Raw genomic sequence first — 72,089 nt, 5'->3', positions numbered from 1 at the left:
CAACTTTGATACCATGAAAGATTCCTTGAAGAACGCTATATGAATTTCTTGAAAATAGCATAGCAAAATGAAGAAAAAGAAGAAAACAATTCTCTATATATATTGATAAAAAAATTCCACCCATTCAGTGGTTACAAAATAAGGTTATATACTCATCATAAACAACTTTCCAAAGATTTAGCCTAGGGAAAATATAAGAAACAAAGTTGGACAGCAAACTACAGAAAACGAGACATGGTTTTCTGTGCAATAACAGCTTCTTAAAATGAAAGAGAAAGAAGGTCATTGGCCTATACAGATAAGGACCAAAACAATGCTCAAGTTGAGCGTTTGAAAGAAAGAAAAAAAAAACAATGAGCAATTAACACCACCAATTGTCGTATGCTTTTATAACTAAAATTGAAAAAAAATGACAGATAAGACTCCTGTCTTATAAACTCAAAAAATAAAGACTTGTGTGCCACCGTTTTGCACAGCGCTAAACTCTTCTTCAACCTGTTTAACTTTCTTTTGCTTCCTGTCATTCTTCTAAAGTTAAATTTCCAAATTAAAGGTCACTATTTCGACAAAAAGGACCAATATTACTAGCATGGGAAGAGCTATATATTGATTTCAAAGAACAATTGAAGAGCTCAAAGATAAATAAAAGACTTGACAATCATACACCAGTAAGTATGCCAAGCTCAATTGCGGTGAGTATACCACAAACAATTTAGGTTGCAAGGAAAGAAAATGATGAATTTATAGTAAGGAATGAAAAATCTTCAAACCATTCTTCACTGACTATTTCCTTCTGACATATCAAAAAAAGTAGGAGAAATCCAAATTGACAATGACAAAATTTACTACTGGCTTTGGCGACAAGCACAAGATGTTGCACATTGCTCTTCCTAAGTATATACATTATTACATTACAGAATATATGAAATCTGAAATAGATTTAGTTTTGTCAATAACCTTGGGCTTAGAGTAGTTTATCTCCTTCAAACTAAGGATTAGAATTGCTATCATTGTATGTTATGCTAGTCTTGCCAAATTTCATTGAACATTTGCTCACGCGTAAATTCAACACAATGTTGTGGGATATGTATTGGTATATGCCCTTGAGCCAATTGGATTGGTTAAGAAATATATATATATATATATATATAGTCATTTAATGCATATTTAATTGCATAATTTTATGTGATAGAGGTTTTCCTTCATGTTAGTGCAATAATAAAGAGTTATTAAATACTAATTAGATGAAGCCCATGGAATATAAAAGCCTTGCAAGGGAATTGTAAAATTGTTACAATTATAAGATCACTATGCATCAAAGTCATATTCCTAAAATTATTCCTGATCATCGTATTGTCAAGATAGGGCATTGACAATGCTCAAAGACTGGTACATGTTCAGCATCCTTACTTGGGAAGTAAGCAATCGATCTCATAGATTGAAGTATATGGGATACTTGGGGATAACGTGTAAGTGCTTGTTAAAGAACAAGTTCACTGAACATGACTCGCTATGAGAACTCTATTTGGTATTTCATTCAAGTGTCTATGAAAAATATTCTCATGTGATAGTCGTGCAACTAGTCCTTAGACTTGAGACACCAGGTCATCTTATATGGGAAATGACATACTTTGATTTCACCCCTATGAGTTTAGAGGTGACCAAATGCCTAAACAGGGTGTTTTTGGGTATGTCATGAAACATGCAAAGGTGAATGAGTGGTCAAGAGAAGATTCATCACCCCAAGTGATATGAGGGGATGTATCTCACTTGTTCTCAATTCTTGATTAACTTGTATAAAGTCTTTGACCAAAGCATGATGAATTTGAGGAAAGTTAGTTTCCTAAATTTATAAGATTAGTCATGAATTATGGGAACTAATATGGAATGTTATAAGTAGACACTGAGTCATGCTTAATGACATATCCGGGATATTTGATGAAAGGACCGTATTGCACTAAGAGGCTTATCACTGAAGGGCTTTGTCAAATTCTTTAATTGACTCTCTAACATTCGGGTGGTCATGATGTATTGCTAGATGCCGCTCATGATCTATAAATATAAATTAATTATCAAATTGATATTTGATTATGATTTATATTTATTGCCAACATGTTAGAAGCCTAATGGGTCACACACATTAAGTGACATGATTGAGATTTAATAAGGATAATTAATTAAGTTGGACTTAATTAAAAAAGATCAAAATAAAGTGAAAAATTAATTAAGTTTTTAGAGACTTAATTAAATTAAAATACAACTGTTGTATTTAGGTTACAAACTAGTTTGGCTTTATAAATATATTATATTAGCAAACTAGAACTATAAGCCTAAAAAAAACCACTTCTCAGCTGTTTCATAAAATAAGAAAAGAAAAATAGTTTTCTTTCTCTGACAAAAATAAGATTCAGCAAGAATTTTTTGTCTTTTTGTTTTAGAAACAATACTTGCTAGCACAAGTAAAAATCTTACTTTTGATAAGGTCTTATTCAGTCACTGTGTGGATTACTGTTAGAGGCCAAAAACTTGAGTGGCTAAAGATATGTAACTCTTAAACTTATGAGTGTTCATTATTAATCAAAAAGTTACATGAAAACACAAACATTGATCCTGTAGAATTCGACTTTTTCTCTTATTAAATATTATTTTATTTTTTCGCTGCATTACTATTTTAATTATTAATTATTTTCATATTTGATCATGAGGTCGAATCCCAACAATATGTATATGTTCTTCTTCAAATTACAGAAATTCAAAATTAACCCTTTTGTGTTATTGTTCCATTCAAAAGACAATCTTCACTGACTAAATTATTACTTATTTGCAACAAAATGCAGCAAAGATTCAAATTGATGAATAAACTGCTGATTCTATCACAGTCAATAGACTCGCAGTCAACTCACTTTATTACAATCCAATTCACACACGAACATAAGCATATCATATAACAATCCAAACTTACAACATCCTATATAATATAACATCTCTGCCCAGTTCTAATTATTCTGGAATGAAGGGATATCTTAGTCCAGGCATCAAAACTAACATGGAACAGTCCCGAATTAGAAGGGCACACCCTTCAACTTTTATTTAATTCCCATCACTATAAGCTACATGTAGACCAGGATTCCTAGGCTTATCTAATTGTATGCGCCGCGGCCAGTAGTGTTGTAGTCCCCAAGAAGAAACCTACGTCCTGCAATATAAAATGATGTAAGGATCATGTAATCTATATGTATAAACACTTTGTAGTTATGATCTTTGTGATTGATGCAATTGGTTAGCCCCTTTGTCAAAATTTGATTATATCATATTTTTACAAACTGCTTGCAAAGTGTTTTTAAGTCTAGAAAATTAATAAAAGTTTGGTCGTTAAAATTCGGTACTAACAACATAAAAAAAACTAATTACTTCAAATAAATATGGTTCTGAACGAACCGAATTGAACTTCTGGTGTTGGATCAGGGAGAATGGCCGTGGCCAGGTCAGAGGACATGAGGAGCAAGATTGCAATGAAAACAGCCATTACCATGACTTGGGTGAATGAAGACAGGGTGTTTCTTGCCATACTAATTTCGGAGAAATTAATGGATCGATATAGCTGGGAATCACTTACAGAACTATATCTAGACAAATTACTATATATGGTGTGGATCTTTTTGATTCGAGCTAAGTATTTATAGTGAAAATGAGGACCCATTCACGACAGTGATAACAAGAAACAATATACATTTCTTAGGAAAAATAATATAATTTGATAGTTTGACAGTCACACAGTCGAGCAACTTCTTTCTGTAATTCAAATTTGGATTCATTGTTTCAATGTATTTTTACTCAGTTTAGAAATGATTGGTGGTAAAAAAAAAAAATGCACAATTGGTGAGTTGAAGTGAGAAATGGCACCTGCTCAAATGAACCAACCAGGTGTAGAGACAGATAAAGTAATTTACCTACTATAATGGGAATGATTACAACAAACCTAAATTATATAGCAAGTTGATATTATTTGTACTTTGAAAACGGAATGGGTCAATCACTCCCCAAGTACAACCTGAAACATTGATCCTCACTGGTACCGTGAATCTAGATTGTTGGTATTAATTTAATTAGTTAGAAGGGTCAATAAAAGAATAAAACACGCCATTAGATTTGTTTGATCCTTTCCACATTCACCAACGAGTATTTCATCCAAAGGATGAGTTTCTATCTCACACTCTGTGGAGCTAATTATCTGATGAAGTGAATCACATTACCGTTGGAAAGAAAAGATATATAGATACGATTTTACTTTGTGCCATTGCTAGGTTTCAGTGTTCATTTTAGAATATGTTAAACTTGTACAAGCCATTGATAGGCGACTAACCGCAGAAACCAAATCAATTGACCAACGGTGACCTTTCATAGATCAGCTTTTTCAAAGTCTCCCTTCAATACAGAAATGGGATAGGATGCCTACTTTCAGACTTTCTTTTCCCCACATGGAATTTCATACTCAACCAATTAATTCACGATGAGGGCTCTATATCCTCTTTTTGCCTGACTAATCTTTGATAATCTGATGTCATTTTGAGCTCTAAACTTAACTCTGAAGCCATGCATACTCAAATATTGAGTCTTATTTGTATATCAAAAAATAAAATAAAATGAATCGTTGATCATTATTTTTAAGTTATTATTCAAATCTAGAATTTCAAAGTTAAGGTAACTGATCCCACTGAAATATAGGTAACTCCATCCCGGAGAAACTTTGTTTAAAAAGTCTCAAGAATTTTCCACTATCATATGGGATTTTATGTCTAACAATTGTCATCTCTGTCTTTTAATTAATTTATTTAATTCGGTACTACTTTGATCCAAGCTGGTAATTAAAAGTTATTGTATGTTGATGGCAACAACACATGGTTTCAGACCTTCAGCCAACCTTCATTACTAGTTTTAGTAGGCGCTGAAGTGAGAGAAATGCAAACAAGAGAAGCTGGTAGTCAATCAAAGCTCAAGAATGAATACCTTTATTTAGCATATTGATCATACAATAAGAGCATATTCTCGATACCTTATCTGTCTATCTCTAGCATGGCATTTACATAGACCTGAAACGCAAGCACATGCGTCCGCCGTCCATGGCTCTGATTGCAAGCATTTACAAGAAGGAGAATAGTATAGCTCCAACCCGTAGCCCATACACATGCTAGATATTCATTTTATTCAACTATCTTATTTTCTTATTTAATTTAATGCATCCATAAGATAACTAGCACTTAGTTGTGCCCTCCTCTGCCAGTTGTATTGTAGGTAGATAGAAGAGCCCTTCGTCCTGCAAAAGAAAATGATGCTGATCAAATTAGTAAACACCTACTATATAAATATACATGGTTGCCTTTCCTGTTTCCACTTAAAAGAAAGCAAAAGCTGCATAAGATAAAATCATCACCCAATTTTTTTTTTTTTTTACATGATCATTGAGAGGGCAGGAGCAATGATGAAACAAGGTCCAACCTTCATCTCACACGAGAACCTGTGGCCAAGTCTATAAAAATCTGTTTGTTGTCAAAGACTATAACTCCTTTTTTATTGGTCCTTCTAAGTTAAGTGGTCTTTTTGACAATTACAAACCTCACTTATCCAAGAAGAGAGAAAAGACAATTATACAACCTCTAATAGAAGTTGCAATGAATAAGCTGGCAAGAATATACTGATGCACAGAGATTTTAGAATATCAAATTGATCACAAGCAGGTTAGTGTCCCATTATTTTGGGACTAGCAAAATAAGAAGTATGGCTAAAGGCAAATGAAAACTTGTAGAAAATGGCAGTTTCTGACAAACCAAGTTTAAGTTGATATGCTGCATTATCCAGCAAAGCAGTAGCCACCTCTGAGGAAACAAGCAGAAGCACTGCAACAAGAAGCAGCATCAGAATGAGCTCGATGGTCTTAGGGAGAAACATTTTGTTAAATCCTAGAGAATTGAGGAAGAAAACGGTAATTGGCAATGAAGAATATCTTAGTGAGGAGCTTTGGTTCAGACCAAGTATTTATAACCAAAACTTAGAGAACCAGTTGGCATCAGTAGAGTTGAATTCAGGGAAGTTAGCACGTCAAGTTTATGTTTCATTAAGGCTATTGTTGACAATCTGTCAAACAAATTTTATCCTTGAAATGCCGGTCAAGAAACTCCATTTGCTCCCACATGAATTCTATACCCACCACGGCCTTGCCTTCTGGATCACTTTGTTTTACTGGGTCAAAACAGTTGCCCTTAATTTCTGATATCCAATAATTGATCTCCTGTTAAAGCATGGAAATAACGTATGCGGCTTGTAAATGATATTTTTGCAAATGAATTATCATGCAGACACCATATTGTTCGGGACTTACTCAGTAATTTTATTTTCTTTTAATTTCATGTTTATTCTACTTATTATTATTATTTTTTGCTCTTTATTATTAGGCCTTATCTTGTTCTTAACAAATAATTTGCCAATGACCCTGGTCAGACGGTCCATGAAAACAGTCTGGGCTTTGGGCTACTAAGCCCACAAACAGCTAAAAATATAAGGAAACAATGCACAATCGGATCAAACAACACAAAAAATCAAAACAAATCAAAAAAAAAAAAGGAGGAAAGTCTCCTATTGCCGAATTTCCAGAAAAACATTCCCTTTCCAAATTTTCTCCACAATCACGAAAATCACTCAAGAAAAAAATCGAATAAAATCGAATCGAATCGAATCAAGCTAATCTAAAGGGATTTGTAATTACATTAAAGATCTTGAAAAACGATCTATAAAAACCTAGAACACACCAACACAAAAGGGAATTCATTCGATAGAGAAAGAAAGAAATAAGCAACTTAAGCAAACACAACCATTCTCAAGCCTAGAAATCAAAAAAAAAAAAGGTTCTCTTTGGGATTCTCAGTTTGAGAGTGGGTTTCGGCTTAGGAGTTTTGGCAACTTTGGGTGAGGTTCTAATCTATATCTGGGAGTGCCTTTGTGGGTTGGTGTTACGGGAAAAGGAGTTGTGAGTGTCATTTGGTACCTCTGGCAGCAAGGAGGGTGACCAGATAAGGGCGTCGGAAAAGAGATCTTAGAGAAGAGGGAGAGCGAAGAGCGAGGCGGCGACGTGTAGAGGGAGGAGGAAGAAGAAATCGGGCTACGGTTTGTTTAAAAAAGAGAGCTTTTAAACATGTATAAAACGACGTCGTGTCGGAGAAGGAAAGAAACAAGCTGCTGAACGAAAAAAAGAAATCTGGATGTTTCCTTCATGAAAACCAAACGGCTTTCTTTTAAACAAGCATGTTACTTGCTTCTTTTCCATCGTTTACGGCAATCAAAAACATCATGTTGCCTCCCCAATCTGATTCTATTTGTTCATCCAGTTCAAAATTTGGAAATGTGCTTATCACCAACTTATAACTTGAGATCAAGGGGAATAGATTAAAATAAGAGAATGAAGAACTCAAGAGAAAAATGAAAAGATTGATAGGTGAAGCTAGCAAAGATAAAAAAAAAATTGCATATGGAGAAAGAGGCATGGAAAGACATGTTTGAGGGACTAGGAAGCACCTTTGAATCAGTGATTGTTGAGCTTAATATGCTACAAAAAGAAAGTGAATATTTGAGGAACAAAAGGATGCTCTCCAATCTTCTAGTCATGTTTTGAGGCATAAGCTACACATCCAACGAAGAGCTAACCAACTTCTCTTAAGAGAATGTGAGCAACTTGAACAAACCATTCGAGGACTTTAAAGGCATATGACTTAGTCAAGAAAGAAATGTCAATGGCTACAAGCATACGCAAGAATAAGGAATACAAGTGAGGAGTGACGACGTGAATTTTTTAATAAACAAGCCCAAGGGAAGCATCTTGTGAGACAAATCACCAAGGCAATTTTCATGGCAAGAGACATGGCTGATAAGGTGGAAATCCTCAAAGGGAAAGTCTAGCAACCAAAAGCATATGGACAACATTTGCTAAACTTTTTAGACAAGGCATATAACCAATACTGACTAGTTGATCATTTTATTTAGATTGTATTAGGGATGGAAATGGCTGTAAACAATCTTTGAATTTAATAAGAGAACCTTTTCTTGTCAATATTTGTTATGTCATGAATACCTTGAAACACATTCATTCATGTATCATACCTCAAAAATCGTATCTAATTTCTAATCAACGATTTGACAACAAAAATAATACTCACAAGATTAATTTTTAGGATTCAACGCACTAGGATCTTCTTTTGCATTGACCTCTAACTCTGAGTGAGGTTCTTAATGTTTTTGTGTAGATATGATAAGAAAACTAACCTTAACTTTATATACTAAATTCTTAATTCCACTATCATAAGATTTAAAATTTCCTACACAAGTCTACAAACGTAAGCCCACATTTAATATTAGAGCCTAACCTACTTTATTAGATTATATATATTATGGATTATAATATTTTCACATTATCAAGACCAACTAAGTTTAGCTCATTTTAATAAAAAACATATGTCACTTAATCTTATTGACATGAAGTAATGTAGTAGTGTAGCAATGAATAACAACACTTCGTTAATAATCTATTTCATGTGTTGTATTCATTTGTTAGTTATTTTATTCTTTACCATATGTAGCCCAAGCTTGCAGGAGTAATACTTTATGGTTTACTTAATAAACCTATACATTTGCCTTCATGTCTCAAGATCTACTTTCTGTGTCAAAGAAATACCCTTAAGGCAATCAATTTATGCCTATTCTATGCTCAAGGCTAACACATGTCTTTAAATCTATTTACAAATGCAATATAATATTATATATATGTGTGTATGTGTGTATATATATACATATACATATGTATGTATATATACATACATATGTAAATACTTTATGACTGAATATCATTGAATAATCATCATTAATAATAAATCCTAATACATCGTCAAAGGTGTGTTCCAAACAAAATTAAGCATAAAGAATAAAATGATATCAAATCCTCCCACTAACCAAATACATTAAAGAACTCCATAATACCTATGTTATAAATATATCTTTTTAAAATTGACAAGGTATAGTCCCATGGTTAAAGGATGAGCTATCATGTCATCAATCTTAATATGCTTTGTCAAATTATCACGTTTTTTGACAAGTTTTTTAACTATCAATACTTTATCTTTATATGCTTAGCCTTTGTGATACCTCTATTGTTATTAGTGAATATAGTTGTTACATTATTACCATATTACAACTATATGAGTTTAGTAGTAAAGTCAACCATCGATAATTCTTTAATGAGATTTCTTAGCCAAACTGCTTTGTCTAATTGCTTCATAACATGCAACAAGTTTTGCTTGCATAATTGACGAAGTTCACAAGTGTATGTTCTACATTTTTCCAAGATATTGCACCATATGCCAACATAAAAATGTATCTTGATGTGGATTTCCTATCATCTAAATAGTTGACAAAGTCAAAACAAGTATAAGCTACCAACTTAAGATCTTCAACCCTTTGATAAACTAACATGCAATCCTTAGTTTTTTTTAAATATCTCATCACATTCTTTGCAGCTTTCCAATGATCTTTACAAATATTAGACAAATATCTCTCCAAAAGACTTACTACAAAAGAAATGTCAAGCCTTGTGCATAGCCAAGCATACATTAAACTTTTTATTGCCTTAGCATATGGTATTACTTTGTGACTTGATGGGATGCATGAATCTATGCATCAATTTTTCAAAATTTTTCTAAAGTCCAATTCACCCTCCCCTCTTAGACATTCTTGCCATTTATTCTTTGGGCTAACATTTCGAACAAATGGTATCATAGCTTTGGTCTTAAATTTACAAGTTTAAACACCTTAAGTAAATATCCTTGTTAGCTCCAAAATAGGGCATCTAACTCTTACAAAACCAACCTTTGAATAAAGACCTTCAGTTCTAGAGCCTCCACGTTTTTATAATGTAGATTTCTTTATTTAGAGATATAGAATGAATTGCTTCATCATTGCCAAAAATTATCAAGCTTAGAAGCAAATTGAGGATGGTCCATAAAAAATAGAGAAAGACATGGTTGAATGGAATGAACATGATCTAGACTTGATTGAACTCAATGCCAAAGCCATGCACATTATCTTTAATGGACTTGGTGAAAGACAATATAAGGAAGTCCAAAGTTGTGAAAGTTCCAAAGAGATATGGGAAAGCGTAGATGAGCATTATGGACAACCTTTAGAAAGAGAATTAAAAGAAGATGATCTTTTGGATCAAAGTTCAGCAAGCGAAGATAAAGAGTTTAGACAATTTCAAGGCTAAACATCAAGCTATGAGGTAGGTTTTTTTCCCATAAGTCAATTGCCTTTTCAAATAATGAATTGGAAAATGTGTTTGAAGAACTGGCTTTATCAGTTCAAGATCAAAGCTTAAGTAAAAAAAAAGTAAATTTCAAAGCTTAGGATTGAAAATGAATCATTAATGGAGGAAAACAATCAGTTGAAAGTTTCTATTGAAATGCTTCAAAGAAATTATGATCGATGAAAAGAAGAAAACAGAAAATTGAAAATTATTGTGAAAAGAAAATAAAGATAAAAAATTAGAAGTAGGAAGTCTGATAGTACTTTTATTATTTAATTTATATTAAACAATACTTATTTCATGCATATATTTGTCAAGACTAACCTTCAAGGATCTAAAGAAATTTAGATATCAAAAATCAAATGAGAATCTCTGTTATAAGTGTGTTAAAGCAATGAGGAACAAACTCTTGAAAATTGGATGCCTTCTAGTCACACAAACGAAAATGGGTGAATTTTATACCAAAAGTCATTTATTTGTTTAAAATGAGGATTTTGGTTAATTGATTATACTATCTTGAATTGCATTGATTTAGCTTGATTTCTCAAAATTTATGTTTATCTTAATTAAGAAATTGATGTCTTATTATTGCTCAAATATCATGTGCATAATTGTTTGGCTACTATCCCTTAAGTCTTATTAATAAATCTTGATTATGTAAAATTAGTCAAGTGTGATACATGTTATAAATTGCATAATCTTGAAGAAAGTATTGATCTAAAATTGAATATACATTTATATTTGAATTTGAATATATCATCATGCTCATTCTTTTTTAATTCTATTGAGTTTGCTTGATTATGGAAAATTGGTTTGATAAACTTTCCTCTTTTTTTGTGAATTTGATTTCATATTATTTCTTTGAGGAACAATAATTTTTAAGCGTGACCTTGAACATAAAAGGTCTAATGTTAATGATATGATGGTAATATGAGCTTACATGTTTGATTTGCATTATTACCTATTCTAGTAGTCTATTCAAGGAAATTGAGTTTGAAGGTTGATTTTTTTACTTTCTTATGCTAAAGATTAGTTGACTATTTGAACAATTTTGATTTGCACTCTAGAACTTACTTAAATAGTTCAAAATGGTTGATAATGGGTTTAAAAGATTTGAATACATGAATTAGTACTTTAGAACAAAGATAAGTGCATATGAGTAATGTTTGCCATCCTTGAGCTTATAATGAGTTATAAATTGAACAAGCTTGTTTTATAATGAAAATACTTATTAAATTGTTCTCATAGGATGTGTATGTTTACTTGCAATCTTGAATGATCATAAGGGCATTTGTGATACATGATTATACATGATTTAGAAATGACCCTTGACATGCATAAACATGACTCATTATGCTCATTACACATTTCATAAACCATTTAAAGCATAATTGAACAAGATTGAATAACACTGAGCTTATGATTTTGCACAAAATATGTTCAACTCAAATCTTTTATGTTTCTCATGAAAAATGTCTTGGTAATTCTTCATTGATAATGTCAAGCCCAACTCTACAATATGTTTATTATGCCATTCTTACATAAGAATGCATGTTTGCTTACTTGGATACTTCAAAAATTGTTAAAGGACGACAATATACCAAATGGTACAACTAAGTTGAATTAAACCTCGAACTAGTCCAAATAGAGATTTTAAGATGAAATTGAGAATTTTAAAATCTCAGAATGACTTAAAATGGTGATTCGAAGTTCGAGGACCGATTTGGAGTCAAATTGGATTTTTCATGACCTAAGGGTAAAATGGTCATTTTGCCACCTGAGGTTAAAATTGGAATGTTGGAAAAAAATTTTGATCAAGATTGACTATTTAGAACATAATTTGAGTTTGAGAAGTGAAAAATTTTAATTCCGGCATTTTTCGAGCATAAGGGCAAAATTGTCATTTTGCCACCTCCAGGGCAAAATTGTAATTTTACACCACACAACACTTGTCCAGCACATGGATTTTACCCCAATATTATTATGGATAATTGAAGGATTTTATGTGGTGGAGAAAGAAAGCTTAATAGTTAAGAATTTAAAAATAAACCAATGGTAAGGTGACAAGTGTCAAGCTTTTATTTTTTTATTATTTTCCTTATAAATTAGCACAAAACCAGCCCATTTCTCATTCTTATAGCCGACCAAAGCAAGAACAAAGGAAGAAAAGGAAGAACAAAACCCTAGGTGGAAAAATTCAAGAGAAAAGTGTGAAAATTCAAGGAAACAAGTGAAAAAAAAAAAGGTAAGATTTTTCAATTAAGGTTGAGATCTCTCTTTCTTAAGCATTTTTTTCTTATTTTCCATGGTTGAATCACATGATTTCATGATGAATCAGATGATTTCATGATGAATCCCATGCTGGCAGAACACTTAGATGGAGGTTTTGATGCTTGATTTGGTTAGATTTCAATATATTTTAGTGTTTTTAGTTAGTTAGTGATTTATGGTATGAAAAGCCAACAAGAAAAATTCACTTCCTCCCATCACCCATCATTGGCCGAATTCTCCATGTAGAATATTGATGATGATTTTGATTTTATTTCAAGTGATTTGGTTAGGAATTAGTGATTTATGGTGTGAGAATCAAGCTTGAAAAATTATAGTGTTGATGCACCCACCATGGCCGAATTTTTCAAGAGAAAATGTGAGGATGATTTTGTCATATTTCAAGTTATTTAATTTGTGTTTGATGATTTGAAGTATTGTGAGAGAAATGGAATTCTTTGAAGTTGAATTGGACGTATTGACCAATTAATCGGGTGATAGATCGAGTTAGGCCAACACCGCATGTAGACTATGATCCGAACAATTCGCATTCCATATCATGCATTCATATAGAGTTTAGATTAGTTTTATAACGGTTTAGCACCAATGTGGTATATTGCTTGATTTTGCATTATGTCTAGGTGGTGAATCCTCCGAAAAAGGACAAAGAAATTGCACCCAAGGATCAATAGTCAGAGTACTCCAAAATTCAAACTCCTGATACAGTGAGTAACCTTATTATCATCTTAATTATCTAAAGTGGTTTTATTCGATTTTGTGATTTTATGAAAAATAAGTTTAAATAGTAAATCTTATGTTTTATAAGCAAAATGTGATTAAATGAAATGATTTTATAAAATTGTCTTGAAATTGAAAGATGGTTTTGAAAATGGAGTAATTGGAGACTAATTGTTGTGTTATAAATCATGGTTTGAATTGAATGGCTTATGATAATACTGGCATGAATGGTTGAATTGGTAAATGTGCTGAAAATGTATGAACTGTTGATTGGCCTTGAGAGGCTGTAAAATAAAATAATTGTCATGTCATGCTGTTGAATTTTATTGAATTGGTGCGTTATAATTGGTTGCTGCAGTGGACAGGTTCCATGGACCAGCCTATTAGAGGGGCACGATAACCCTATTATATTCATACCTCAGTATGAGAGGCACGGTTGGATAACTCCTGAGGTTCAAACTTTAGAGTTCACTTCACTCCAAACCACCACATGAGGGTGAACTCAGCCAACGCCAAAGAACGGCTATGTTTTCAAAATAAAAACATGATTTATGCGTACATGACTTTTAACAGCCTTGGCAGACTCGGTTAAGATAGCCCTTGACCAAGGTATCCCTGATAACTGAGTATGAGAATGATTTTAGCATGAGCCAAACTTTTCAGGAAATCATAAGCCTCATTGTTTATTTTGGTGGAATGAATCTATTTTATCTTATTAAAATGAGTTCGAAATGCTGAGAATCATTTTTATGCTAATCTATTTTATTTGTCTCCATTTACTCAGCTTTAGATATTTTAGATGGTATTTGTTTACTCACTAAGATTATATAATCTCACCACCCTCCTTTTCACCCATTTCAGGCTCAGGATAGTCGGTAGATAGCTCACTTTGTTGAGGGCTACAATTGGACTTGCATCCTCAAAAACTGTAGGTTTACCGCTTTTGATAGTTTTGATCGTTCGTGGGCCCATGTGTCACTGTAAATTAAATTTTATACTTTGGTTATCTGTATTACAATATGCATGAATTTATTTAGCTTTTACACTATAAAAATTATTTACCGGTAATTCTATAATTATTGTTTTATAAGAAAATAGAATATTTTATTGAATATTTTTATTATATTCAAATAGTTATAATTTCACTTTAAATGAATGTTTTAGATATCTAAACTTATTTTTGATTATGAAACATGTGTTTTCCACTTGCATACTACATTTTTAGCTAGTTTTGAGATTTTAGTAGGAAAAATGACCAAAATGCCCCTGTGAGACAGAAATTATTTTTTTTATTGATTTAAGTTGGAAATAGCTTAAAATCTTTTAAATCATGATATTTGGTAATAGTTACTTACAGGGGAAATGAGAAACTGATATTAAAGCCTTGCAGGGTTCCGGTTGACATTCCGAGTAATGAGTGTCGATCGAGATACCGCAGCGGTTGTCACGGGCTCGTGGGGAGTACCGGGTCATGACAGATAATGACATTTTCTTGATGTGAAAATTCTCCTTGAATTGATAGTTTCTTATACAATTTGGAAAATATTTCTTGAAATGCTTGCTTGACAATAATTTGGTATAATGCTTGATAAATGAATAGTTAATGATTAAGAGTGCTTAATGATATTCAATTGATATTTAATGATATGGTCTTATTGTGAATATTTCTCCTTGAATTATTATTCTTTTTAAATGAATTGGAGAATTCTTTTGAAATCATTAACATTTCTTGGTTGACAATGCTTGATGATACTTAATGATTATGCTTAATGAAAATTGAAGATTGCTCATTGACGCTTGAAAATGATTAGGAATGATGCTTGATAACTATTGATACCTTGAACATACCTAGAAACTACCCTGCACATATATCTTGAAAATATGAATAAATGATTTATATGTTGAATATCCTTTTAATGCTCATACGTATCTAATTCCATGGACACTTGAGTAATAGATGAATATATTGAATTTCTACTTAAATACTTATTTATTCTAAGTTTATGATTTCTTTCTTAATAATTAGTCTTGCATAGACATTACGTTCTTATGTTGACGAAAGGGGGAGTTTATCATCAACATCTATCAATTTGGTATTATGAGCACTTGAGATCTTCAACAAGAAGTTATGGTGAAATTTCAACATTTGTTGTTCTCCATTATTGATAATATCCTTTTCAAACCAAATTAATATTGTGCTCTATATTGCTTCTCGCTTATGCTTGAATGATGAATTGCATAATTTGTATCAAACCTAAAGCTTTCTCAATTGGCATCTAGCTTTAAGTTACATTAAACTTGATGTTACATTCTCTCACTTAAGCTTTAAATGAATCATATCTCTCTTAAATATGTTTGAGCTTTGCAAATTGATATGCTTGGTATGCTTCAAGTGGTTTCAAAATGGGGAGCTTTTATTAGAGTTTTACCAATTAATTCAATGGGCTTAAAATGATTTTGTCCCTTAAAATTGATTTTATACTTATTTACTTTTACAAAATGGGAGTTTTTACTTATATCTATCATTTGGTATATTAAGCCTTGGATTGATCTTTAAAAGTTGATAATTGATAATCATATTTTATAGAATTATTTTAGTCTCATTTTGTTCTTAAATGATAGTTAACTCCTTAATTTTTAATTAGAATTTAGTTATTTTTTAGTTGTTTTTCTAATTAGTTTGTTTTTATTGAGTTGTTTTAACTTTATGTTTATTTATTTTAATTTGGCTATTATTTATTAGTTTTTATGCTTTTGTAGGATTTAAAAGAATAAGGCTTAATTTTGAAAAGAAATGTGTTTGAAGGACTCAGAATCCTGCTCTTCTATGCTTCAGTTTTTAGGCCATAACTCTCAACCCAAAGGTTCAAATGATGCAAGTCTTAAACTATTGGAAAGCTGAGAGATAAAGCTACAAATTTCATGAAGATTACTTTGCCAAGTTCTGCCTAGAAGATAGAGAAAATCATGTTGGAAGATGATTAAATGTAATGTTACAAGAATGGCAATTTGAAGGGTGATATTTGATATTTTGGCCTCGTAACACTTCTTAGCCCATAAGTTGAGTCATTGGGCTAAACTATGTTTAGTTTAGGGAACTTTAGGTCAGAGTTATTAGTGAAGCGTGGAGAGCAAGGCTACAAATATTTGTTTTGTCTTCTTCCTTAGCTTTGTTTTCCTTGTTACTCTCAATGGTCGAACTTCATATATTTTTATTTATCTTTGCAATTATAAGTAGCTAATTTTTTTTTCTAGAATTGCAATTAAACTCACATGTAATCTAAATTTTTAATCTCTTTCTTGTTTATTCTCAATGGAATTGAATTGTTTATTCCAATTTATCTTTAATGCTTTAAATTGCTTAGTTATGAATTAAATTGATCTAAGAACTTAAAAAAAGATAGGAAAGAGAGTTTAGTGCAGACTAAAATTAGAATAGCATACGATCATATTAATTGATTTGTGTATAGGATAGGGAGATACTTATATTCCATGTGTAGCTAGAATTAGAGCTTGAACTTAATGAATATGTTTTAATTTCAATTCACATAGGGATATAGTGTTTTGATTAAAATAGATATTTTTATAAGATGAGTCAGGGGACCTTTATAAATAATTAAGAACTTTAGGTTAGCAATTTAACCCATTGAAATAAGTTAAGAAAGAGAAGCAAGATTTAAATGAAATGTGAGGGATATTGTAATTCTAGGCTTATTTCTATTGAGTTTTATCAAATTTTTTTTGCCTTGATTTTTTATTCTTGGTAATTAGTTTTGTTCATTTTAGTTTAAACAATTATTTGATTTTAGACCATTTGGATAAAATTAAATTATGCTAATTTTAATACTTGGTAAAATTTTTAAAATAATTCTTTATGGGATCGATACTCTATTTGCCATTGTACTATCTTTGTGATACGTATACTTGCGTGAGTACAAAATTAAACAACAATAGTGGAGCTAAATCTTACTGACGTTATAATTTATGTGCTTATTGAACATCTTTATGCTTACCTTCCTTGAACTTCATGAATGCTATGTACACATTTTGACTTCAAGCATTTATATCTATATATGTGGCATATTTGATTTTAATGCCTCAATACTTGGTCATAGTTGAGCGGTTAAATGGATCTATGCATGACTTGATGGCTTGTGACCTTATTGTCTATTGAACTTAATTGTCTTAATGCTCACATTTCTACACCTTTTGGAAGTTTTATTTATAGGAAGAAGATTAAAGAATATGTATGTTGTATTTCTTGAAGATCTTGAAATGAATTGTGAGATGTGTTTAGTGGCAAATGCTAAAAATGATAGCTGACTATGGCATGAAGACTGGGACATGTAAGCATGCATACTATGTCAAAATTAATTAAGAAAAATCTAGTTGTTAAACTGCCAGATATAAAATTTGAAAATGATAAAATATGTGTTGCTTGCCAATTAGGAAAACAAGTTAGAACATCCTTTAAAACTAAGAAGATTGTGTCAACATCTAGACCTCTTGAATTACTGCACATTGATCTATTTGGTCTAATAAGTACAACTAGTCAAGGAAGAAAATCGTATGGCTTTGTAATAGTTGATGACTACTCTAGGTATACTTGGGTTTATTTTCTTGCTCATAAGAATGATGTTCTACCAACATTAATAAGTCATTGTAGGAAAGTTAAGAATGAAAAAAGACTAGCTATAGTTAGTATTAGAACTGATCATGGAGGAGAATTTGAAAGTGATGAATTTAAGAAATTTTGCAATGAAAAAGGGTTGGATCATAATTTTTCTGCACCTAGAACACCCCAGCAAAATGGAGTTGTAAAAAGGAAAAATCGAACCTTAAAAGAAATGGCTAGAACTATGCTATGTGAAAATAACCTACCAAAATATTTTTGGTCTGAGGCAGTGAACACAGTAGTGTATATACTTAATAGAGTCTCAATTAGAGCCATGATATCAAAGACTCCATATGAACTTTACAAGGGTAGAAAACCAAATATTTCACACCTTAAGAGTTTTGGTTGTAAATGTTTTTTGTTAAACAATGGAAAATAGTTCTTAGGTAAGTTTGATGCAAAGAGTGATGAGGCAATATTTTTAGGATATGTATTAAACTCAAAAGCTTATAAAGTTTTCAACAAAAGAACTTTAACTGTTGAAGAATCAATCCATGTAGTTTTTTATGAGTCCAATGCCTTACAAAATGAAATTCATGTTGATGATGATGATGTAGAGATCCTAGAAAAGCAAATGCAAGAAATGAGCTTAGAGAACAATAAGAATAATGAAGAAAGCTCACTTAGAAGAGAAAATAAAACTCCACCTCTAGAAAATTTACAAAGAACAGAAATTCAACATAGTGATCTTCCAAGGAGTTGAAGATATGCAAAAGACCATCCACAAGAACAAATCATAGGTGACATTTCTCAATGGGTTAAGACTAGGAGAGCAACAAGAGAGACTTGTGAGTTTTCAGCTTTCATATCTCAAATTGAGCCTAAGACATTTGAGGAAGTAGAAAAAGAGGAAAGTTGGATATTGGCCATGCAAGAGGAACTTGATCAATTCCAAAGAAACCATGTGTGGTTATTAGTCTCTAGGCCTTTAAACCACCCTATTGTTGGAACAAAATGGGTGTTTAGAAATAAGGTAGATGAGCAAGGAAATGTAGTTAGAAATAAAGCTAGGTTAGTAGCCCAAGGATACAACCAAGAAGAAGGAATTGACTATGATGAAACTTTTGCACCAGTTGCTAGGATTGAAACCATAAGGTTGTTGTTTGCTTTTGCATACTCTATGAATTTTAAATTGTACCAAATGGATGTAAAGAGTGCATTTTTAAATGGATTCATTCAAGAAGAAGTGTATGTTTAACAACCACCAGGATTTGAATACTATGAAAAACCAGATCATGTTTTAAACTTCATAAAGCCTTGTATGGATTGAAACAAGCTCCAAGAGCTTGGTATGAGAGGTTGTCAAAATTTTTTGTTGAGAAAGGTTATGTTAGAGGTAACATTGATACAACTTTATTTATCAAAAAATACTTAAATGATTTAATTGTTGTTCAAATTTATGTGGATGACATTGTGTTTGGTGCAACTAATGAGGCTTTATGCAAGAATTTTGCCAAAAAGATGCAAGGTGAATTTGATATGAGCATGATAGGTGAGCTGAAGTACTTTCTTGGCCTTCAAATCAAACAAAGTAATATAGGAATCTTCATCAACCAAGAAAGATACACTCAAGACATGCTAAAAAAGTTCAATATGCTAAAGCTAAAATCAATTTGTACATAAATGAGTCCATCCACCAAACTTGATTTAGATGAAAAAGGAAAGGATGTTGATCAAAAGCTCTATAAAGATATGATCAGATCATTACTCTACTTAACAGCAAGCAAACCAAATATTCAGTTTAGTGTGTGTTTGTGTGCTAGATTTCAGTCACAACCTAAAGAATCACACTTAACTGCTGTTAAAAGAATTTTTAGATACGTCTTAGAAACAAAAACCTTAGGAATATGGTACTCTAGAGAATCATTATTTAATCTTGTAGGCTATTCGGATGCAGACTTTGTAGGAAGCAAAACTGATAGAAATAGCACTAGTGGAACATGACAATTTTTAGGAAGTATGCTAGTATCCTAGTCAAGTAAGAAACAAAATTCTGTAACACTCTCTACAGCTGAAGTAAAGTGTTTTTCCTTAGGTAGTTATTGTGCTCAGATTTTGTGGATCAAACAACAACTAAGAGATTTTGGAATAACAATACATAATGTACCAATTTTCTGTGATAACACAAGTGCAATCAATATATCTAAAAATCTTGTGCAGCATTTTAGGACTAAGCACATTGAGATTAGGCACCACTTTGTTAAAGACCATGTAGTGAAGGGTGATATTAAAATTGAATTTGTGAATACTTTGCATCAATTAGCTAACATCTTTACCAAACTTCTAAATGAATATAGATTTTGTAAAATTAGAAGAAATTTAAGAATGATTAATATGCAGTAGCTGTAGGTAAAATTTTTGACTCATTCACATTAAACAGAAGGCACTTAGTCAATAAAGAGCATTTTGTCTCATTAAATAACAAGACTCAGTTAAGTTAAAGCAGGAGGAATAAAATAATAGAAGAAACTGCCTACCGAGAAATAAAATAAAGAAGGAAAACCACCCAAACCAAAAATAAAATTAGGAGGCAATTTTTGAATTTTGAAGGAGGAGTTACCAATTACATTTAAATAGTGGGAGTCAGATAGTTTTTTCTTTTAGAATTAAACTGTTCACAACCTATTTTCTTTACACTCTCTCTGTGTTGAAATCAACGCTTGAAATTGAAACCCTCACCTCTCAACCTTTCGAAAACCTGAGTCCAAAATCATTCAAACTAAATGATGAAATTAGGAAAATCTCAAGGACTTTTGGAGAAGAAAAAAGGCAAACGGCCAATGGAAGAAAGTCTGGAAGCTGAAATACTGAAGAAAAAGAAGAGGATTGAGTCGCGACTTGTAAGTAAAAAATCTGAAGAATCGAAGAGCCACAAATCTAAAAAAAAAGCAAATCGCACAAGAAAGGTATTACTTCATCTTCTAAATTCAAAAATAAAGTACATGAAAAGAGATTTAGGAAAATAAAGAATGCACCTATTGCTTGTGGAAAATATATTGACTAAGAAAGCTTCAATGAAATGTCTGAAATCCTAAAAAGTTTATCAAATTATTTTGAAGAGTTAAAATGGAAGGAATTCAACACATTTAGAAACTGATCATACAGTGCTAATTTAGTCAAAGAATTCTAATTAAGTATAGTTGTTGACAAGGATGAACTGGAAGATCCTGTTGATTATTCTGATGAAGGTCTGAATGTGTTTTTGAATGAGAAAGAATTACTATCACTACTGCAGATTTAAGGGAACTTCTTAAAATAGAGTGTAATGAGGGAGAATTTGATTTCCTTGAGAAGTATGACCCTTCATCCCTGTGGGAAGTTATCACAAGGAAGAAGAAAAGTATTCCTCCAAGAATAATGTCGGGCTTATCACAAGTCCTCAAATAAGGATTCTACATTACTTTGTTGTTGCTAATCTTCATGGCAGGAGTGGAAGCTTGAGCTACATTAGCCTCCAAGATTTATGGCTAATGGAACATGCTTTTAGTCGTGTTGCACTTAATCTGAAAAGATTTATGATTGAAAGAATGAGGGGAGCATGCAGACTGGAGAAGATAAACTTGCCTTATGAAAATATCATCACTTCTCTAGTGCAGAAGAAAGGAATTTGAGTTCTAGATATGAAGCAGACAAGGTTAAAACCAGAGACCAAACCATTTATCTAGGAAGCTTGCCTAAAAAAGGGTACAAACTTGATGGAGAAAGATACATTAAAACCCCTAAGGCTGGTCTAGGAAAAGAATCCTCCTTACCTGCTCAACCAAAGGCAACACCTTTTCAATTCTCAAATGAAGTAATCTTTAATCTGCTAATGAGAATTGATGGGAAACTCACAGATTAAGGAGCAAGAATTCAGAAAATTGAAGAAAGGTTAACAGAAATGGAAAGCAAAATGAAAGGAAAAGAAAAAATGCCATCTGAACCAGTTTCCACAGACAATTCTGCAACTCCTAGCCTAGGTCCAGTAGGACAAGAAGCTAAAGTGCAAGCTAAAGGTCATGAACTTGAGGTGGAACAACCGAGAAAATCCCCCTCACCTAAGCCTCAAGACAAAGAAGAATCAGTACAAGGAATTGAGGTGCTTGGATCGCTTAATGAAAATCCTCCCACTGAACCCCAACCTCAACCAGAACCTTAACCATCTCCTCCACATTCTGAAGACGTTTCAATCATGGACTTTTCCATCAAATAGTTCAAGAGGAGCAAGCTAAGAAAAAGGCAACTAAGGCAAAAGCTCAATAAGCAGCATCTGCATCAGCTCTTATTGCAGAAGGGAAACTTGAAAAAGGAAAAGCAAAAACCACTACTGCTCCCCAAGTCAAGTTCAAACCACTTGGCATGGGCAAGAAAACAATGGCAACTAAAACGAAGTTCATCAAAATGAGGAAATCATCTAGATTGGTTGAGAAAGCCAAGCCAGCACCAATCTTTTTTCCTCAAAACCCTTTTGAGATTTCATCCCCTGAACAATCCTAAAAAAAATCACCACCTTAACCCTCTTCTCAACCAAAATCCTCTCCTCAACCTCTCAATGTCAAATACTACACTGATGATGAGTCCTCTTCCTCATCCTCCTCAGAAAGTTATTAGAAGCTGATGATAACAAAAAAGGGGAGAAGTATAGCAAAGACCTTAGGGGAGAAAGGAAGTAAAAACTGTCTAGGGGTAGTTTCGAAACATTAACTGTTATTTTTTGGTAATTTACTATTTATGCCATGTTGGCAATTGAACATTTAAATTTAACCTTGTTGTTTATGCTTTTGTGTGTGAAATGGGATGCTAATATGTTTATGTTACATGGCTACTGATAATTAAATATCTAACGATGTCTTACTATCTATGGTATTTTAACTGCTGCTGATAAAAATATGGTGCTATACTGATATTGGGATGGTATATTGATGCCTAATTTTTATTATGACACTGTGAATGGTGTTGGCTCCATTAGTTTTTAATGATAATTAAACATTCTCATTTATTTGTGTCTAATGCCTTTACTTAAGTGTGCAGAAAATTAATGCATGAATTTAACAAATCAATCTTTCAAAGTAAATATTAAAAGAAAAATGTGATAAAAATAACGAGATATGACTGCCTAACAAGGAGGAAGCTCATTAGTGAAGCAAGGAAGAATGTTGGTTCACCAAGTTTCAAATTGAAGGAATGGCAAGATAAAGAGTTTGAGAAACAGAACCAACTTAGTCAACCAAGTCAATCGACGAAGTGCTTTCTGCCAGAATCTACCACCTGAAACAAAACTAACTTAGTCGACCAAGTCAGTCAACTAAGAGCTCTCTGTCTGCAATTTGAACCAGAGCACTGAAAGACATATTAATGGCTAGAACTCATCCTCAACTGTTTCCAACAGACATAAAACTACCAAATTGCCATCAGAGTTGCATCTCCAAGTATAAAAAGGTATTTCAACAATTAGAAACAAGTTTTTTAGCAGTCTTGAACAAGATTTGAGCTATCAAAAGTTGAAAAAACCAGAAAATCTTCACTGCACTTGTTTGCACTTAAACGCCTATTCGTTGCTTTTGTATTTTGCACTCAATCTTGCACCATTCAGATCAACCAGTGATCATAGGGACTTTCTTTTACTAATCTTCTTGTATTCTTAGAGTGAGGGTGTCACTCTAAGGGGTTATTCAAGCTTAGGATAGCTTGATTGTTGTAGGTTGTGGTTGAGCCTTGGAAAACTACTTGGGGTTTTAGTTTAACCCGTGAAAAACTAGTGTAAAAGGTTTTGGCTGAGCCTTGTAAAAGCCATTGTAAAGCTTAGTGGAAGCTTGTGAATTTCACAAGATTCTTAGTGGATTATTGGGAAAATCCTTGGTTGAATAATCAACGTAGTGGATATAGGTCTTAGACCGAACCACTCTAAATTGTTGTACATCCTGTGCTCTGTTTTTATTTTCCTAAGTTCTGAAAATTAGTTTTCAATATTGTTAAGAGCCAAATTGTGTTATTCACCCCCCTCTAACACATATTATCGGGACCAACAAGTGGTATCAGAGCTAGTTCCCTGTTATTAAGCCTTAACATCCTTAGGGTAGACACAAATGGCTCTAGAAAATTTTGTTGATGTTGAGGGTTAATGCATAAATATGCCTTCTCTATTTAATGAATCAAACTATTCTTATTGGAGCACTAGAATATCCATTTATGTTAAGGCTTATGAGTATGAGATATGAGAAGTTATTACCGATGGTTCTTTCATTCCTATGATCACTAATTCGGTCAATGGTAAGAAAACTTCCAAAGATAGAAATAAATGGACAAAAACTGAAATGAGGAGAGCACAAATCAATTCTAAGGCCATGCACACTCTTATTTGTTCACTTGATTATAGAGAATATGATAAAGTGTCCATATGCAAAAGTGCCAAGAAAATTTGGCAAAAATTAGAAAAGTTATATGGAGAAACAAAGATGCAAAAGGATGAAACGCCAAAGAAAAACAAAAAATCAAAAAAGCTAATAATGGCTGCAACATGGTCAGATAGTGATGCTTCAAGCTCAAATGTTGAAGAAGAAAAAGCTGAAGAAAGAGCAAAGCTGTGTTTGATGGCAAGGGATGATGATGAATCCAAGGTATCTTCAACCCCTTGTGATATTTCTATTGATGAACTGCAAGAAGAATATGAATCTCTCTATAATGAGTTTGAAAAACTTGCTTCAAAATATAAAAACTTGAAAAGAAAAACTGCATCTCTTGAGATTGATTTGCAAAAGATAAGGCATGACTTCAACTCTGTTTTTGAGCAAAAAAATTTTCTGCAAATTGAACTGGAACATTCAAAAACAAATTTTGAAGTTATGAAATTAGAGCTAGACAATAGAACTGAAGCTTTGCAAAATGCAATAGATGAAAATGTTGCTTTTAAGAATTTAAGTAAAGAATCACCACAAAGGAGCATAAATTTCAAAAGAAATGCAAATGACTTTTCCTCTTGATGCTATGTTTGTGATAAACTTGGTCATTTATCTTAAAACTGCTATAGAAGAAGAAACACACAGAAAATAAAAATGATTTAGGTTCCAAAAGGATCCTACATTGCTACTAACCTTCAATGACCCATCAAGGTATGGGTACTTATTAAGAAAAATTGAGAATTTGTGTTGTAGGTTGAGCTGCACTTAAAGAAGACATGTTCAAGAGCTCAATTCAAGAAGAAACAGCCTTTGTACATGGACAGTGGCTGCTCACGACACATGACAAGAGATGAAATGTTATTTGCTCAATTGGACAAAAGAAAGGGAGGTACCATATCCTTTGGTGATGATTCAAAAGGTAGAATTTATTAGTCATGTATTGTTAGTGAAGGGTCTAAAGCATAATTTATTGAGTATTAGTCAATTATGTGACAAAGGATTTAAAGATGTTTTGACTCAAACAAGTGTAAAGTAATAGATATAGGTACAAACGAAGTCTCATTTATAGGAAAAAGATTGAAAAATATTTATGTTGTCTTTCTTGAGGATCTTGAAATAAATAATGAAATATGTCTTGTTACAAATGCTGAAAATGACAGCTGGTTATGGCATAGGAGATTAGGACATGTTAGCTTGCATACCATGTCAAAATTAATCAAGAAAAATCTAGTTCTTGGGTTGCCAAATATAAAATTTGAAAACGACAACATACGTGATGCTTGCCAACTAGGAAAACAAGTTAGAGCATCTTTCAAGTTTAAGAAGATTGTGTCAACATCTAGACCTCTTGAATTGCTTCATTTTGATCTATTTGGTCCAATAAGCACAACTAGTTTAGGAGGAAAATCTTATGGTTTGTAATAGTTGATGACTATTCTAGATATACTTGAGTTTATTTTCTTGCTCATAAGAATGATACTTTATCAGCTCTCATAAGTCATTGTAGAAAAGTAGAGAATGAAAAAGGACTAGCCATAGTTAGCATAAGGAATGATCATGGAGGAGAATTTGAAAATGATGAATTTGAAGAATTTTACAATAAAAAAAGGTTAGATCACAATTTTTCTGCACCTAGAACACCCCAGCAAAATGGAGTTGTAGAGAGGAAAAATCGAACCTTAAAAGAAATGGCTAGGATTATGCTGTGTGAGAATAACTTACCAAAATATTTTTGGGCTGAGGCAGTGAACACAGTAGCTTATATACTTAATAGAGTTTCAATAAGACCCATGATATCTAAAACACCTTATGAACTTTACAATGGTAGGAAACCAAATATTTCTCATCTTAGGAGTTTTGGTTGTAAGTGCTTTGTATTGAATAATGGAAAGCAGCTTCTAGGGAAGTTTGATGCAAAGAGTGATGAAGCAATATTTTTAGGATATGCATTAAGCTCAAAGGCTTATAGGATTTTTAACAAAAGGACCTTAACCGTTGAAGAATCAATCCATATAGTTTTTGATGAATCAAATGCTTTACAAAAGGAAATTCATGATGATGATAATGATGTAGTAATCCTTGAAAAGCAAATGAATGAAATAAGCTTAGAAAACAACAAAAATAATGAAGAAAGCTCACCTAGAAGAGAAAATAAAACTCCATCTCTACAAAATCTGTAAAGAGTAGAAAATCAGCATAATGATCTTCCAAGGAGCTGAAGATTTGTAAGAGACCACCCACAAGACCAAATAATAGGTGACATCTCACAGAAAGTTAGAACTAGGAATACAACAAGAGAAACTTATGAGTTTTCAGCTTTTATATCTCAAATTGAGCCTAAAAATTTTGAATAAGCTGCAAAATAGGAAAGTTGGATAATGGCCATGTAAAAAGAACTTGACCAATTTACAAGAAATAATGTATTGTCATTAGTACCTAGACCTTCAAATCACCCTATTGTTGGCACTAAATGGGTGTTTAGAAATAAGGTAGATGAGCAAGGAAATGTAGTTTGAAATAAAGTTAAATTAATGGCACAAGGTTACATTCAAGAGGAAGGAATAGATTATGATGAAACCTTTGCACCCGTAGCTAGAATTGAGGCCATAAGGTTGCTGTTAGCCTTTGCATGCTTTATGAATTTCAAATTGTACTAAATGGATGTAAAAAGTGCATTTTTAAATGGAATCATTCAAGAGGAAGTGTATGTTGAACAGCCACCAAGTTTTGAAGATGTTGAAAAACCTGATCATGTTTTCAAACTTCATAAAGCCTTGTATGGATTGAAACAAGCTCCTAGAGCTTGGTATGAAAGGCTTTCAAAATTTCTAGTTGAAAAAGATTACATTAGAGGCAGCATTGATACTACATTATTCATTAAAAGACACTTAAACAATTTAATTATTGTACAAATATATGTGGATGATATTGTATTTGACGCAACTAATGAGGTGTTATGCAAGAACTTTGCTAAAGAAATGCAGGGTGAATTTGAGATGAGCATGATGGGAGAGTTGAAATACTTTCTTGGTCTTCAAATTAAGCAAAGTGAGGATGGAATCTTCATCAACCAAGAAAGATACACTCAAGATATGCTCAAAAAGTTTGAGATGCTAAAACTGAAACCAATTTCCACACTAATGAGTCCATTCACAAGACTTGATCTTGATGAAAAAGGAAAGAATATAGATCAAAAACTATATAGAGGTATAATCGGTTCACTACTTTACTTAACAGTAAGCAGACCAGATATTCAGTTTAGTGTGTGTTTGTGTACTAGATTTTAGTCACAACCTAAAGAATCACACCTAACAGCTGTTAAGAGAATTTTTAGATATCTCATAGACATTCAAGGACTAGGAATATGATACTCTAGAGACTCAACTCTTAGCTTAGTTGGATATTCAGATGCTGACTTTGCTAGCAGCAGAACTGACAGGAAAAGCACTAGTGGAACATGCCAATTTTTAGGAAGCATGCTTGTGTCTTGGTCCAGCAAGAAGCAAAATTAAGTAGCTTTGTCAACAGCCGAAGCAGAGTATATATCATTAGGTAGCTGCTGTGCACAAATTCTTTGGATCAAGCAATAATTAAAAGACTATGGAATAACTATGCATAACGTACAAATATACTATGATAACACAAGTGCAATCAATATATCAAAAAACCTTATGCAGCACTTTAGGACAAAACACATTGAAATTAGACACCATTTTATTAGAGACCATGTAGTGAAAAATGATATTAAGATAGAGTTTGTGAACACTTTACATCAATTAGCAGACATTTTTACCAAACCTCTGAATGAAGATAGATTCTGTGAGATTAGAAGAAATTGAGGGATGATTAGTATGAAGGAATTATACGAAAACCTTTGGCTCTCACATAGAAAACAGAGTGCATTCAATCAACTAAGGAAATCTTAGTTAACTAAGAGTGGTCTGACAACATTAAATAATAAGACTCAGTCTGTTTAGAGAAAGAAGAGTAAAATGAGGTAAAAATTAGGTTTACCAGGTGCAAAGAGAATGAAGAAAAACTACCAAAGGTAAATAACCAATATTTTAGAGGGAAATTTGAAGTTATTAAGAAATAAAAGTAGGGCAGTACTTAAGGGAAGGTTAACAGTTTTTCTAAGAAATAACTACTGACAACCTCTCCTTTTCTCTCCCCTAAAATCTCCTTTTCTCTCCCCTGAAAGCTGTTGCTCTAAAAACAAAAACCCAAATCATCATGTTTGCCTCTGAAACTGACTCAAACCCTAACCATTAAAAATTTCTAGAATCAAAATGGCAACAACATCTCAAAGTAAAGAAATATCAGAAAATAAGAAAAGGAAAAGGCCAATGGAGGAAGGAACAAGAACGAAAAGTCTTAAGAAGAAACAGAAAATCATGCCTGCTTCAGTGAAAAAAATATCCGAGAAACTAAGAAAAAAAGAAGTAGAAAACTGAGAAGAAGAAAGATATAGAAGCCTCACTTCACAAAGGTACTAGTTCTTTTTCTTCGAAGTTCAGGAATAAGTTGCATGAATATAGGTTCAAAAATATTGAGAATGCACCAATCTCTTGTGACAAATTTATTGATTAGAAGAGTTTTGATGAAAATGTAGAAATCCAGACTAGTTTATCTGAGTACTTTGATGAACTGAAACTAAAAGGTTATAGCACCTTTAAAAATAGGTCTTATAGTCTAAGTCTGGTTAAAGAGTTCTATTCTAGCATTGCTTTGAAAAGAAGGAATTAGTAGATTCTAATGATTATGTTGAAGATGGTTTAAATGTATATTTGAATGGAAAAGAATTTGTTGTGACTACTAAAGATTTAGGAAACCTGCTGAAAATAGAATGTAAAGAAAGTGAGTATGAGCTCCCTGAAAAATATGATCCATCCTCATTGTGGAGATTATCACCAGGAGGAAGGAAAAATATTCTTCAAAGAGTAATTCAAGTCTAATAATTAGCCCTTAGATTAGGATTTTACACTATTTCATAGCAACAAACATTCAGGGTAGAAGTGGAAGCCTTAGCTACATCAGCCTTCAAGACCTTTGGTTGATGGAACATGCCTTCAACGGGGTATTTCTGAATCTGAGAAGATATATGATTGAAAAAATGAGAAATGCTTGCAGACCTGATAAGGTTAATCTGTCGTATGGGAATGTCATTACATCCCTTGTACAGAAGAAGGGAATATGGGCAAAAAGGTATGATATGGACCTGGTAAAAATCAAAGATCAAGCTATTTATTATGGTAGCTTAGTTAAAATGGGGTATGTGCTCGATGGAGAAAGGTTCATTAAGACCTCCAAGACTAGTCCAAGAAAAGAACACAACTTACATCTCAATCTAAAGAAGCCTTTTCCAGATTCTCAAATGAAGTAATTTTTAATTTGCTCATGAGGATTGATGGAAAGTTGTCTGACTAAGGAGAAAAGCTACAGAAAATTGAAGAGAAAATCAATAAGTTGGAAAACAAGCTGAAGGAGAAAAAAAAACATGCCATCTGAACCTATGGCTGCAGACAACTCTGCAACATCTAGCACTGCACCAGAACAGCAAGGTGTTGAAGGTTCAGCTGAGTCAGCAGAAAAATCTGCTCCTCATGTTGGAAGTTATGGCATTCAAGCTAAAGGTTCCACCTACAAATCTACCAGTCTTGTTCTGCAAACTGAAGACTCTCACTAAGGGGATGATCAGCTAGCCAAGACACCCTCTCCTAAACTTCAAGGCAAGAATGAATCAAAATAAGGAACTGAAGTGGTTAGTTCAAAAACAGATAAATACTAGGCTTCTCCTCCAAATTCAGAGGAAGTTTCTATTATGGATGTCTTCCACCAAATAGTTAAAGAAGGACAAGCTGAAAAAGACACTACTAGGACAAAAACTCCAAAAGATGGTGGAGATGAAGGAAAGGGAAAGAAACCTGCATCAGTTCCCAAAGTAAAGGCAAAATTCAGGAAACAAAAAGCCACTGCAGCACCACCAATTGAGGCAAAACCACCAACCAAAGGAAAGAAAACTATGGCCACCAAGATAATTTTTCTCAAGAGAAGAAAGTCTTCTAGGTTGGTAGAGAAATCCAAACCACCTCCAACCTCTTTTTCTAAAATCCAGTCCATGTTTCAAACAAGTCCTCATTAGAACCTTCCCCTAGAAAATGATCACCTCTCCAAGAACCTTCTCCTTTTCCTCTTAACCCTTTCTATGACACTGAATCCTCATCCTCTGACACCTCAAATTACTAGAAACCCCCTAGTTTGATGTTAACAAAAAGGGAGAGTAGAATTGACAGAACAAAAGGTGCAGGAGCCAGAGAATAAATAAAAAAAAATGTTAGGGTGGAAGAACCAAGAACCTAGGAAAGGAAAGAAAGCAGAGCCAGGAGCAGAAACTTAAAAAAATAGGAGATAGGAAGTAAAATAGTCCAGGGGCAATTTTAAATGTTTTTTGATTAACTGCTATTTGTGCCATAGTGGCACTTGAACACTTAAGTTTAATTCTGTTGTTTATATGGTTATCTGTGAAAAGTGAATGCTGAAATGTCTGTGTTGTTTAACTGCTACAAATTGAAGTTTGTTGATATTTTGCTATCCTGGTATTTTTACTGTCATGAACAAAATCTACTGATGCTATGCTGATATTGATTTACATATTGATAAATGATTTTCAATATGGCATTGAGAATAACTTCTATTTATAAACAGATATAGATGTTGTGTATAGAATGTCAATTGAATCATGAAGGGAATAAATAAAATCTGATGACTGTATGCTGTTGGCAGAGCTCTGCTGAATTCTTTATAAAAATTGTCAACATTCATTGTTGAAAATCATTCTAGATTTCTGCACATGTATATACACATGTATAATCTAAGTGTACAATGTCATTCTCTCTTTATGACAAGAATAAAACTTGCTAGAATAAAATGAGCATATACTTAGGGGAAGCAATTCTCATTTTTTGCAGAAAACTAAAAAGAGTAAAAAGACACTATGCTGTTAATCAAGGAATGTTTTGTCATCATCAAAAAGGGGGAGATTGTTGGCTCCATTAGTTTTTGATGATAATAAAACATTCTCATTTCTTTGTGTCAAATGCCTTGACTTAAGTGTGCAAAAAATTACTTAAATGTGTAGAAAATTAATGCATGAATTTAACAAATCAATCTTTCAAAGTAAATATTAAAAGAAAAAGGTGATAAAAATAACGAGATATGACTGCCTAATAAGGAGAAAGCTCATTAGTGAAAGAATGAAGAATGTTGGTTCACCAAGTTTCAAATTGAAGAAATGACGGGCTGAAGAGTTTGAGAAACAAAACCAACTTAGTCAACCAAGTCAATCGACTAAGTGCTCTCTATCAGAATCTATAACCTGAAACAGAACCAACTTAGTCGACCAAGTAAGTCGACTAAGAGCTCTCTGTCTGTAATTTGAACCAGAGCACTATAAGATAGACTAACAGCTAGAACTCATCCTCAACTATTTCCAACGGATATAAAACTATCAAACTGTCATCAGAGTTGCATCTTCAAGTATAAAAGGGTCTTCCAACAATTAAAAACAAGTTTTTTAGTAGTCTTGAATGAGATTTGAGCTATAAAAAGTTGAAAAAACCAGAAAATCTTCACTGCACTTAAACACTTATTCTTTGCTTTTGTATTTTGCACTCAATCTTGTACCATTCATATCAACCAGTGATCATAGGTACTTTCTTTTACTAATCTTATTGTATTTTTAGAGTGAGGGTGTTACTCTAAGGGGTTATTCAAGCTTGGGATAGCTTGATTGTTGTAGGTTGTGGTTGAGCCTTGGAAAATCACTTTGGGTTTTGGTTTAGCTCGTGAAAAACTAGTGTAAAAGGTTTTGGCTAAGCATTGTAAAGGCCATTGTAAAGCTTGGTAAAAGCTTGTGAATTTCACTAGATTCTTAGTGGATTATTGGGAAAATCCTTGGTTGAAAAATCAAGGTAGTGGATATAGGTCTTGAACCGAACTACTTTAAATTACTGTGCATCTTGTACTTTGTTTTTATTTTCCTAAGTTCTGAAAATTAGTTTCCAATATTGTTAAGAGCCAAATTGTGCTATTCACCTCCCTCTAGCACATATTATCGGGACCAACAAGTGGTATCAGAGCTAGTTCCCTGTTATTAAGCCTTAACATCCTTAGGGTAGATCCAAATGGCTCTAAAAAATTTTGTTAATGTTGAGGGTCAATGCATAAATATGCCTCCTTTATTTAATGGATCAAACTATTCTTATTGGAGCGCTAGAATGTCCATTTATGTTAAAGCTTATGAGTATAAGATATGGGATGCCATTACCGATTTTCTTTTCATTCCTATGATCACTAATTCGGTCAATGGTAAGAAAACTCCCAAAAATAGAAATAAATGGACAAAAATTGAAATGAGGAGAGAACAAATCAATTCCAAGGCCATGCACACTCTCATTTGTGCACTTGATTATAAAGAATATGATAAAGTGTCCATGTACAAAAGTGCCAAGGAAATTTGACAAAAATTAGAAAGTTATATGGAGAAACAAAGATGCAAAATGATGAAACGCCAAAGAAAAATAGAAAATCGAAAAAGCCAATAGTGGCTGCAACATGGTCAGACAGTGATGCTTCAAGCTCAAATGTTGAAGAAGAAAAAGCTAAAGAAAAGCAAAGTTGTGTTTGATGGCAAGGGATAATGATGAATCCGAAGTATCTTCAACCCCTTGTGATATTTCTATTGATGAACAGCAAGAAGAATATGAATCTCTTTATAATGAGTTTGAAAAACTTGCTTCAAAATATAAAAACCTGAAAAGAAAAACTGCATCTCTTGAGACTGATTTGCAAAAGATAAGGCATGACTTCAACTCTGTTTTTGAGCAAAGAAATTTTTTGCAAATTGGACTGGAACATTCAAAAACAGATTTTGAAGTTATGAAATTAGAGCTAGACAATAGAATTGAAGCTTTGCAAAAGGCAATAGATGAAAGATTTAGATGAAATATTACTTATTATAAATGATATACTAATGTTACAATCCATAAAGATTTGGCTATCCACACAATTCTCCATGAAAGATTTTGAACACACGACTTACATTTTGGAATAAAGATCTATAGAGATAAGTCTAAGAAGTTATTTGGTCTTTCACAATCCACATACATAAACAAGGTGCTAAAACAGTTTAACATGGAAAATTTCATAAGAGAGAACTTGCCTTTTTTGCACGGCATACACTTATCCCAAGACAATTGTCCTAAAACTCAAGAGGAAAAGGATTACATGGCTAAAATATCTTATGCTTCAGCCATATGACCTATCATGTATGCCATGTTGTGCATTAAACCTGATGTATCATAAGCTCTAAGTGTCACAAGTAGATAGCAAGCTAATCTTGGTGAACGTCACTAGATAGCAATGATAAACATCCTAAAGTACTTGTGAATAACTAAGGATGTTTTCTTGGTCTATTAAGGAAGTGAACTCCAAGTTAGGGGTTTTGCAAAGGCTAGTTTTCATACCAATAAGGATGATATCAAATCACAAAGTGGATATATCTTTATTCTTAATGGAAAAGCAGTTAGTTGGAAGAGTTCCAAATAGGAAACAACGATCGATTCTATAATCAAAGTTGAGTACATCTCTACGTCTAAGGCGATGAAGAAGGCCATTTGGATTTAAAAGTTCTTGACTAAACTTGGTGTAGTTCCTAGCTTTATTGACCCAATGCGTGGAGCCATTGCATAAGCAAAGGAATTAAGGTCTCATCAATGATCCAAACATGTACCACAACACTACCATGTGATCAAAGAAATCATTGGGAGAGGCGATATATAGAGCAAGTTCCCATCAAGGATAACATTGCCAATCCTCTCACTAAAGCTCTATCACAACAGAAACATGATCGCCACCTTGAAGGCATTAATATTAAATACAAGGGTGATTAGCTTTAGTGCTAGTGGGAGATATTGGAATGAGCCCAAAAGACAATCACATAAGTTATAAAGGGTATTCCTTGTTAATTAATATATTATGACATTTTATTAATACAATAAGATATATTTCTTTATCCATAAATTGCCTTGTAATTAGTTACTTTAACTTATTAAGATAAAGCCCTTGGAACAAATGTTCCTTGCAAATGAATTATAAGTGAGTTATAATTGTGAGATCCTTATGCATTAAAGCATTATTCCAAAATAGTTCCTTGCCATTGTATTATCAACACAAGGCATTGATAATGCTCAAAGGCTGACATTTGTTATTCTTTTTACTTGTGAAGTAAGTAACTAATCTCATAAGTTGAAATATAAAGATACTGGAGCTAACATATGGGTGTTTGCATATGATGCAAATTCATTAAACATGACCCACCATGAAAAGGCCATTTGGTAACTCACTCTAGTGCTTATGGAACACTTCTCATGTGTCAGCCGTGGAAGTATTCCCTAGACTTGAGACACCAAATTGTATTATGTGCAGAGTGCTATACTTTAACTTTATTTCTCCGAGCCTTAAACAAGAATGCCTAAAAAGGATAAACGTTGGGTATAACATGAAGCACATTAAGACAAATGAGTGGTCATGATGAGAATCATCACCCTAAGTGATTTAGGGGACATATCCTACTTGTTCTTTGTTCACACTATCCGTGTGAAGTCTTTGGACAATGTGACTTAGAGATTAGGAAAGAGTTTCGTAAGTCTCAAATAGAACTAGTCGTGAAGCATAAAATAACTAACATAAAATGATATGAAAGTAAACATTGTACTATGCTCTCATTTCTTTTGGGATATATGTGATGAGGGAATCAATTACATTGATGGACTACAATTGAAAGGTTGTAAAAAAACCCTTTGACTCACCTAACAAATGGGTAGCCATGATGTGTTGCTAAATACTGCTTATGGTCTATAGTATTCAATTAGTGATCTTAAGGTCATTTAGATTGTACTTGAATGCTATTACCAATATGTTAGGAATCTAATAAGTCATACACAATAAGTTGCAATAAGGATTAAATTGGGAGTGTGATGATTTAAGTTGGACTTAAATCATACATTAGGTTTTAACCTTCAAGGACTTAATTAAAATTAGTTTAATTAAGTATGGGTTCAATATTATAAATAGTTATAATATTGAGGCTTTGAATAAAAAACCAAAGTTGGTTTTAACCTTGGTATAAAAAACTCATGTTTCAACCATTCTTCATGAGAGTTAAACACTCACTAAACCTAATTCACTCTAGCCGCCTCTTGATAGGAAAATTTTGAGAAGCACTATTTTCTTTAGATTCAACATAGAGTGAAAAAGATAGTGAGTGAAAAGGACAATTGGTTGTCCACATTGCTAACACATTGACGTGGTTGAGAGACTCCTTCCTTAAGAAGGATCCAATGTAATAGTGTGTGCAACCATTGGAGGCCAAGCAATTGAGCTGCTCAAGTTCTCCTTTGATTTTATTTTTATCCATTTATTCCACTGCATGTGTGATTCGATCCCACTCTTATGTTGTTATCTTTCATATCAAATCATTGCCATTGGATATGTCAAGCATACACCTAGTGTTTCAAGTGTCTATGCTTTGGAAGTATAATCCAAACCCTTCGCATGTAATTTACCACAAAATAGTGTAATTAAGGAGTGATTTGACATATGAGGACCAGGTTGTGGACATTTTAGATAAACGAGTTAAAGGCTTTGCTTTAAGGATTGCCTTGGTAAAGGTACGATGGTGTGATCAAACTAGTGAGAAGGTGACTTGGGAGTTTGAGGAAGAGCTAAGTACCCATATCTTTTTGAGACATAAAGGTATGTTATCTATTCTTGGTTTTAATTTAGGGATCGAAATGGGGGAGAATGTGGAAACCTAAATTTTTATATGATTAATTAATTAGAAAACCATCTTGGTAAATGGGAAATTGGTTGGTAAGCTCGTGACATAAATTTTACCAAACCAATTGCTTGAAAATTCACTCGTTTAGCTTGCTAAAATAAAAAAAGAAAAAGTGCATGAAGGACTAAAGTGCAAAAACAAAAAATAAAATAAAAGAAAGGAGATAATAAAAGAAATGAGGGATAAAATGAAAGCATTATTGGTGGCTTACAATATTTAACTTTCACCAAACCAAATATTACCTTTAATGCTAATAATGTATCTCAATTTATGCATTCTTCTTCAAAATATCAATGCCAACTTGTGAAAAGAATCTTGCATTATGTTAAAAAAACTATCTCATTTGGCATTAAGCTTTTTCTCACAATCCTTTAGTACTTTATACTTACTTTGATCAGATCTCTATATACTCAACAATCTACCACAAGCTATTGTACTTTTCTTAGTGGCAACTGTATTTCTTGAAGTTCAAAGAAACAATCCATCGTTGTGAGATCTAATGCAAAAGTAGAGTATCATGCATTAACTTCCACTATTGTTGAGCTTACATGGATCTTTTATGTCCTTTTGTGACCTTGGCCTCTACATGGACAAACCACCACTTTTTCTCTATGATAATTTGTCAACCTTTCATCTTACCATCAATCCTATCTTCCACACGTGAACAATGTGTATTGAAATTAACTATCACTTTTGTTTGCAAAAATATGACTTTAGGCTCCTTTGTCATTTAATTTGTTCGCTCGACTCATCAAATAGCTGACATCTTCATAAAAGCTCTGCCTCACAACACCTTTAAAGGTTTTCATATCAAACTTGGTCTATGGGATATTCCTATGACCAAATTGAGGAAGAGTGTTGAAGTAGATCACTCTTCATCACAAGATAACCCATTATAGAAACATAAAGATAAATGTAGCAATATAGGTACAAACAACAACCCAAAACTATAGCTCAGTAACTAATTACCTTTACATATTTGTACAATATTTGTCCCTATAATCACTCATTTTACCATTGGAAAACTTTCCAATATGATAGACTATGTACTTTATAAAAGCAGAGAGCGTCTTTGCATAAAAAACATAAAAGTAAGATATCAATTCTTATATTTTGCACTTCTTATGTTCTTTCTTATCTTTCTATTGATTTTTTCTACATCTACTTGATTAAAAATCTACAAAATTGTAGATGATATTCAAAGAAAGTGATTCTTGATGAATTAGTCTTGCCTCAAATATTAAACTTCATATGCTTGCTAGGTAAATACATCAATAACAAACTCTTTATCAAAATTAAATAATGATGTTAATCGAAGAAGAAGAAAAAGAAAGTTTTAAAAGGGAATGGGGTTGTAGAATTCTCTAATTAAGAGATGAAAACGGTGTCAATTGGACAAATGGTAGTTACCTTTATGTTAGCCTTAAAGGATTGTTTGGCTCAAAATAAAAGTTAAAAGGGCTTATTTGAACGCAATAAAAAGTATGGGGCTTGTTTACTTACTTGTGTATAGTTCAAGGACTCCTTTAGGTATTATGCCAAAATTCTACTAAGCCATCGGTACAATGTTACAATGTATAGGTTTGAGAACTCAATTGCCTGATGACAAGAAAGTTGCCACCAATCTTTTTTACTAGATGTGATTGGGCACCTAATTGAATTTATCATTTTTAATAGAAGTCTTATGCTTAACCTCATTAAAAAAGATAAGTTCTAGCTTATGGAATAGAATTAAGGTTTGGAAGTATGATTACATGCAAGAAAAGTATTAACACTCCCAGATGCCTATTCAAAGAAAATATGCCAATTAATCGTGTTTAATCTTTTTCTAGTTATAAGAAGCACAAGAATCATTCTTAATTTTTGCAAGTCCAAAATTCAACCAAACTTGGGATTTTATGCCACTTAAGGTAAATTTGAAGTCACCGTCTCTTTTTTGACAATTGGAACCAAGAGTTGGTTATAGGTATCAAGGTCACAAGTCTTATCATTGTAAAAAAAAAAAAAAAAACTTGATTTGGAGATTTGAGTATGAAGTAACGAAGGAATCAAAACTTTCAACCTTTTAGAATAAACCTAGCTTTTACTATTTTACTTTGAATTAATTTGATCATGTATCAAAATCAAATAGCACACCTCAAATTTTATGTCACAAAAATGAAAATAATCAATTACTCCATCTATCCATTTCAAAATGGAATCTCTATCTTACTTTTTTAAAATAAAGTCTAAATACTATGTGTCACCCAAAAGAAGCTACGACGTGACCAAACTTAAAAGCACCTTTGGTTTTTGGTTTTCCTTTTATATATGTTATAGATTTTGAATTAATGTCTACTTTCTAAAAGTAAAATAACACTTTTCATAGTCACAATTCATTTAAGTATTAATTTTTTATGGACACTCAAACTTTATGTCACATAAAGAGTAGAATTTATAAAATAAGCAACAAAATATCTCATTCTTAAAACTTATATATCATTTAAAAAGTTGATATTCAATTTAAGACAAAAAGAAGAAGAAAATATTGATTTCAATGTTTAATTTTAGTATTTTTTTTTTGTCATTCCATCAAACAATGTAATTCAAAAGAAACAATTTGTTAAAGCAAAATATATTGCAACAACTGAGATATTTCACAATTGACATGAAACCTACCAAAATGTCAAGCTCGAACTCAACTTGATGTATCCATTTCCATGATTTTTTAATAAGACAATAATATTTTTATATTAACATGTTAACCTTTTTAAATATAATCTTAACTATAATGAATCCTAGCTACAAACCTCTTCTACATTTAACATTTGTCTTTGGACTTTTGGAAATTTTATGAGGACATATTAGGGTTTGGACTTTTGCAGGTAAAATTGTTTGATTGGTAATTTTATGATGTCAAGAATTATTTTAGGTAATTTGCATGAGATGAAGAGCTTTTTTCGAGTTTTTAAGTTTTAAAGGGGGGACTTATTCAGGTTTTAGTCTAGATGGGAGGGTTATCTTCGATTGTGTCGCCTAGGTTCTTAGTTCTCGTCTTTTCTGGTTAGTTCATTAGGTTGTGCCACCTAGGGTTTTTAGTTCTCTTTTCTTCTTCTGGTTATTTTAGTTAGTGCTAATGGTCAGTGGGCAAGTGAGGTTTCCTGTTCTTCTTCTCTGTTTGTCTCTTTGTTTTTCTCCTTCTTTCTTTTTTCTATTTCTTTCTTTGTTCTTTTTTCCTTTCTCTTTCTCTCTTTCATTCTTCTCTTCAGTTGTGGCGGCTTATGGGTTTTCGGTTCTCCATCTGTTTGAATGCTTCTAAAATTGTCCATACCCTGAAATCATGGAATTTTTTCGAAAGATGATTGAAATCATGGAATTGAAAGGATATTCTAAGTTGCTTTATCATCTTCTTGCAATTTTTCAATAACCAAACAAGGCATTAATAGTATTAATATTTGTTTATTCTTGAAATTCTCAATTTGTTCTCATAGCCTTTTATTTTTTTATCAGGAATTGAAGTCAAACTTGGAAAACCGCACCCTTATCATTTTGACAGTGTGCGAGGAAAGCTTCACATTACTTACACTAGACTACGGCCCGTGCGTTGCACACGAGCCTTTTTTATCTATTTTTTTCTTTCTCTTTCTACCTTTCTTTTCTTTCCTTTTTCTCTTTTTTCCTATGCCTTTCACGTGGGTAAAGGAGGAATATGTTATAGATTTTCCTGGTTTAGAAATTGGAAGTTAAAAAAAAAATTTGATTTGATTTTTTGAATTTTAGTTTAGGTTTGAATTTAATTTTTTTAAAAAATAATAATTAATGTAGCAGTAATATTGATTGTAGTTTAAATGCTTTTATGAGCTGCTTTGAGGTTGTGACACTTTTTTAATGGAGTGATTGTCTGTATGGAATGGAATGAAGTTGAACCATTTATTTAGCATATATTGGTCTATGGTTTGTTAGAGTTTAGGCTTAGTTTTCTGAATTGCATGGTTGCTGAGATTGCATGTGTGTTTTGTTGATTCTACATTTTTTTCCTGGGGTTAGGTATTTTGTTTATAGTTTGTTGGTTGTTTTTTCCGTTCATTTTGTGCTTTATTTTCTTCTTTTCTTTGCTGGATACAATTTTTTATATTTATTTATGTTTCTAAATTGTAAACCCTTAGGGTTGGTACTGACATATCTATTTTTATTTGAATTTTTAGATGATTTGTCAATAAGTTCATTATATGTTTTAACACAATATTGTATATTTACATTTTTTTTCTCATAAAATATTGTAAATATCACTAACCAACATTTATCTATGCATTGTTATGCATTGTTGTTAACTATTACTTTATTACTCAATTCAAAAATGAGATATATTATCAAATTATTTAATTATTTAAATTAATTTTTAAACTATACGTATCAAACAGTAACTTCCGCAGCATAGGGCGGGCTAATAACTAGTTTAAAATTAAAGTTAGATAAAAATATATTTCTTATTAATAACATAATGTATGTGAATTTAGATTATACCAGATGTGATCCAAAAATCTAATCCCAAGCCATGCCCGCGCCGGAGCCCAACCCAAAACAAATTTGATTGCTTGTACTCAGCAACTCTTGATTATATTGATTTCTTGGGCAAAACCGAATCTGACTCAAAATTAAGGAAAATTGCAATTATAAACATTTTTAAAAAATCTATACATAAAAGAAGAAAAAAATCAGAATACTAAAAAATTTCATATATATATATATATATTTCTTATTTTTTCTTTCTTTTTTCCGCTCATCCTTCTCTTTTTTACACTAAAAAGTACTAAAATACTTACTTTTTAAAAAGTCGAGATATCTCTTTTTGGGTATTAAAATGGAAAAATGTACTTTCAAATAAATTTAAAATCAATATTTGGCTACATTGAATTTAGACTTAAATCCCCGGCCTTTTCCACTACTTAAGTCGTAGAGGATATTCTCATTTTGACTAATGTGAAACCGCAGTACAGCAATGTGGACTGCGGGATTCCGATTCCGAGCGAAAGTACTTTCACCGTCGCGCGATTATGGTCGATGCATCTTCCTCATCTCTTATATAAGTCTCTGTAATAAAAATGAGAAAGAAAATGCTCGACAGTCTCTCTCCGGCGACAAAGGCTTCAATTCCTTTGAATCGGTAAAGCAAAGATTTTCCATCCTCTAGCTTCTTTTATTTTATAAATATGGTTTCTTCATGGGAATGCTTTGTTTTCAATTACGGGGTTTTAGGAACCCTAGGAACTGCTTACATTGATTTCGAATTACCTATCTCTTTTCTAATAAATGGTGTTTTTTTATCTCTCTTTTTTCAGCTTTTTAGGGCCTTTAATCTTTGAATTTGCAAAGATAACATGGAGGATTCCACCGGAGAGATAAAGATTAGCAAAAAAGACCGCAAGCATCGACGGGAAAAAAATGTAACTGTACACTCTCTCTTTCTAGTTTCTCCAGAATTATCTTTTCCTTTTCAATAATTTACTTTATTTTCCCTATACCAACGGTTTATCCAATGGTTGCTTTCTATATTCAGCAATGTGTGGACCGACTGAAAGAATATTTCCAGATTGTCACGGGAATTGAGCTTCCAAAGGTATTTTTATTTTTCTTCGCTGAGATTCCGAGCTTCCGTATGCTTTTGTTACTTTGATTTTTATTCTTCGTCTTTTTTATTTTTTATTCTTTACATTTATTTTTTAAAAATAACAAAAACGTCAACCGATCATAATTTCTCTTTTTTAAGTGTTTAACCTTTTCACTTTCTATTGTTAAACAAAGGGTTGTTGGCAACAAGTGATACAATTGGTCTGGAGTAAGATTCTTGATGCCGGAAAACTGGAAAAACAAGTGAAAGTCTCAATGACACTGGAAGAATATGCTGCAAAAGCAGGACAAATAGTAAAGAGTATGCGGACTGCTGTGGAAAAAGAAAAAGTTAAATGGGATGCGTTGGAATCCTCGATGCTACCGCTGGAGCAACAGATTCTGAAACTACATTATCCACAACAAGGAGTTTGCTCAGAAGTTACACACGGTCAAGGTATGTGTAAGACACTTATTTTAGCTTGAATGCTATGTTTGATGCCTCCTTGAAGTTCAAAATCAGATTCTTTTTCTTGTAATTTGCTTGAATATTAGTTTTGCTTGTTGATGTTTATATATAATTTTTGAGCCCTGACCTTACTTAAGTGAAGTTTGTTTACATGTTTGTGTGATTTGTTTGCTGCAATTTGTCATCAAAATGGTGTTGAAATGTTGTGAGTTTGGTGGGAAATGAAGACTCAACTGCCATTTTGTTTGATGAAGTTTTGGTTTATGCATGATGCATCTCTGGTAAAATTCTTTTTAGGCTCATCCTCCTGCCAAGCAGATCCAAATGACGGACCTCAAGAAATCAAACCAAAAACCCTGAATGGTCAACATTTGATGAGGAAAAAGGTAAAGAAATCTTTTTCTTTCTCCTAGATTGTTTTTCCTTTACTTCATGAACTTTTCTTTATTGGTTGCTCTCTGTATGTAGCACGGGCAAATAGCATTGAAAGTGTTTTTCTATATGTATACGGGAATTGTCCTTCCAAAGGTAGGTTTTCATTCTTCCTCTCTTATTTCTTGTTTTCTTAATTTCTCTTTTTAAAAGTTTTAACCTTTACTTTTTATTGTGCAAACAAAGAAATGGAATAAAGCAAAAGAATTAGTAGAAATAAAGAAAAATGATGCCAAAAGAGAAGGGAAGAAAGTGAAAGCCATGATAAGGCCTCCAGAAAGTGCTGAAGTGGAACGAACAGTCCAGAGTTCACAGGCTGCTTTTGGGGTAGAAAAAATGCAAATGAATGACTGCAAAAACCTCCTACAACTGGTGAAACCAATGTTTCGAAGCCAAGTTTATCTCGACTATCACAAACAACATGGAGTTAGCTCAGAAGTTGTTATTCCTGATAAGGAGGATCAAGCTTTAGAGTTTCCTTATGGCTCTATTCAACATGGACAAAGTTCTATGATTTACAATGTACGTGCTTTTGATGAGCTAGTGTTGTCTTTCATATTAGCTGAACGTTCAAAATCAAGATTCTTGTCTACTATTTTTTTTTTTTTACCATACTTAATCATTATAGGGAATAATGCAAAAATTAACTCAATTGAGCCTTCATTCATGACATAGATACTTTCAACCAATTAAATTGTCTCTTCTCATTTATTTCACTAGTGTATCTAGTTGTAATGAACTAATTACTCCTTCATGCTCTTTGATGCATAATCTAATATTTTATTTGGTATGTATAAACCCCACTGAGTTTTACAAGGCAGATGCGTAGAAGACACTTTATCTTTATGCCCCATTGGCTTCAATGAAGATTTCTCCTTTCTGTATTGATCTGCCACAATATTATTCTAGAATTGTTATGTGATTGTTTTCTTCAACCTATCCTTTCAGTGGAATGATATGGTACTTGGAGACTTGCAAGATCTACCAGAGTCTGGGCAGATGCTTGGTAAGTGACTTTGTACTTTTAGTGATTGATTAATGGGGGTGCATTTCTTGAGACATTGAAGATGATTTTTTGAGTATTCATTTGTAGATATATATCTGTCAAAAGAAATGAAAGCAACATCTTATATGGTGTCTGTATTTCTGATAACTATTGATTTGTTAGTAAATGAAGCATAGTCTTAAGTTGGTTTACAACTTAAATTTCAAGTCTAAAGTTTAGTTGTCTTTAACATCTTATATGGGATCTGTATTTCTGATAACTATTGATTTGTTAGTAAATAAATCATAGTCTTAAATTGGTTTACACCTTAAATTTAAAGTCTAAAGTGTAGTATGGTCTTTTATGCGATGGCCTAGTTTGAATTTTTACTTGATAGGTTTACAAACAAGTTGTTATGTTAGTGAAAAAAGAAATCCATTATTGGGTCTTCTAATATCTCAACCTTTTAATGTTAAAATTTGTTTAGTTCAACATATTGATTTGTATTTTTGGCTAATAAGAAACATATAACTACTATTGATTCTACACATTGAAGATGCATCGAATGCACATATTCAGGTGAAAATAACATTCCCAACTAAATTTAAGTATGTTAGCATTGGCAAGGAAGTTTATGGCATAAGGGAGTTTTTCTTTTTTTTTTTCTTCTGTTTTGAAAAACTCTGAACTCGTTAAGTCACAACTAACTGCCCTGAATGTTTACATGATACTATCTGTTCTGGATGCTGCACTTTTAGAGTCATCGAAAGCTATTGGCTGCAGCAACGGCACCAATTCTCTTGTGGCACCTGAAGCAGCTGTGAATTTGTCATCAATGGGCAACTTCCAAGGCTGCAGGGACCTTGGGGATAATGAAAGTTTGGTTATGGAGATAAAGGAGCTGTTCCCTCAGATTGCAGATGGTGGCTTCATAGAAGTGCTCCTTGAGATGGCAAAAAGCATTCCGCAGAGACTCGAGCTAAAGGACAGTAACCAAGAATTGGAATCTATGGATATGCGGGTTTTACAGCTGGAGGAGGAAGTGGGTAAAACCTGTCAGGAGGTAGGGCCTTCCTGGCAAAACAAGTCGAAGTTCAATCAACATAAGAAGGTGCAGACCAAGGGGAAGAGAAAGCGCTCTGGTTGATTTTTATTTTTTTTTTTCAATTAAGGGTTACAAGAAGCGGAAGTATTTTTGGACTTATAATCGCGACTTCTAATGTGTGTATTTTATAATCAGCTGGACTGATCCTTAAGTAACTTGTTGGTGTTTGATGGTTATGTATATGTTTGGGTTTTATGCTTGCATAAATAAATTTGAGCGTGTTGATTGGCAAATTTTTAGAATACATCTCCTTTCTTTTTGACATGAACAAATTCATGGCTAGATTCGGATTTCGGAGTATTTTTTATGAATGTTGCTAATTGATGGTGGAGTATGGACTGTCGAGAACTTGCGTAGTCGTAGCATTCTCATTTGTAATTGCTTTAACAGAAAACCATATTCCTGGACCTCCTACACTTTGGAGAGGAGACAAAATCAAATGTAAGAAATGGATAATGTAGTCGTTTAAATGACATAAAATTCAGAGATAACAATTGTTATATGCATTGAAAAATAAAAATTTAAACGTACCATGGCTTATCGTCATTCATGGATCATCTTATTGGTTTTAATACAAACAAAACTAGAAGAGAAGTAATTAGAAAAATAACATTATCTTTACCAATGTTGTAGCTATTACTTCTTCCTTATCTAGCCCATGAATATCACAGAGGGAGCAAAAAACCTGAGCCATTCAAATGCTTGCGCTCCAATGGTTGCACACACAGTTGTACTTGAACCTTCACAAGGAAGGAGCTTTCTCAACTATGCCTTTGTGGTAGCAAGGTGTACAATACCTTGTCTTTTCCACACAATCACACTCTTTTTAGCCGAATCACAAAGTAAAAAAAACTATTTGTCAAGTCACTCAAAAAAGTGTGCGGGTAAGCTTTATTATTAGTTTTCTGATAACTTAAAAACCTAACTTGTGTGTTTCACTTTATTATGAGTAGCTAAAAAGTGATATTCATATCTAGGTTAATTAACTTTTTAAATTGTAAATAAGGCCTCAATATTATAACTCCTTATAATATTAACCCAATACTTAATGAAACCTTTTTAATTAAGTCATTATAAATTATAATTAACTTAAATTTACTTTATTTGCTTGCAGTTAAGGCTTTAACATTATAACAAGTTATAATATTGGTCTTATGCTTAATTAAACTATTTTAATTACATCTTTAGAAGTTAAAAACCTAGTGTATGATTTAAGTTCAACTTAAATCATCACACTCCCAATTTAATTCATAATGTAACTTATTGTGTGTAATCCATTAGGTTATTAATATGTTGGCAATGAAATTGAATTATAATTTTTATTAAACTAATTAATTCAGTTCCATAGATCAAGATTGGCATCTACTAATGCATTAGGGCTACGTAATTGTAAGGAGAGTCAAATGGTTCCTTAACAACCTTTCAGTGTATAGTCTATTAGTGTATTGCATTCCCTCATCATATATTTCGAAAATGATAAGAGCATGGTGCAATGTCTACTCTTATTGGTCTCCATATTCATTCTTGAAGTTAGATCATTAGTTTTATAGAGACTTATGAAACTGTTTTTTATAATCTCTAAGTTGCCTTGGCTACAGACTTCAACAAGTTAATATCAACCAAGAACTGTTAGGATATGTCCCCTAAATCACTTGGGGTGATGATTCTTTTTTTGACCACTCACTTGCCTTCACATAGTTCATACTATACCCAAAAGCGTCTTGTTTTAACATCCTTGGTTAGGCACCTGTAAGGATGAAATTAAAGCATAGCACTCCACACATAAGACAATCTTGTGTCTCAAGTCTAAGGAGTATTGACACAACTGACACATGAGAAGTATTGCATATACACTTGAGTGAAATACCAAATGTACTTCTCATGGCGGGTCATGTTTAGTGAACTTGCTCTCTTAAGCAAACACCTGCATTCTAGTTTCAAGTATCTTTATACTTCAACCTATGAGATATGTTGCTTACTTTCCAAGTAAGAAACATAGCATGTACCAGTCTCTAGGTATCATTGATATCCAGTTTCAATGATGCATCGACCCGAAATATTTAGAGATTATGCTTTGATGTATATAGATCTCATAACTACAATCCATTACAGTTCCCTTCCAAGGCATATTAGTCTCATGGATTTCATCTAATTAGTCTTATAACCCATTATAATTAACGTTTTATTGATGAAAGAAAACCTCTAATCATTCAACATGAATGATATTGTTGCATGATTAAAATCAAGCTTTAACCAATGCCAATTGGCTGCAGGGCTCATCCCAACAGTAGCAGTCGCTAGTAATTACATGTCAATCACTATGTGCACATGGCTCACTGGGTATGTAGCCTCACTCTGTTAAGGGTACGTAGTAATAAGGTTTGGTGAGGACCATGACCTTTTTATATATACTGCAGGAACGTATTGTGTTATAACTAGGTTGAGTGATCATGACCCTCCTAAAGCTTGTGAAACTATTACATTTTCTGTACCTTTGGAAAAATGTACTAAGAAAATCACGCAGAGTATTCATATTTCTCTTTTCTTCGGCCAAAGCCATAATTTATATTCCGTATGAGCGTACAAAGTTGAAGTTTCTCCATGCTTTATGACAAAGTTGAATTTTCTTAATGACTTGGTTGAGGATATTAAGTGCATATCTTTGTTGACTTGGTGACCTTATAGTTACATATCCATGATCATAATGATTATATTCTTGATGGATTTTGCTAACTATTATTTCTAGAGCTTGAGTGTTTAATGCTCACTCTTTTTAACTTTTTTTTATATAACAAAATGAGAGAGGAGGTTTATGAGAAAATTTAGTTTGATGCATTCATTAAGGGGGAGATTTTAAAATCATTTCAAATGCAAATTGTGCTCATAGTTTTGTTATATTAAAAAGGGAGAGATTGTTAGTTTTAAAATTATTATAGTTTTAATTATAACAAACTGATCAAATTTGCTTGAATATTATTTGAGTGATCCTTGACAAGTTCTTGAAATTATTTAACTTTCATACATTTGTTCTTACATAGTTATAAGCTTGACTCTTGAAGTTATTGAACTATACCTATAAGCTTGTATGATTTAGGTGTATGAGTACTTATGATACCCATTCATTAAAGTCTAATTTAAAGATTAAAAGAAAATCTAGATGTATTCATTAAGGGAGAGTTTTGAATATCTTTTTTAATAATGACAAAAAACAGAGAAGAAAGACTAAGTTAAATAGAGTTTGATAAGTCTTCATGTTTAATTTATGTGTGTGATGCTTTGTTATGATTTTGTTGAATATTATGTGCTCGTTTTTATAAATATTCAATATATCTTGCTTAGCTACTGTAGATATTGTATATTTTGTTTAGCTATTATAGATGTTATAAATATTTTATTGCAAATCTTTAAAGAAAACTAGATACATTTACTAAGGGGGAGCAACTCATTATGCATAGAGATTTGAAGCATTCATATTGAATATAGACATTGCACTTTTGATCTAGGAGTATTTTGTCATAATCAAAAATAAGAGAGAGAGAATGTTGACTCCATGTGTTTTTTATAATAACAAAACATTCTCATTTGTTAGTGTCTAATTATATTATTTAAGTGTGTAGGAGAAAGCTTAAATTCATAAATATGTTTGGCATTTGAAAGTAAGTCAAGATGCTTATTCAGTTGCAAGATGGGTTAATTGGTTAAACAAGCAAAGAAGAAAGAGCTTTAATAAAGACATATTAGTCTTAACCGATTAATACAAACCTTTAATCAATTAAAGTAATTCTAGACGTTACCCTAAGGATAGACAAAAAGTTCTTAACCGGTTAACACAAGATTTAATCAGTTAAGCGAGTGCTAGATGCAAAACAGAAACTTTTTAATCGTTTAAAGGAAAGGAGTTAACAAGTTAAAGGTTAAAGTTAAAGTGTCAAGAAGTGTCAAAATTCAAATTCAAAATATTGATGACTGTCCAAGGCACCAAACCAAGAGACTTAAAGTTGAAGAATTTTAATTGGTCAAAAGACTTATCTAAACCCTGTACTCTTCAATTTTTTTCAATTTAGTCCCTATACTCAAAATCAAAGCAATTTAATCCCTTGATTTTGAAAATCGTGTCAATTTAGTCCCTCTCCCTAACGACATCCAATTTTGTCATTAAAGGACGACGTCAACGATGACGTCAGTTTTGACATGTCACTTTTTGATGATGTGGAATTGAGTGATGACGTGGAAATGCTACGTGGCACTATACAATGACGTGGTAGTGCTGATGTAGCATTGACATACTGACATGTAGATGCCACATGGCAAATTAAAAAAATTTTAAAAAAAAAATTGTGCAACGTCATAGGAACTAAAGTAAACAAAAATATATAGTATAAGGACTAAATTGAACAAAATTAAAAATAATATTTAAAAAATATAAATCTTTAAGTAGATTATTGATATGCTTATTAATAAGTCAAATATTTACGTATAAAAGATTTATAGTGTCCAAATATATATATATATATATTTTTTCTTACTTGATTATTTGATTTTAGAATATGTAAATTAATTTATCATTTTTACAAAAATTAAGTTTGAATTCCCCTTCTATAAAAAAAATTTGAAAAAATTTCATACCTGAAGTCAAATTTAGATGAATAACTTGTATTACTTTAAAATAAAATAATATAAAATGACTAAATAAATTCTTTTTTCTTCTATTTATAATAGTATAAAAATTTGAAATTTATTTAACTTAGTTTTTAACTTGAGCTAAAGTCAAATAAGAAAAATATGTTGATTTAGTTTTTTCTTTTAAAAAAATAAAAAACGGAGATATGGAGTTAGCAATGATTATAAAAGTAATTTTTCGTTCTGACTTACTTAATTTAGACATGACAAATCTCTTATTACAATCATAGAATCTGAGCTCCACCCTTTCAATTATTTATTTATTTTTTATGTTGTTATTTTGTTTAATATTTCAAGTTATATTTTTTAAGTTGAAATTTTCTAAATTAATTACTGCATTTATGGTTGACAAAATTGAATATAACTGTAAATATTTGTACCATTTTATTTTAATAATTAATTTTTTTGTTGATTGNATCATTTTATAAGAAATTTTGAGTAAATTTAAATAAAAGGTAAATTGGGTTAGAGTTGAATGATTTCAAAAGAATGTGTATTTGTAAATTGTAAAAATTGTAATTAAATTAACATATTTTGCTAATTTGAGTTAAATTTAAATAAAAGGTGAAGTGGGTAAGAGTTGAATAATTTCAAAAGAATGTGTATTTGTAAATTGTGAAAGTTATAACTAAATTAACATATTTAGTCATTTTATATTATTTTATTGTAACATAATGCAAGTTATTTATCTAAATTTGACTTTAGGTATGAAATTTTTTTAATTTTTTTTATAGAAAGAAAATTCAAACTTAATTTTTGTAAAAATGATAAATTAATTTACAAATTCTAGAATGAAATAATTAAGGAAGAAAATATTTATATATATATATATTTGAACACCATAAGTTTTTTATACTTAAATATTTAGCTTATTAATAAGTATATCAATAATATTGACTAAAAAACAATTAAAATTATGGAGAGATCTATTTTAAGAAACGCCTTATGCATGGGCCTTATTTATAAAAAGAACTTTTCTTTTTGTATGATATATATGCTAATAAAGGGATTCATCCTTGAGCTTTGGTTGACAATCACCTATTAGCGCCTATTTAAACTAGTAAGTTCCAACTTAGCTAAATAGTAATTTAATAAATAAGAATTTTATTATATTAAAATTTTTAATATTTTTCATTTACTTAAACAATCATAAAATTTAAGTATAATATTAAAAAAACTCTTAAATTATTTAAAAAAATTTAAACAAGTCTTTATTTTTCTATTGCATTCCATCATATTATTGTACTCTTATTATATGCTAAATAAGCTATTATAATTAATCATTGCTTAATTGTCATTAATCATAATGTCACTTATCATTGTACACTCACGTGACATTAAACTGGATTTATATAACTAATAACTATTTTTTATTTTTCTTGAATAAGTGAGATGGTATAATTGTCAAAAACACCAATTTACTCGCAGATGAATTCTTTATCCATCACTGCATGCATTCTGGATCACTTCATATTACTGGGTCAAAATATTTGCGCTTACTTTGTTACTGCATGAGATTAAGGGATGCTGCATGGAAATGATTTATACTACGTTCGGAAACATACGAATGCATAATTCATTTTATTTGCAAATGCATAATTATCGTGTATATATAAAACAATGAACTAAAACAATCTCGTTCTTTTGGTCCAGTTCACTGTTCCCTAGGTATCATGTGTCTTCATCCAATTTTTTTGCAGGATCTCATATAATAATAAACCTAATTCTTTTAAAAGACATGAAAATTTATCATCTCATTTATAGAGTCGTAAAATACAACAAATAATACATGTTTTATGCCTGTATAACCCTCTCAACCAAAATGTGTGACCATCGTGCATCTCTATATACAATCTTCAGACTAGAATTAACCTGTTCCCACTACCAATGGAGCCGGAAACTAGCTGCTTGCATTACTGGATGCAGAAAATATGCACCTAGTGTCAATGCAGTGATGGTCAAATAGGGCAACCGAATAAATTCCCTGTAGTAATCATTGGGCAATTTTTGACGGCCATCGAGGATAGCTGCAAATGGAATGATGCTTGTTCGCTTCTTTACGACTTCAAAAGCCTCGCCATGTTGCATAGCTAGTCTCCTGTCACCATTCCAAACACCGAATAGATGATGTCCAATCAAACCAATTGAGGCTGCAAGGGCTACAGAGTTTCCAATCCAAATTGTGTGGGCCAAGCACCAGATAACCTGCCCTACCATCTGAAAAGATAGACAAGGTAAAAATTTGACACTATGAAACATAGAACAAGGAACAGCGAGTGTTCCACAAGAAGATGCCTGGAAAGTAAACAAACAAAATAATTCCACTCCATATGGACGATCCAGTGCTTAAAGCAAGACTTTTTTTCCTTTTTTCTTTTTTTTTTTGGTGGGGGGGGGTGGAGGGGGTTTGCCTTAGTTGATGCAAAATACTAAAGCAATGCTTCAAATATACATTCCTTTTCAAGGGCATGTTATACTGTAGTAAATGGCCTGTCTGGTTATATATGGCAGAAATACATCAGATAACCTTGAAGGCCAGCCTACTATCCCCTACAGTGACTAATATCTTATTATCACCTGACTTCTCACCAAATAACTATCAAGTGCACATTGCTATCAAGATAATAGTGGTGAACCTGTGGATGCCGGGTGATTCTCATGATGCCAGTTTCCCAAAGATGCATTTTAGGCTTGTCAACAGCTGCTACTTCCAATAAATTAAAGGTAGAAGGATATAGGAAAAAGAAGGAAATAAAATTTGAGAGCCACACAAGTTGATGGACTCCAGGAGCATTTTGAAGCTGCCATAACTGCACTCCATCATACCTGTGGTTGATGAAGTATACCTACAATGCAAGCAGTTGGAAAGTCAACAGTTGGAACAAGCTTCCACCATGCCTTTGAGAGGCCAAAAATTTTAAAACAAAGCTGCAACAAAATGAAAATCAACTTTAGATGAGAGTGTCTTCATTTATGATAAGAGATTTGGAACTCACAACCGTGCTAACAGCCAAGGGAAGAGATACACCAGCAAATAGAACACGATATGCACGTTTTCCCAAGAGTTTCTCACCCATGTTCCGGAAACAAGCCAAGCCACTGTGGATAGTGGCAAATATGAGGATAAGGGTCAACATTACAATCTGCAAAAGAGTGTTTTCAGAATCAAACTCATATTATCAGAGCCCTACAAAAGAAAACATCATGAATTGATATAGCAGAGCAGGTAAAGTCATACATAGCTAATGTCATCTAACAGCTGAAAGCAAGAATTAATTAGTCAGTGTCTTCTATACAGAAAAATTTAAGATAAAAGCTAATTCTAAAATACACAGCAGGATATCCGCACCTGTACTTATATTCGAAAAGAGCTTCAAAAATTCAAAAGCACATTCAGCTGATCACTTGCTAGCTGAATTTCAACATGTTGATGTTTCCTATATATGAATGGGGCACGGTTAAAGCAGTTAAGGTTATTTGAACCAATATCTTAAGTTAGATGTTCTAAAATAGATATTTTAGGTCTAAGGAAATTTGTCAATTTCATCTGTTGATGTCCTTGGTCCATTATTCTTATCATTTAATGAAGTTTAAATATTTAGGGTAATGTGGCCATGTTTATAACATTCTATAAAAGGCCTTAGTTACTGTCCTTTAGATCTTATGTTGAATACAATTACATGGTGGATCTTGTATGTAGTCATTTGACTTATCCCTAAATCACATGATAGAGATTTAAAAGAAAAAAAAAGGGAATGGCCTTTGAAATAAGCAAGTTAATTAGATTACTACAATTGAACCACACCCATCAAGCTCTCTCCTATTCCTCCCAATTTAGGAAGATTGAATTCTTTAGAAAGGATAGAAAATAATCATCACTCCTATAATCTTTTCTCTCTCTTCTATCCTACCAATCATAAGAATAATGTGTTTGCTCTTCCATTTTCAACATCCACTTTACATCCTTCTACTATTCTCCCTTACCAAGCACAGTGTCAGTTCAGCAAATTGCTTTAAACCACATTGATTCTTCAGACAACTTTAACTTCTCCAAAATCCAAATGTAATTGCCATTGTCCTCCTTTTCTCAAGCAAGACCAACTTAATATTCAAAATTCTAAACAACTTATCTATTTCTCCGTTTGTAGGAAAGAACCATAGAAAGATGACATTACAAGTAACTCCTTCCAAACAATATGCTCCATTTGACAAACCATCAGCTATTGCCTTTTCTTACATGATATCGTAGGTATGGCTCAATCTAGATCACATACGCCTTTTTTACCTTTCAAAAAGTAGCAATAACCTAAGACTGATTTGAGAAAGGAGACAAGCTGGAGATGTAGAAAAAGACGAAGAAGACGAAGAAAAGAGAGAGAGGGAGAGAGAGAAATGTCCAATTAATCAATCAAAACTTCTCTAGTTGAGTCCTCAATAACAGAAATCTTAGTAAGATATACTACATAAAGTTACAGAGGGAACTGGGAAATTACTAACTTCTTGTAATTGAGCTATTATTCCTAAGATAATTTCGTATAAGAACGAGACCCAACTTCAGAAAACTAAACATCCCACAATTATCCTAATAACTTAACTCAGATTAATAACAAGATCTGACGGATCCGTGAAAGCCACTCCATCACAAAAACATGTACATCCTTGCCATCATATTGCATGATCTCAGTTTTAGATCAGTTGATCTTTCTGCACTCTACCTCCAAGAGGTGTTCAAAAGAGAAAAATAATACATTCTTCCTTTTACCTTTTCTGCAACAATCCCTTTGCTCCAATATGTTAACACAATTAATTTGTATATTTTCCACTTTATCAAGTTGCAGGCAATTTTCTGCTTCAGTTTTTTTTTTAAAAAAATAATTGGGAGAGAGAAGATTCAAACCCTGTTCTTTAGGCAGGGAGATTATGCACCAACTAATGAGCCAAATACTCGGGTTCAATTTGCTGCTTCAGTTAACGCATATTAAAATCCCTCCTTCCCCTTCCAATAACAAGAAGACTTAAACTTCCCAGTTATGTCCAATTGAGGGTTAATGTTTTGCAAAAATGGTTCACACTTCACAATAAAGTTTCTAAAAGAAATTTAATAAGTTCTTGTGTTATGTTGCGATTAGAACTCTCTGATGGTTCATAGAATCACTTATTTCATTCTTTTAGATTAAAACTCCTCCATATCTGCACTTTCAGAAATACAATGGTTGACTTCTCTATCCTAGAAACGGTACATTTATCAAAACAGCTGTAATACACAAATTTCAGAATGATAAAAGAGCTTGAATGTATATTATTCCAACATCTACCTTCAGCACATATGAAAATAAATTAAATCCCATTAGAAGTATATTCCTCTTCAGTCTAGGTGTGGATTATCAATTACTAATGAAACCATTAACCGTCCCAAAATATACCTAATCTAGAAAAACCTATCCAACTGGAGGACTGCTTGAGAGAATTGAGACCTTCTGAATTGGTACATGAACATTCTTGTGAATGAGTTCCAGCAGATAAAATTTCATGTCTACTCCTTCAAATTGTTATTGCATCTGAAATGTTGTCCCTTTAACCATATAATGTGATAGTTCCACATAAAAACGGACCTTTAACACCAGCACCAATCATTCTAGAACTTCCATTCCCAAACCAAAAGTTATAGGCCCAACTCATGCTCTGTTGAACATACATTCTTCAATAGAAATAGGATTATTATCCGGAGAATTGGAGTTTGAAACATCCAGCAGCAAGTTCATATATTTGTCACGTGTCTATGAAATAAATATGGAACTCTACAATCAACATTGAAATATTAAATAAAAATTATTAATTTAAAATTGTGGCGAGTATATAAATTTGCTTTTAGGCGTGGGGTGAATAAGATAATAATCCAAAAAATAATACAATTATAAATATGCATTGAACACAATATCAACATAAGCAACGTTGTAATTTATATTAAACATTTAGATGGAACAAGGACACGACCATAAATTTGTGGCAGCTAACAATAATTCAAACTAAAACAAAAATTCACCAGGACAAGTCTCCAAAACTAGGCTAAATCAGGCTAGGAAAAACTAACCTCAGGGCTGTCAGAGAGGCTTGAAACAGCATCGATAAAAGCTTTTCCAAACCCAGTTGAGTTATCAATCCAGGCAACATCGAGAACATAAAGAACAACTCCCAAGATAACAGTAAAATAAACCCAAGAAACAATGCTTTGGGTCCCCAAATTGAAGGCTGCAGAGTCCTCACCCACCAGAGGCAAGGGCTCGTCTGCGGAGGCATCGGTTTCCCCAAGGGAAGTTCGAGCAAGAACTCGAATTCTACAATAATCTGAGTGGAAAGAAGGGGCTTTAAGGAATGCTGGGTTGGTAGGTTTCTTGGGTTTTGAGGAGTGTAGATGAGAGATAGATGAGATGGGTTGAAGAGGGCGCTTTTGAGCGCTTTTGAAGAGTGGATGAGGAGAGGAAAGTAAGGAGTTTGCTACTACAAGACCAGTTGCCATCTCTCGTACCACAAAGGAAAATTAAGAGACACGACAGGGGAAGCTCGGGAAGTTGCTGGGATTACCAAAGTCAGCTCCAAACAGAAACTAATAGAAAATTGTATTTATCCTAAGCTTGTGAGACTAAGGTGGGTAGGTGGAAGAAATTAAATATTTTAATAAAAATAATATGTTTTACCATATAATTTGTTATCTTATTGTATTACTAAAACATTTAACACTAAATCCAGGCATTATTTAATTATTAAAATGCTTTTAAAACATAATTAATATTAGAATATTGTTAAAAGATTTCATGAAAATTATACTAAATAGAAAAGGTATTACCAACATAATTTTTGTCATAAGTGAATTAATTGAATTTTAATTATAATTTTTTTATAAAATTATAAAAAAATTAATTTCATACGGATGAATTTGTTTGATAAAGAAATCAAACCGAAGTGTAAAGAGGGGTAGAGGAAAGTAGTAACATATTAAAGTTGTAATAAAGTTGGGATGAATAAAGAATCACCCATCAGCTTTCTTCAGTGCCAAATTGGTCCCTCGAACGTGCTGGGCCGGCTGACCTAACTCCAGTAGGGATAATAATATTTTGTCTTAGGTGAGGGATGTGTATTAAGATCACTATATAAAGATTGGATTACTTAGGTTCAAGTGAAAAATATCATATCCAGCCTTCTCAGCAACATTTCCTTTTTCTTCTCTGTATTCATTGGTTAGAACCAAGTCATAACGTAACTATGTAGTATGATAACTGGCAACAAGTGCAGTGGAATAAAAATAAAGGGCATGTCCCAACGAAATTGGGCCTATACCCAACCTAATCCAGATTCCTCATCTTGACCTCAGATTTGTCTTCAAATTAATAGCCCACACCTCTGGGCCATTGAATCGCATTGGAGGCCCATGTTCCGCCAAATACTACAGCAACATATCTTGTTCAATGTTCAACAATGTATAAAAAGCATACATACTTTATTCAGCAAGATTTATTAATTTATACATTTTGATTTGATTTTCACTTTTTAACCGTTCTTAGGTAAAAAAACCCACTTAATTTTTGTTTATTTCTGTTGATAATAAACATATAAATTTATTAAAATCAAGATAGGTTCTTTACATTGTGTACTTTTGAAACATGGATGGACAAATGAAGAAATGAGGAGAGAGAAATTTTAATATTAAATTAGAAATTTTTCTCAAGTAAATGTTTTAATTCATATATCAAGCACACATAATTAAATCTTCTCTCTTTTTTTGTTGAGGTTATATTTACATTTACAAATAAAAATTTTAATCACAAACAAATAAATTTTCAATAAACATTTGTGAAAGAAAAATTAATTTTTGAAATAAGACCTTTCTAGTCACGTAAAACTCTTTTGATTATATATAGTCAGTGAGCATGCGTAATCGCTACATTAAAACATTTCAATGTCTTTTGTTTTTACGTAATTTAAAACTTAATTGTCCTTAATTTGTATGTTAAGAAAAATACTACAAAAACCTTATATAAGCATCATGAATCATATATACACAAATCAAACCCAAAATTAAATCATCAAATAAGCTGGACCATTCTTGACGTCTCCACTCTCCACGACTACTTCTAGGGCCGGTTCCCAAAGTTTGCATGTCAATCCTGTTTTTCTTCTTCCGCCACATAAACGTCGTGTGCCAAATTACTCCAGCTCTTGCTCATTGAACACTCATTTCAGTTTCAACGTGAAGTTACTTGTGAGGGTATGGTAGAGAAATTAAGACGGCAATTTCAGAAAGGATTTGCCAAATGCCAATTCAAGCAATGAAAAAGGAGTTTTCGATGATGATATATGAAGCCTAGACGTAGGTGGAAGCTATACAAATCCTCTTGCTTTGCATCTTTCATGAAAACGACGCAAAACTTCCCCACGTGGGGAATATCGGATGCTGTCTTGAAAAAATATTTTAATCAAATCCCAATAAAGATTTGCAATCAACAGCTGCCTTTACCCAAACAATATATGTGTATCTCAGTTGATTTCACCTTCAAACTTTTCATCACATAATAATTATGCTGTAGTAGCCTAGTTTGGTTTTGTAGGGAAGTGATATATCCAGAAAAGAAATGTTGAGTGTATTTGCGGTTGTGAAAGGTGCATTGATGAAAGCGTTATCAAAGGAAGAAAGTTAAATAAGGAGACTACTACTGTTGCTTCCAGCTTGTAGGAACCAGGAAGTAAACATCACCAAGCAAGAATAGTGACCACTCAAACAGCCATAAGCTTTTTTTTTTTCAAAAAAAAAAAATAGAGATAAGAGTGCTCAACTTTTCTCATGTGCATTATAGCTACAATCTATAGCTACCCCTGAATTCTTACTTTTTTTTTTCTTTTCCTTTTACTTGGTATAATTTTAAGTTGAATATATGTTTTAAAAAATAATACGAATCACAATTTTCATAATTTTCATTCATAATATTTTTAACGATATGTTTGTTATATTTATACATAACGTTACAATCATTTGATAAATTTATTATCTCTACTTATATATAAAATTAATACATTTCACGTGTTAAGTTAGATTTTGATTTCAAAAATTTAATATTTAATAACAACATATTAATTTCTTTTTGAGAATTTTTATAGTTAGAGAGGATTCGTTGACCAGGACGTGTGATGGATTAATTAAGGAATAGTAAGAAGGACGTGTAGCAAGCATCATCCACAAATATCTGAAACCAAGGCCTTTTGTTGACTAAAATGAAAGTTAATATTACTACTTAATTACTTGGCTAAAGCTCTTTATTTTTTATTTTTTATTGTTTTATGGAAGTGAAAGGAAGGAAAGCATGGCACGTAGCCAATGATGCACGTGCAACTCAACATGCCCGCGACGTTACTTCATTCATCAATCCAAGTTATTTCCCCACAAGTCAAGTACACTGTATTATGTTCATATACGAACCATGCCGACATTTCTCGCTTCTTTTCTTCCGAAATTGCTGTGTATGCCACCCATGTGGTTAGAATTACGATATCCAAGAAAATAATGTCATTGAATTATGAATAAATGTTATCATCAATCATGACTAAATCAAACATCTCCATTTCCATTGATCATCATGCTGATCTTATTAGGGAAGTATGACACATATATTATCTGTTAAACAATACACGATTAATTCAATTAAACATAATTAATTTATTTAAATATAAAAAATAAGGTATTTTGTATATCTTAAATATTGGTAATCCGATAAATGAAATTAAATGAAAATTAGATATACTTAGTAATATAAATTTCTGTTACTATGATTAATTAAATATGTATAAATGTATCATATATAAGTTAAACATATCAATCCACATAAAGATAAATAATTTTTGTATCATAAATGAGCTGATACCATTATAAAACAAACACATTTATATAAAATTCAAATCCGCTTTTAACTCTATTTTGTTTTTATATCATCTTAACTAATGATGTCCAAAATTGTGCTTTGATATATGCCTTATTTGCTTGCTCTGCAAGTATAAAAATGCATGACATGCCTACTCTATAAGTTAAGGTTGTTAATCAATTGAGACAAATATCATTTTTGTTCAAAATTTTATAAATGACTCAAAAATTACTTAAGCTTTAATATAATTAAATGAAAAATACATAGTATCATAAATTTTTTTACTATTTCACCAGTATTAAATTCCAAAAGAGTTCACGTTAACAAATTAATCCTTCTATTTAAATTCTGACATGTAATCATGCCTTTTTTATAACAAAGAAAATAATCACTAATTATTTTCTTAAATTTTTTTTATATAAAGGAAAAACAGTTGCTAAATATTGATTACATCATTCTAGATCAACTTATTTCAAATTTATCAGCACTAATAGAATTTAAGATTCCCGATGGAGGGAGGATCAAAAATATGAAGACCTATAGATAAATCTTTTTTATGTGTGGTCATCCAATTGAGGTATTGATTGATTTCACAATGAACGTGAGTGATTAAACATTTTCAATTTTAATGGATCAATTTTCATAATATCCCTTAACAGGTATAAATTCAGTTCCAAAGTTCAAAATAGAGGATATATATATATATATATAAAATACAATGACAGCCAGGATTTGTTTTGACTTGTCAACTTCAATCACTGTCTAGGTGTGGGCAAGGTAGAAATGCCACATGATTCAATATAAAGAGCCACATACATCCACCTAGTAATGAAACTAGTTATACTACACTAAAAAAACAAAAAGAAAAAAAAAAGAAAGAAGAAGAAGAAGAAGAAACTTACCATCACAATCACACAGCAAAAAAAACAACACACCAATGCACTTCCAACTCCCTATCTCCTCTATTTCTTGATTCTGACGGCTCGGCAACCGCCCACGTTTTTGCACCATCAACGCATACATATACAACCTACAAATCTTACAAACTTCTCCCACATGCCCCTTCCACTAAACTAGATCTCTCTCCCATAGAATTCCTTTCCCTTTTCCCCTTACATTATCACAATATTAGAGCAGTTGTTAATCTTTGGCATTTTGCTAGCTTCGGGTGTGCTTGTAACACAAAAATGTTCACAGTTTGTGACCAGATGTTGCAGTGCCCTCCTAGGCCATTGCCTATTGACAGAAAGTGGAAATCCAATGTTGAACTTGCTCCGAATTGTCCACGTTGTGCCTCTGCCAATACGAAATTCTGTTACTACAACAACTACAGCTTGTCACAGCCCAGGTACTTTTGCAAAGGTTGCAGAAGGTATTGGACTAAAGGTGGCACTCTTAGGAATGTTCCTGTTGGTGGTGGCTGTCGCAAGAGTCGGAGAGGCAAGTTTAGCAGGGCCGAGAAAAGCGGTCATCTTTCCATGAATTATAGAAAGAATTTAAGTAGTTTTGGCAGTCACCAGGATGAGATGATTGGGGTTAGTAGTTCTCCTGATGGGGACTCAGGGAATCGACCAGAGCCTGCTAGCGGGTCGGATATTGATCTAGCAGTTGTTTTTGCTAAATTCTTGAACCAGAGCACAAATTTTGATCACCCTGAGGTTGTTACTCAAGAATTGCCTAATGAAGCTAATGAAAGGATTGATGTATGGAGTTATTTGGAACAAGATATCAACAGCCAGAATGGTTCATCGATGGAGAGCCAAAAACCAGTAGTTCCTTCAATTCCAGAATCTTTTATGCTTCAAGAAACGCCTCAAGTTAATCAACAGCAAGAAGAGAATAAAAGTATTGAGGAATTGTTGGAAACTAATCACATGAATGCATTTGGGTTACCAAATCTGTTAGCTGATGAAACGGTGCAGGATGCCTTGTGGTCTGATGATGCTGCAAGTACTACCCCAAACTTTGATTGGCAACCAGTGCTGCAGCTGCAACAGTTTGAGTCCTTTCCAGTGGATGATCAGCTAAGGATTTCTGCAAATTTGGTGATCGAAAATTGGAATTCCTTTGATCTTTCTGGGTTTGGTCTTTTTTCAAAACCTTGAAGTTTAAGGGACTTTTCCAATTTTATATTTCATATATATGCTATATTCTTTTTGATTTACTTAATTATAAGGTAGCTTTACTATTACATTCCCCCATGAATTGGCTCAGGTTACGGACATCATATTATTTTAAGAAAATATGAATAATTTTCTGATGGGAGCGCAGAAGGTTTTTTTTTTTTTTTCATTAGTTAAACGTAAAAGTTATTTATTTGTATCACTCATTTGATTCTAAAATTTTGTAATACAATCTGAAATTTAAACCAGTTCATCTTTTTCTCTTTAATCTGTCCTTTTTACTTCTTTCTTTTATGAGTCTGTTAACCTTTCTCATCCATAATTTATTGCTGGTTCCTAATGTTCAAAAGAGTTGAGGAATTTTAATGTTGCTTTGGATAGTAGCATAGATGCACTTCTCCATGAATTATTCAACACCCCAAATTTTTAATATCAAGTAAATTTCGTTATATATTTTTTTATATATTTCAAATTAAAGATGAAATTATCCCATGAATTGGTAGCAAGGAAGTAAGGAACCCATGAAATTAAGGATGACAGAGGTGGCTTAATTAACTTTCTTTAGTAACAGTTACTATTGTTACCATTAGTGATCGAATCCATTCCTTTGTGATACACCACATTTTTTCTTTCATTTTTTTATTTGTGAAAGAAAATTTTGAATTTTACTCTTTAAAATATGAAAATATAAACATTTTAAGCCATTAAATCAAACGCTGGGTAACATATATTCACCAACTTTTAGCTCCGTGTAAACTTTTTCATTTTCACTGTACTGTCATTTTTTGCTGCAATATTAAGGATAAATAAAAAAAATGTATAATATGTGTCATCATCATAGGTATAATACTTTTCAAAAAACAAATCATCATTGGTATAATGATGAACTAATGTCCTACAAAAACTAAGGACCTTCTGATCTGTGGTAATGATTATATCCTCTGCAAATGTAAGGGATTAAAAGATGGTCGCTATCACACCACGATCACATGCATGTTATGCTGTATGAGGAATTATTTAAAACGCAGCAGAGAAGAACAACACGTGGAAGTAACGTACGAGATTAGTGTACACAGCTCGGGAGGGATTAATGTTTGTACATCGCTGGCGTTGGGGGCTGAGTCCATCTCTATCAGATTGGCGATATCTTTGGAAATAGTAACAATTCTACCTTTCTGATGAGACCCATCACATGATGTTTGTCGAATATATGTTAAAGGATGATGATGATGTGATTGAGATGGTTGGAGTTCTGAATTTCAATATAAAATAAACTAATATATATAGTCACTTTAAAAGTACAAATTACAAATTGAAGGAGATCCATCTAAGCTCAACCTTCTACTATATTTAAGCGTAAATACCAATTTTATGTTGTATATTTTGAATTACCAAATGAAAAGTAACATTTTCATGTCTCACCAATTATTTTCTTAAGTTATTGCCTATTTTAAAGCAGAGTATATATGCGTTGACGGTCTCGACATTTATTTCTTCTTTTAATTGGGTGTAATGTAACAAACTGTTTTCAAAGTAAAACTCTATCTGATCTCATCCACACAAACTATATTCAGCATTCATGTCGGCTAGTCTAACCCACATCATCGCCTTCCTCTCCGGAGCATATATGAATTTGATTGACTGTAAAGGGTATAAAGCCAACGTAAAGTATTACCTGCACATTGTTCTATGAAAAGATGCATTGAACGATTTCAACCTTTAAATTTTAGTTTATATTTATGTAAAAGTCAACTGTTTCTTTAATACTCATTTAATTTTGGTTTTGACTCATCTACGTCAAACTTAGTATAAGAATGTATGAGTATGACACTGAGTTTGTACTTGTACTCACCCGCATGCATTAGGAATAAGATACTAAAGTATGGAAGAGTGAGACTACAAGATTTTTTATATACATGCTTAATTAAAAGTTACTAAAACTGAAAGGTGTTAGCCTTGACTTGATGAAGTTCTCAAGGGATTGTAAGGATTCAGGCAGTAGAGAATATACCAATGACAAGTACACACTACACTATACGTTGGCATGGTATCAATATTTTCAGGTTCGGTAAAAGCAGGCACAAATTAACAGCAGAATTCCGGTAACTTTGGGAGCTAGTTCTTCTTATAAGCACCAAGCATTTCTAGAAGCTTGATTAGTCCCTCATGTGTTCCATGGGATCTTGTCAGCAACTCTGCAAAGATACAAGAAGCAAATTAGCAATATTAATTATAGATACAAACCTTTTATGTGCATTTTTTTTGTTAATTTGGGGATTATATATATCAGCATTAGGAATATTCTACTCCCTAAAATTGCACAAATCAATTCCTGACTTCTGGAGAAGTTTTTCAATACATTGGAGGAGCTAGCGGAGGATATGAATTTGAGATTTCGCTCCTAAATTCAGGAATGGTGATCGAGGCAATCGTCAGTGAGGATTGGAAAAAAGATGACCTCTGTTCATAGAATGAGTTGATTGGAAAATGTTACTTACGTTCAGCTGCGAAGGGGAAGCTGTCAAAAACACTGCTTACTGCCTTCAACAGTTTCTGCAAAGTAACAAAACGATTAATGGAAATTAACAGAAATTTGTTAATTAAACAAAAGATGTCAATGATGTTCTATATACCAGCACCAAATCTCCAGGCTTCACAGGAAATTCTTCTACTCCAGTGATTTTCCTGCTTTTAACAAATATGTCATTAATCCCCTGGTTGTCAAAGAAACTCGCAAATATCGTCTGCTTATATATTACAATGTTATTTCAGATAACAGAAATTGAACCTGATAATAAGCTTTCCATCAACTTGTTGACATTCAAAGAGACTGCAACCATTAGTAAATGGTATCTCTTTGCCTTTCCACTCTGCAAGAAATTCACAGTTGAATGTCAGTTAGGAGGCTGTCCTTAATAACCAAGCTATTGTAATTATGTCAGTTCCATTACTCTAATATCAGAACAAACTCAGCTATCTCGTATCCATTTGTCTGTTTTTGAAAATTGTTGTCCATGCTTAATACAGAAACAGCCTTCTTGGTTTTGAAACCTAATTGATAGGTTGCTCAGGGGAGATGAAGTTTCATAATTCAAACCAAGCAAGACCTTACCTAGATCAAGGGTGCCATTGGACAAAAATAAAACGACTAGAATGCTCACCTAGATGCCAAGTTACACTTGCAGTTAACTTCTCGCCTTCCATCAAAGTATCAAGGACAAAATGAACATTTTGCCCCATTGCCTCCATCAAACCTTGCAGAAAGTTTATAACATTCTGAGAATATATAGCACTATCAGATTGGTCTCCTTTGAAGCATTTGGTTTTTTTTTTATTCGCAAAAAAGAAAAGCAACACTGATTGGTTTTATCGGTATCAATAAAAAAAAAAAAAGTTACCGAACGTTGAAAGAGTTGAAAGAAAGACCTGTTTTCCATTAAAGGGCATGTAAAATATGAGCTCCTGAAATACACAATCATGTGAAAGAAGTTGATCCAATTTTTGGGTGTCCTTGACATTGATGGCACTATAGAAATCCTGGATCAAGTCTAATACTGAAGGCGTGGACCACTGGGGAGCGATCCCACATGACCCATCGTCACTGCAACAGACCCTCCATTCACCTTCTTTGATCTTACTGCCATAATTCGAGTGCTTCTTGTCTCCTTCTATTGGTAGTTGTGTAAATAGGGCTTTAGAGATAGGCTGTTTTGTGACTAGATTGATGGAATGCCTGGCATTGCCTGGTTGAACAATAGACAATGGCTTGAAGTTCCTGTTTTGGCCCAGGTAAGATCCTAAAGAATATTGAACGGAAGCCATGAGAGAGAGACAGAGAGAGGAGAGAGTAAATTTTAATTGCAATTGTGAAATCTTATAAAGAATACCTATTTGCGGTATTCTAAGATTGCTAGTTAGGCAAAGAATTGATGTTTCTTTTGTTCTTGGTAAAGGCAACGGCTTTCCATGCAAAGACCACGAGGAAGACATGGTTGCATCAAGTGTTTGGGATTAAGTTATGGGCATATTTACAAGGGCGTGTTGAGAAAATGAATTTCTTGTTTAAAGCATACAGGGCCGTGGCATTGGCATTTTTGGAAGGCCGCAAAATAGAATTTATTTATAGAAGAAAGATACAAAAACTCTAACACAGGCCTAGAAATGTTGATAACTATCCGCACCAAAAAACCACAGTATCAAAATAAAAATAGCTACCTGAAAACCAACCCCAACCTAGAGTTAAAAACAAAAGCAAAGAAAGCAGCCCACGGCCCAAATGAAGAATCCGCTTAATCAACATTCACTTCTTTGATCAATTAATCACAAACTCCAATAATTTTTTACTAAGATCTTATCTTAAGTAAGGTCACTTAATTATTTGATTAACACTTGATTAGTTGATTAACCTTAATTGATTAATTTTATGTTAATCAAACTAATTGGATATAAATCATAATTTTTGTGTCATCTGGCAATAAAGGCCCAGGACCACATGAAGAAGGAAGAGAAATGAACTGAAATGCAAATCCACCACAGCTGTTCAAAGTTCAAGGCAAATTGCAAGCAAACCAATAATCTAATGAATAGTCCAAGTAACTAACCAATTAGCATCATCTCAATTATTGAAACTACTTGGACACTGCTGTACGAGCCATATGGCTTGTCTCATCCTAATGTTTCATGGACAAAAAATTACACCGGAGCTCATTTCTTCCTATAACCCTTTTTTGACTTTGTCATTTGTTTTATGTTTCTCCCACATAATTGCCAAAAGCTCAAAAGCATATATATATTTGTGGTTAAAAACCGACATTACTGTTGAAATGTTTATGTTGAAATTATGCATCAAATGGTGCACCAGTGGCTACATACATATGATTTCATACCTCAAACCTTCCCAGTTCCACCTCGGCCCCAACCAATTTCCATGAAGTTGCATTTGATGGGCCATTTTGATCTCTTTTACTCATTTCAACTTTTCCATTCCATGGCTTCAATTATTGCCTCAGCCATATAACTGCTTGGAATTTCTGCAGAAAGCCAGATGCCTTGCCTATTGCCATGAGCATTAAAATTCTAAAGCTGCTATCGGCATGTGCTGTGCAACCAAACGTCACACTAACTCAAGTGCCACTCAACTTTCCCATCATCAGCTAGAACCAAATTGTTTCGTACTATTTGGCTCCTAACAACCTAACCCCTCTCCCTTTTTCACTTTTTAAAATCTTTTAATTATTCATGAATAATTATCTTTCTCACCAAACTACGTACCTTAATCATAAAACATGAAGAAATTATATTATCCTTTTAAACTTGGTTTAATTGATACTTTTATTATGTTAAAATGGTACGTACTATTGACATATATAGATATCAAGATTCTATACGGATGTCAATATATAGTTGAGCAGAAGTGTAACTTGATTTGTAACTCAGTTAGTTTTGCAAGATACAAGTCATGATTCCCACTTTAGTTAAGGAAGTAATGTTGTTTGGTCCAATATTTGGATTGCTTAATCACTCACAACTTATAATGTAGAATTAATGAATAATTATATACAGTAGACTTCTATATATAATTTCTTCCGACAGGTTAATATTTGTCTACTGTAAATGATGGGTGATGATGGTGTGGTTATATTCAGAATGAAGAGACTTTGTGGAGGCACTGTGTTTTAATATTTTGTTACTTCCTAATGTTTGATGGATGATGGGTCAGTATCAAGAAATCCAAATGGAAAAAATGTTGCAAAAAATAAAAATGAAATCAGCCCACTAGTTACGGTTGGGGCATCATTTGCCCCCACCTTCTTTAACTTTTTCCATGCATGGGCCATAGTATCCTTAACAGTTAATCCAACTTGTTCCCATCATCTTTTTAATCTTTTCATTGGACATCTTCCCCCAAGGCCCACCCCTAATGCATAATCAATTCATTGTTCACTCTCTATTTGTTTGTTTTTTTTATATATTTTCAACAATATTCCTCCCCAGGGGACCATCTCAAGATTTTCATCTTTAACTGTTTGCCACAAGTGACACTTGAAAGTTGGTGGTTGACAAAGATATGGGTTTAGTCTTCTCACATTATTATTCAAGTGTTTAGTTATATTTGTAAAATATAAAAAAATTATATATGGAAGGATCGATATTGTGATCCAGATGCCCTCCGATCCCTTCCATTTTAATATTTAGTATAAGATAAGTTTCTCAAAACACCTTTATGTTTTTTGTTTATAGACCGACAAACCTTTAACCTACTATTAATTTTACCTTTTTACTGTATTTGTTTCATTCATGAAAATTCCAACGAAAATAAAATTTAATTAATTATGGAAATGAGTGGGAAAAAGCAATAACAATGACATACAAAAAATTCTTTTCCTACATTGATTATATTTAAAGAGACAAAACACCTTTAAATATAAAAAAATTATTTATCATCAATTGATTTTAACTTAGAAGATTAATCGGTTTATATTTATTGCTTTTTTAGGTTTGATGATACGATTTATATCTAACTTGAGTAGAGTAATTAATGTCTTAGAATTTTCATTCTAAATAATAGAAACTCTTGATGAATAGGTCCTAGTCAATATCTACATTTGTGAGAATGTTGTTGGGCAAAGATAGCGACTGAGCACATTTATTGTGTAATGGGGCATTGCATTATAACGTGCACACAATTTTCTAAAATCAAACAAAGGTGTTCATCACAAGTTGGCCGACACATTTAAATTTTAGGGCATCATTCATCTAACTCGTAGCTTTTCTATTAATCCAACAAAAATCATGATTATATTAGCTAATCAGTTCAAGCAATCCCATGTTTGCCTCTCTCTGTATATAGATATATTATAAAGGGTTCAAAATTAACCAAGCAACAGACAAAAATTTAACCACCTTAGTCGACAGTACTTACTTGCAAAGGATTCTAAAACAATGAGTTAAATCAAATGTCTTTTAGGGATAAAGTACAAAGTTGAGCAATATCTGTAGTCGCATCTTTTTCATCTTAATCTGAAACATCTTTTGCCCTTTTTGCCTGCAACCTATCATTTTATTTAATGTAATTTTTTTCCCCAATATGGAACACTTTCTTTAGATTATGATTTAATTAGTAGAGGATTTGAGCTCTATTTTCATGCACACTTTTCCTTCTTTTATGTAAATCAATCATATTTACTGACATAAATATATAACTCTCATTTGCCTATTTGTATGATAATTTAATATCTACGTGAAAAAACATCAAGTCATGTGTTACGGAAATCAGTCATATTCACTAACACATCTAGATCTTATCTCCTTGTTGTGCATGATAATCTAATATATACATGAAAGAAATCAAGGGATGTGTATCAATAGGTTAACCCGATTGATTAATATAATAGTTGTTATATTATTATAGGATTGTTATCCTACATCTTAGTAGTGAAGTTTCTTAATTTTTAAACAAGTTTATAAGGTTATAACATGTTTATTTAGATGTTAATTTATCTTTTTTAATTTTATTCTATATAGACATGTAATAATTCTCTAAATCTTTTCACCAACAGCATACAATTTATCCACTTTTTATTAACAATTTGCATACTAATTAAATCTTTGTATAGATCATATAATATTATTACACTTGCATTCATGCAAAGTGAAAGGTATATAAGTTGTATATATATAGATAGAATTTTTTTTTTTATTTTAAGAAGAAGAAGAATGCGACTTGATGGCATGAATAAAACACTTCTCTTAAAATATTTTTTTATAATTTCAAGATATAATAAAGTCTTTAACACACTTATCAGAATATTAAAAATAACAATATAATGACGTTATTTATATATTAAATGAACATATACATATTTCAATGTAAATAGTCATCTTCTTTCATAATATAACTATTCAAAAAGTTATATTTATTCATAATTCTTCAGTCACGTCTTTTCATTACTAAGCACTCTTCATAGATAATATTTATTATTTAATTCAAAAATTAAAGTAATACAAAATCATTGCTTATTAATATTTTATTCTAAGAGTCCAAATACCATCATTAACAAACTATCTAGCAATCCCCCACTAATTTGAAATGTTGGTTTTTTCTATAAAATATAATTTTTATTTCTACTTTTCACACAAGCAAATATTACGTACACAAAAAGGTATCTCTCGATTTAAACTATTAATTAACAAATGCATCTTAAAACTTTAATGAAGTAGATGGTGTCCAAAAATTAAAACTCGACTCCTAGTGTTATAATTGAAAATACACTACACGTAATATTCGTTTATATTTTTGTAAATAGTCATTCACTTTTAGCACCATAATGGCCATGTGCTTATCTTGTTCATAATAAACATTTACAAGAAAATTTCAAAATTCTTTTTGTTAAAGCCGCACCACTCCTTATGTTTATGTAGGTGGAGTTTTCATTAATGTCTCCATTGCTCTAAACATTTTCTTTCCATAATATAATATTCAAACTCCATTAAGAGTATAAACTCAACCTCTATATGCAATGAACCACACTACCTTTAAACAAAATTTTAAGGAATGAGTTCTATTAGTATATCACAGACACGTAACAATAACTTATTTTTTATCCATTGAATGTTGTAATTGGAGGTTACTAATTAAAAGTTGGGTTCTCACTATTGGTGTCTGATAGGGGTCTTAAACCCATTCCTTTTGTCTGCCACTAAAAAAACTCATTCATTTTGTAGTACTACTTACTAAATCTCTTGGTAAACCTTTTGTCAAAGGATCTGCTAAATTAATTACTTGCAAATTTAACATATGTTATGGTAATTACCTTATTAGAAATTAATTCTTTACTATAATCATGTCTTAAACTAATACGTCTAGATTTTCCATTATAAACATCACTATATGCTTTAAATATTATAGCAACACTATCACAATATAAGGAAATGGTTGGCATCGATTTTGGCCACAACTAAAATATCTAATAACAAATTTTTCAATCATTCCATTTCTTTTCCTGTTGCAGCTAAAGCTATGCACTCAAACTCCATTGTTGAATGTGAGGTACAAATTTGTTTCTTAGATGCTTTACTAATGGCACCACCTTCTAATGTAAGTATTCATCCTGAAATGGACTTATTATCATTTGCACTGGTAATCTAACTTGCATCAGAGTATCCTTTTAATACTCCTGGATAGTCTGAATAATGTAAGCCAAAATTTTTAGTTCTTTTAAGATATCCAAGAGCTCTCTTAATTGTTTTCCAACTAATTTTTATTAGGTCTACTTGTATATCTTGATAATTTGTAGATTGTAAATGCAATATCTGGCCTAGTGCAATGCATAGTATCACGGTCCACATCAACCTCTGTGAGGTATTGTTCGCTTTAGCTAGCTAGCAATCCACACCAACCCCTATGAGGTATTGTTTATTTTGGCCCACTAGCCTCACAATTTTATCCCACAAAAGGCACCTCACAGGTTAAAGGTGGTGTAAACCCTTATATGTCAAGTATCACTTTAGTATATAGCCGATGTGAGATTCATGGCTCCCCTCTCTAAGACCAAGACATCCTCGTTTACTCCCTATTGGGAGTTGCTCTTCTATATGAGACTTTATGGCTCTACCCGCTGAGAGCATTATCTTAATGATGTGAGATTTACATCCACACGAAGTCCGCTCTATTACCAACTGTTACGGTTCACACCAACCCTTATGAGATATTATCCACTTTGGCCCGCTAGCTTCACGGATTTGTCTTACAAAGGGTCGCACAAGTTGAAGGTGGTGTGAACCCTTATTTGCTCAATATCATTCTAGTACATAACCGATGTGAGATTCATTGCTCTCCTCTCTAGGACCATGACATCTTCCTTTACTCCCTACTGAGAGTTTCTCTTCGATTTGAGACTTTGTAACTCTACCCACTGAGAGCATTATCATCACAATACGAGATCAATCCATGCATGGACCATGACACATACCATACATAATACATCAAATAGCACTAGCATATTCAAGTTGTGCAATTACTTGGCCATTATTCTCATTCATTTTCATACTAGAGTTATATGAAATATTAAATTTTTTTATATTGAGATGTTTAAATTTATTTATCAATTTCTCAATATAGTGACTTTGATTAACAACATAACAATTATTATGTTTCTTAACTTTAATACACAAAATAATATCAATCTTATTCAAATATTTAATTTTAAAAACAAAGGTTAAATATTTCTTTATTTCATTTATATAAAATATTTCTTTGTTTCATTTATGTCAATCATGCTATTGCTAAATATTAGCATATCATCAACATAAAGACATATTATTATTCTGTAATCTTCAGTAAATTTTGAGTAAATGTACTTGTTAGTCCTATTATGTTTAAAATCATAAGACAATGTGGATGAGTCAAATTTCTCATGCCATTGTTTAAGAGCATGCTTTAGCCCATAAAGTGATTTAAACAATTTACAATTTTTTTCTTAATTATGGGAAGTATAAAACCT

General features: G+C 32.4%; 4 protein-coding genes and 1 long non-coding RNA gene across 5 annotated transcripts; 2 read left to right on the top strand and 3 right to left on the bottom strand.

Moving 5' to 3' along the window:
- On the bottom strand, window positions 4,977-6,024 carry LOC18592561. Its single transcript, XR_001928998.1, has 2 exons — window positions 5,826-6,024; window positions 4,977-5,314 (listed from the first exon to the last, which is right to left on the bottom strand). It is a non-coding gene; the product is annotated as an uncharacterized LOC18592561 (long non-coding RNA).
- On the top strand, window positions 41,199-45,140 carry LOC18592560. The gene is made up of 9 exons (XM_007019368.2): window positions 41,199-41,442; window positions 41,618-41,722; window positions 41,836-41,895; window positions 42,081-42,342; window positions 42,652-42,740; window positions 42,823-42,882; window positions 42,973-43,308; window positions 43,735-43,792; window positions 44,530-45,140. The coding sequence occupies exons 2-9, from the start codon at window positions 41,657-41,659 to the stop codon at window positions 44,916-44,918; spliced, it is 1,320 nt and encodes a 439-aa protein (XP_007019430.1). The 5' UTR covers window positions 41,199-41,442; window positions 41,618-41,656; the 3' UTR covers window positions 44,919-45,140.
- LOC18592559 (15-cis-zeta-carotene isomerase, chloroplastic) lies at window positions 51,237-56,166 on the bottom strand. The gene is made up of 4 exons (XM_007019367.2): window positions 55,648-56,166; window positions 52,553-52,699; window positions 52,193-52,402; window positions 51,237-51,773 (listed from the first exon to the last, which is right to left on the bottom strand). The coding sequence occupies exons 1-4, from the start codon at window positions 56,071-56,073 to the stop codon at window positions 51,438-51,440; spliced, it is 1,119 nt and encodes a 372-aa protein (XP_007019429.2). The 5' UTR covers window positions 56,074-56,166; the 3' UTR covers window positions 51,237-51,437.
- LOC18592558 (dof zinc finger protein DOF1.2) lies at window positions 60,222-61,655 on the top strand. Its single transcript, XM_007019366.2, has one exon. The coding sequence runs from the start codon at window positions 60,652-60,654 to the stop codon at window positions 61,567-61,569; it is 918 nt and encodes a 305-aa protein (XP_007019428.2). The 5' UTR covers window positions 60,222-60,651; the 3' UTR covers window positions 61,570-61,655.
- LOC18592557 lies at window positions 63,549-65,425 on the bottom strand. The gene is made up of 6 exons (XM_007019365.2): window positions 65,014-65,425; window positions 64,749-64,863; window positions 64,376-64,457; window positions 64,221-64,272; window positions 64,086-64,140; window positions 63,549-63,782 (listed from the first exon to the last, which is right to left on the bottom strand). The coding sequence occupies exons 1-6, from the start codon at window positions 65,407-65,409 to the stop codon at window positions 63,703-63,705; spliced, it is 780 nt and encodes a 259-aa protein (XP_007019427.2). The 5' UTR covers window positions 65,410-65,425; the 3' UTR covers window positions 63,549-63,702.

Source organism: Theobroma cacao, chromosome 8 (genome assembly GCF_000208745.1).
Source record: "Theobroma cacao cultivar B97-61/B2 chromosome 8, Criollo_cocoa_genome_V2, whole genome shotgun sequence".
Taxonomy (NCBI): Eukaryota; Viridiplantae; Streptophyta; class Magnoliopsida; order Malvales; family Malvaceae; genus Theobroma; species Theobroma cacao.
The sequence above is the reverse complement of the archived record's forward strand: the minus strand, read 5'-3'. Positions and strand labels throughout refer to the sequence as shown.

Excerpts from the sequence above, each read along its gene's own strand:
- LOC18592560 (XM_007019368.2), top strand. The coding sequence starts at position 41,657 with ATGGAGGATTCCACCGGAGAGATAAAGATTAGCAAAAAAGACCGCAAG. Across the intron at positions 42,343-42,651 it reads AGAAGTTACACACGGTCAAG|GCTCATCCTCCTGCCAAGCA; the intron begins GTATGTGTAAGA and ends AATTCTTTTTAG. Across the intron at positions 42,741-42,822 it reads AACATTTGATGAGGAAAAAG|CACGGGCAAATAGCATTGAA; the intron begins GTAAAGAAATCT and ends CTCTGTATGTAG.
- LOC18592558 (XM_007019366.2), top strand. The coding sequence starts at position 60,652 with ATGTTCACAGTTTGTGACCAGATGTTGCAGTGCCCTCCTAGGCCATTG.
- LOC18592557 (XM_007019365.2), bottom strand. The coding sequence starts at position 65,409 with ATGGCTTCCGTTCAATATTCTTTAGGATCTTACCTGGGCCAAAACAGG. Across the intron at positions 64,458-64,748 it reads AAGTGTAACTTGGCATCTAG|AGTGGAAAGGCAAAGAGATA; the intron begins GTGAGCATTCTA and ends AATTTCTTGCAG. Across the intron at positions 64,141-64,220 it reads AGCCTGGAGATTTGGTGCTG|AAACTGTTGAAGGCAGTAAG; the intron begins GTATATAGAACA and ends GTTACTTTGCAG.
- LOC18592559 (XM_007019367.2), bottom strand. The coding sequence starts at position 56,073 with ATGGCAACTGGTCTTGTAGTAGCAAACTCCTTACTTTCCTCTCCTCAT. Across the intron at positions 52,403-52,552 it reads CCTTGGCTGTTAGCACGGTT|GTATACTTCATCAACCACAG; the intron begins GTGAGTTCCAAA and ends CTTGCATTGTAG. Across the intron at positions 51,774-52,192 it reads GAATCACCCGGCATCCACAG|ATGGTAGGGCAGGTTATCTG; the intron begins GTTCACCACTAT and ends CTATCTTTTCAG.